Source organism: Canis lupus, chromosome 23, assembly GCF_011100685.1.
Source record: "Canis lupus familiaris isolate Mischka breed German Shepherd chromosome 23, alternate assembly UU_Cfam_GSD_1.0, whole genome shotgun sequence".
Lineage (NCBI taxonomy): Eukaryota > Metazoa > Chordata > Mammalia > Carnivora > Canidae > Canis > Canis lupus.
Window position 1 is genome coordinate 17,750,745 of NC_049244.1, and position 72,089 is coordinate 17,822,833.

Sequence of the window (72,089 nt, forward strand, 5' to 3'; positions counted from 1 at the left end):
CTGTCTATGTCTCTGCCTCTCTTTCTCTGTGTCTCTCATGAATAAATAAATAAAATCTTAAAAAATAAATAAAAAATAAAAACTTAAGTCTACTAATACAATTAAATTTTTCAAAATAAGAATATGTACTACTTTGATAAGCAAACATGTAAAACCAGAAACAACCACAACGCTCTTCCCTTTACTCCACCTTTCTCTAGGTATCACCTCCTTTCTTTCCTTTCATACCACAATTTCTTGAAGGACTTCTCCAAACTTGCTGCTCCTTATAGTTCTTCATTCTTCAATTAGTAAAATCTGGCTTCAGACCCCTCAGTCTAAGGAAACTGTTCCTGTCAATACTGTCAACATCCTCCATGTCGCCAAATCAAACGAATGCCTTCTCCATCTTCCTATCTGATTCTCAGTAGTACCCAACACAGTTCATTCTTCTTTCTGACTTGCAATATTCTACATTTAGCTTCCTAATTTTCCTCTCCCTCAGAAGCTGTTGTTTCCTACTGTTCTATGCCAGCTATTCTGTGCCGTTTCAATCCTTTTAATCAACTTGTCTCAGGGCTTAGCCTAGCACCCTTTACTTTCCCATGAGATCTTATCCAACCCCATGTATCCAGCTTTCAAATTTCAAATTTATTATGACTAAAACTAGAGTTCTTGATAACTTGCTAGAGCCCCCATCCCATCCCCTTGCTAGAGCCTTCTTCTACCCTAGTTGGCTTCATTTATTGAATTATACTCTCTGATAGCTCAAAACCCCAAATCTAGGAGTTATTTTTGATCCCTTCCCCTTTTTCACTATCGCCTTGAATCAATCACTAAATCCAAATCATTTTACCTTCAAAATATATCTCACATCTGTTTACCTCTCTCCCAAGACCACAGCCAACATCTTAGTTCAAGTAACCATCACGTCTTACCTGGTCCACTGCAATGGTTCCTAAGTGCTCTGTCAGCCACTATGCCTGCCCCCACCATTACTCATTCATCACACAGTAGCCAGAAAGATCTTTTTAAAAATAAACCAGATAGTCTTCAACACACACTCCAATGACTTCAGACTGCTCACACAATAAACTGCAAACCCTTTATCCTCATCTACAAGTCCCCATGAAATCCACCTCCTGCTTCCTGCTCCCACTTCACTTCAACCTTCTTCCCACTCATTGTGCTCGTCTCTCTGGCCTGCTTCCGGGTTCTGTGAACACTTCAAAGCTTGTTCTGCCTCCAAGATTTGTACTTGCCCTTCCTGGAATGCTTTTCCCCAGCACTACACAGGGTTGCTCCTCATTCTGGCCCTAAGCAGATTGTTTTCTGACTGGAACTAATGGGGCAGCAAGGGGACTGCGTAGCAAAATAATCCAAAGCTTTGAGGCTTACGGCAGCAGTTTACTGTTTTTCAAAATTTTGTAGGATTTCAGGCAGATCCCAACTGAGTGTTTTTTCTGCTCCATGAGATATTAATTAGAGCCATCTATTCAGCCTCATTCAGCCAGCGATACTGAGAGATGCCTGAGGACTTCATTCCCACATCATTCCCAGGTCATCCCTGAGGTATAGTCTGGGGCAAACTTGCCAAAGATTCCCATCAAATGTTTGCTAAGAAGAGTGTTAGGCCAGGGAAATTACTAGAACCACGTGACTAGCACCTAACACAGATAAGGAACTAGAAAAAAGTCAAAAATTTTTTAAGATTTTATTTATTTATTTATGAGAGACATACAGAGAGAGAGGCTGAGACACAGGCAAAGGGAGAAGCAGGCTCCATGCAGGAAGCCCAATGTGGGACTCGATCCTGGATTCTGGGATCACGCCCTGAGCCAAAGACAGACACTCAACTGCTAAGACATCCAGGCGTCCCGAAAAAAGTCAATTTTTTAAAAAGATTTTACTTGTTTATGAGAGACACAGAGAGAGGCAGAGACATAGACAGAGGGAGAAGCAGACTCCCTGGGGAGAGCCCAATGCGGGACTCGTTCCCAGGACCCCGGGATCATGAAGTGAGCCAAGGGTAAATGCTCAACCACTGAGGCACCTAGGTGACCCAAAAGTCAATTTAAGTAGATTAAAATAATATCTTTTTTTTCAAATAAACATGTATGTTCATACATACACACACTAATACAGACATTTCTGAATAAATAAATATGTCAGATTAGAGACAGACAAATTGCCTGTCCTGGCACCATTGTTAACCAGCCCCAGTTGCTCTGTCTCTATAGCACTTCTGGCTCTCCTTGGAAACAGTTGATTAAAAATGGTTGCATAAGGTAGAGATGCCAGGCACCTTTGAGACTCTATCAGTGGGCACTTTTCCAACTTCTTCTGCCAAATATTCCCATCAAATGTTCAGATTATCTCTGTATATTAACTCATGGCCTTTCTACCTGGAAATTGGCCCAAGTCCACTTTGTGATGTCCAACACTTGCTTCTAGACATGTGTTTTGATTTTATGTTCCCCTAGACTTTTCCCACTTTGTATTGGGCATTGCCATCATAACTAGTACTTTAGAAGTTATTCCATACTTTCTTCATTAAGGAGCAGATTCATTTTTTCATTTTGATCAACTATACATAGACCGGACACTAAGTGAAATGTCTTGAATGTTGACTTCCCTTGGGGACATTCAAATACTGCATGTTGGAGACCCTATCACTGCTGGAACCATCACCTGCCAGGTACTCCTATCTCCTTTGTCACTACATTTTGCCACTCAGTGGGGCTGCCTCTCATATTCTCAGGCTGGTTCTTTCCCCGCGTACCTGCCCCATACCAGTGGATGAATCTAGACCCAAGCCTTTTATTAGTGTGTCCCATTGTGATGCAATGAACCTAATTAAGACTGGCCAGATTCTGACAAATAGTAGATTTGCAGCATAGTCTCCAGTATTTTTTCCAATATGGTGGTATTGACTACCTGGATACTCTGAATTTGTTTGATTGCCTGTGACCTCAGGTATGATTTTTTTTTTTTTACTTGGCCACCTATTATCTAAAATTCACATTGATCTGGCAGAGGTGGAGGTAAGCAGGGGGATAGGTATCTTAGATGCCAATATAAGGTTTTAGAAAGAAGCAGAGTATGCTGCTTATGACTATGGGAATAACCCATGAATTAACAAAGCCAAAAATGGTCAACCGAACTACCCAAATAAGAACAAATAAGATAGTTGAATCCAGAAAGGCAAAGATGAGTTTAAAAGTCTTGCAGAAATACATGGCATAAAGACATCATCAAAGACCTTGGCCTATTTATAGTACAATGATGATGATCTATTCAGTCTGGAGATATATTAGCAATATCATTACTAATACTAATGAATTTCCTCTGACTTCATACAAAGAGATAATATGGTATTAGAAGAGGAATGTGAGGGGCATCTGGGTGGCACAGTTGGCTAAGTGACCAACTCTTGGTTTCCACTCCAGTTGTGATGCCAGAGTTGTGAGACTGAGCCCCTATAGGTCTCCATACTCAGTGCTGAGTCTGCTTTAGACTTCTTCTGCCCCTCCCCCCTGTGCATGCCTGCGTGCTCAGGTACAATCTCTTTCTCTTAAATAATCTTTTTTTTTTTTAAAGAAAGAAAAGGAATGTGAGCTCTATAATCACAGACTTCTATACATTACTTATTATTTCTTAGAGGTTAAGATCATCTCTAACGTTAGGTGGTGATTGGCACTTGTAGAGACTTCATAAATTGCAATGACCACTATGCAATAAATCTGCTTCTTGAAGCAGAGACAAGTCTCACTTGGCTTGTGTCCCCAGTGTGTGTCAAATACTTAGCACACAGTACGTGTTCAACACATGTTGAATAAAAGATACTTGAGAGAACATAGCCAAGGGAAGGTGAATTCTGCTTTTATTTCAATCCACATCTGTTTCATATAATTTTTCATGGTTGACATCCAGTCCTCTTTACAATTTCCCTCTCTCTTGACATTTAATTTGGGCTTTCTCTGATCTGGTCTTTGAAAGTACCCACATTTAATTTGTTCTGGGTTTTTAGAACTTCATTGTGATGTTCATAATCCAAGATTATGTTTATTTTGGGATAACATATTTTTCTTGCAAAACCTATCATTTATTCCATTCACTATATTTTCAGTTGCCTTAATTATGCTTAATTAAGGACAATGACTCATCAGGATCTGACCCACCTACAATCTATCCTGCTTCCCTTTCTTATAGTTGGTCTCCAAAATCAGTTAGTGTTCTAGTCCAGTACTTCTCAAACCAACATTACTCAAGAGATCAGGGGAAAAACCCAGATTGCAGGGTCCCACTTCCAGAGATTCTCATTCAGACAGTCTGGATTAGGGTCTGAAAATTAACATTTCTACTAAGTTCTCTGATGTTGATGCTGATGTTATTGATCCATGGACCACATTTTGACTAGAACTGTTCTTGCCTGTGGTATTATGCCACATTCCCCCAACACATATTTACAGTGCCATATCTTTGATTTATTCTCTTCTATCTGCCTAGAATATCCTTCCCTGGTCTTTTCATTCAGGAAATTTCTACTCATCTTTTGAGATCAAATTTAGTCTTATCTACTTTGCAATACATTCTTTGTCCCATCTTTTATCCCTAAAGGATCAGTCCTTCCTCATTAGCTTTCTTCTTAGTCCCTTTCACCTGTATGTCTTTTCTCATTCTGTTTCAGTTTGCTTTGTACATCTGTTCTTCCCACTAGATTGTGAGTTCATTGAGGTCAGAGACTATATTTTTCTAGAACCACATGTCCTTCTCACTGGCAGAGTTTTGTATACAAAGGCATTTGTTACATATTTGTTCTTGATTAGATTATTGCTCCTATTTCTTCCTTCCTTAGGTTAAACTGTAATTGCATTGCAGCTTCATACCAGAGGTTTTATTCATTTTTTTCTTTTTAAAAATATACACCAGATGGCACCGGAAGGCTTTAGTTTAATTCTCTAGGGACCTTGGGGGTATTAGGTAACTGCTGTATACAGTGAAGATCACAAGGAGGACTGGCACAGTCTAACAATTACAAACACCTTTAAAAGCCATTGTCATCCTCAGAGACAGGCAGGCCAGTCATTAGTGACAAAACATCACCAACACACTTTCTAAATAGGAAGGATGTAGTCTGCATGTAATGGAAGGAAATTGGACCACTGAGACTGTTCACCTGACCTACCTGAGCTGAGCTTCATTTAAAGTTGGAACCAATCAAAGCTTGTAAATTAGCTTGAGATTCATGGTGAATTAAAAAAAAAAAAAAAAAAGGAATGTCTCAAGGGTGCTAAAAGCCTCTGATTTACTACTTCTGATTTCTTGACTATTACATTAAGGAGATCTCAGCATACTGCCATAAAGAAAAAGGATGGCTTCTCTCAAATACTTTCATTTGTTTGGTTTGAATTTCTCATTTAAGCATTAGCATTTCTAGACAGAAGTAAGCAAGGGTTATGGGGAGCTGGGGGACAATCATGCATATTAGTCTTACATAATCATGTACCCTCTCTTACAAAGGATGAGCCATAATAGCCTGAAAGCCAGTGTTTCTAAGAGAACACCTGCCCAAGACTAATGGCAACATTTACCAGCAAGGATCCACAGAACTAGATACTGTCACATAATTAAGTCCCACATCCGGGAAGTTTAGTTCTGTTGGCTTAGCCAACTTCTAGAGTGATTGTCTAACAGATTAGCAGAGTCTATGTTCAAAAGGCACCAGTCTCTAGGGGACCAGATCTACCTACTAGAGATTGTAAAGCTAAGAGTTCAATATGAGGTCAACTTGTCTATCAAAGTCAGCCCTACAATGACCTTACTTGATTTTGCAAGTTTAATGAAATCTGAATGTTTATTTTGTCCTGCACATTATAATCAAATACATTTTTTATTTTTTGCTCAAATTGTTCCACTGTTTAGCAATTGGGACCTCTTTTGGTTGGCTGCTATGATCCTTTGATATACCTCTATAATTGGAGATTTGTTGTTGCTGTTGTTGATTTAGCACTTCCTTGTTTGCTGGCACTCCAGGACTCTCTAAGCCATGTTGTTTATTTTCTATCTCAGTCCTAGAATCAGCCATTTTCCAAGAAGCCCTGGTTCCCTCCGTTGGTGAGTGGTATTATTATTATTATTATTTTAAAGATTTTATTTATTTATTCATGAGAGACACAGAGAGAGACAGAGGCAGAGACACAGGCAGAGGGAGAAGCAGGTTCCATGTAAAGAGCCCGATGTGGGACTTGATCCCGGGACTCCAGGATTATGCCCCGGCCCAAAGGCAGGTGCTAACCCACTGAGCCACTCAGGGATCCCTGGTGAGTGGTATTAGAAGTTAAGATGTGGGTGCTTGGTGTGCCTGTTGCTACTGAGGTCTTATTGTTTCAGGTCTTCTCAGCTGACAGAGCAAGGAAATATATAACTGTATACTGATCTGCACATATAGTCATCTTTGTAAATATTTCTATATGGAAACATCATCACCTATATTAAGCTAAGCATGAGATCTTAGTGATACCTCCAACTCTAATTCATTACTACCTGGATCACTTTGCTTCTCTGCAAATTGCCACTCCAATAGTGAGAAATCTGGCTCCTATTATCTGCCATTCATTTATTTAGTCAAGTTCCAGAATATATGTATAGCAGTTTCAGAGTTTTTAGCCTGTGCAGCCATGGGAAACAACTTTATCAACTACAGGATAGTGTTTATAAACAGTCCACTTTGCCTTTAATCGCAACAGTTGCTACTCATTTCCAAGGTGACTTATTTTTTCCCTTTACCCTGTTTATACAGATTCTTTCGTAAAGATTCTGTTCCATACTTTGGTCCCCCATCTCCTAAATGATCACCTTTAATTTCGTACATCAATGTTCACTCTCTGCCATGAAGTTCTATGAATATTGGCAAATACATAGTGTCATGTATCTACAATTACAATATGATAAAAAAATTGTTTTACTTGCCTAAAAAAAATTCCATGTTTCACATATTCAATTATTTTCCCACTGAGAATCCTGGCAATTGTTGATCTGTTCACCTCATTTATAGTTTTGCCTTTCTAGATGTTAAAATTATAACAATATAGTAATTCGCTTTTTTTTCAGACTAGTTTCTTTAACTTAGTAACACACATTTAACTTACCCATGTCATTGTGTAGCTTTGATCATTTCCTTTTATTGCTGAATAGTTTTCCATTGTAAGGATATACTACAGTTTATGGATCACATATTGAAAGAATATGTAGATTGCTTCCAGTTTCCGGTAATTATAAAGTTGCTATAAATATTGCACGCTCATTGTATATGTGTATGAGTTTTCAAGTTATCAAATGCTTAAGTGTGGTTGCTGGGTCATACAAGACAAGATTATGTTTAGCATTATAAGAAACTGCCAAACTATCTTCCAGTGTGGATGTTCCATATTGCATTCCCACCAGCAATAAATGAAAGCTCCTATTCCTCCATATCCTTCACAGCAATTGGAGTTGCCAGTTTTTAATTAAAAAAAATTGCCATTCTAATAAGTGAGTAGTAGTAAAATTTTATATTTTTAAAAGTAGATAAATGCTTTATGTTTAGATTTTTTAAAAATAATGTTCAAAGATTCATTGGAATTTCTTCATTTTTTTAAAGATTTTATTTATTTATTAGAGACAGAGAGAGAGGCAGAGACACAGGCAGAGGGAGAAGCAGGCTCCATTCAGGGAGCCTGACATGGGACTCAATCCCGGGTCTCCAGGATCATGCCCTGGGCTGAAGGTGGCGCTAAACCGTTGAGCCACCCGGCTGCCCTAGAATTTCTTTATTTTTATTTTATTTTATTTTATTTTATTTTATTTTATTTTATTTTATTTTATTTATTTTTTTATTTTTTTTTTATTATAAATTTATTTTTTATTGGTGTTCAACTTGCCAACATATAGAATAACACCCAGTGCTCATCCCATCAAGTGCCCACCTCAGTGCCCGTCACCCAGTCACCCCCACCCCCAGCCCACCTCCTCTTCCACCACCCCTAGTTCGTTTCCCAGAGTTAGGAGTCTTTCATGTTCTGTCTCCCTTTCTGATATTTGAAGAAGTCAAACTCTGCCTCTTTGCCGATGACATAATACTCTACATAGAAAACCCAAAAGCCTCCACCCCAAGATTGCTAGAACTCATACAGCAGGGATCCCTGGGTGGCGCAGCGGTTTGGCGCCTGCCTTTGGCCCAGGGCGCGATCCTGGAGACCCGGAATCGAATCCCATGTCGGGCTCCCGGTGCTTGGAGCCTGCTTCTCCCTCTGCCTGTGTCTCTGCCTCATTCTCTCTCTCTCTCTGTGACTATCACAAATAAATAAAAATTAAAAAAAAAAAAAAAAAAAGAACTCATACAGCAATTTGGCAGCGTGGCAGGATACAAAATCAATGCCCCGGAGTCAGTGGCATTTCTATACACTAACAATGAGACTGAAGAAAGAGAAATTAAGGAGTCAATCCCATTTACAGTTGCACCCAAAAGCATAAGATACCTAGGAATAGACCTAACCAAAGAGGTAAAGGATCTATACCCTAAAAACTATAGAACACTTCTGAAAGAAACTGAGGAAGACACAAAGAGATGGAAAAATATTCCATGCTCATGGATTGGCAGAATTAATATTGTGAAAATGTCAATGTTACCCACGGCAATTTATGCATTTAATGCAATCCCTATCAAAATACCACGGACTTTCTTCAGAGAGTTGGAACAAATTATTTTAAGATTTGTGTGGAATCAGAAAAGACCCTGAATAGCCAGGGGAATTTTAAAAAAGAAAACCATATCTGGGGGCATCACAATGCCAGATTTCAGGTTGTACACCAAAGCTGTGGTCATCAAGACAGTGTGGTACTGGCACAAAAACAGACACATAGATCAGTGGAACAGAATAGAGAATCCAGAAGTGGACCCTCAACTTTATGGTCAACTAATATTCGACAAAGGAGGAAAGACTATCCACTGGAAGAAAGACAGTCTCTTCAATAAATGGTGCTGGGAAAATTGGACATCCACATGCAGAAGAATGAAACTAGACCACTCTCTTTCACCATACACAAAGATAAACTCTAAATGGATGAACGATCTGAATGTGAGACAAGATTCCATCAAAATCCTAGAGGAGAACACAGGCAACACCCTTTTTGAACTTGGCCACAGTAACTTCTTGCAAGATACATCCACGAAGGCAAGAGAAACAAAAGCAAAAATGAACTATTGGGACTTCATCAAGATAAGAAGCTTTTGCACAGCAAAGGATACAGTCAACAAAACCTACAGAATGGGAGAAGATATTTGCAAATGACATATCAGATAAAGGGCTAGTTTCCAAGATCTATAAAGAACTTCTTAAACTCAACACCAAAGAAACAAACAATCCAATCATGAAATGGGCAAAAGACATGAAATCTCACAGAGGAAGACATAGACATGGCCAACAAGCACATAGAGAAAATGCTCTGCATCACTTGCCATCAGGGAAATACAAATCAAAACCACAATGAGATACCACCTCACACCAGTGAGAATGGGGAAAATTAACAAGGCAGGAAACCACAAATGTTGGAGAGGATGCGGAGAAAAGGGAACCCTCCTACACTGTTGGTGGGAATGTGAACTGGTGCAGCCACTCTGGAAAACTGTGTGGAGGTTCCTCAAAGAGTTAAAAATAGACCTGCCCTACGACCCAGCAATTGCACTGCTGGGGATTTACCCCAAAGATACAGATGCAATGAAACGCCGGGATACCTGCACCCCGATGTTTCTAGCAGCAATGGCCACTATAGCCAAACTGTGGAAGGAGCCTCGGTGTCCATCGAAAGATGAATGGATAAAGAAGATGTGGTTTATGTATACAATGGAATATTACTCAGCCATTAGAAACGACAAATACCCACCTTTTGCTTCGACATGGATGGAACTGGAGAGTATTATGCTGAGTGAAATAAGTCAATTGAAGAAGGACAAACATTATATGGTCTCATTCATTTGGGGAATATAAAAAAATAGTGAAATGGAATTTCTTTAAATAAGAACTCTCCTAAGTGTCTATTTCCCTGCTTATATGAAGAAATCATTAGTTTCTTGATGGGGAAAGCCTACTGAAGTTACTTAGTAGAGCTTTGATGCACCAACATCATTGTCATCACCTGGAGACTTGTTAGAACTACAGAATCTTGGGTCTTAACCCAGACCTACTAGATTAGAATCTACAATAACATGACCTCCAAGTAAATTATGTATAAAAAACTTTAAGAAGCATTGCTCAGGAATCACAGATTTATAAAGGTGGAAGGGATCTGCCATTTGGCAGGTAAGGGAACTCTCCTAAACCTTTGTGTGCTGTGTGTGCTTTGTTTGTGGTTGTTTGTATGCAATGCTGTGTTGCTAATCCTCTTGAGTACATACTTTCTCAAGGCAGGTGAGAGTTTGCTCAAGGTTACACAATCAATTATTCAAAAAGGGAAAAAAATAAGCTTACCCTCATTACTCAGTTATATAAAACAATATAAACTCAATCTGAAATCATGCTGAAAGTCATTACACAAATTCAATGTAAAGATAATTTACAAAGCCCATCAGTTGTGTGAGGCCAGCCAGCAGTCATTTCTCACTGAGCATTCACTGAGCTGAACTGTGCTGTCACTCACATTAGGGTAAAGCACCTGGTCTCCATTTGGCCTCCAGGAAAAGCTAAAAAAAGCTAAAAATAATAATAAGGAATCTTTTATTTACCAATTCCAGCCATGAAGCTGTGAACTCTTAATCTTACAATAGCACTTAATCACCAGCTCACTAGAACATAAATAACACCCAGGGCCAAGGATTGATGTAAATATTCTAATGTGAGCTCATTGAAGCACAGTGGCTGCCACTGGAGAGTGGGGAGAATTCAACTTCCCCCTTCCTCAGTTGGGAACAGGTACCCTCAGACAGTGCTGTCTTCTCAGCCCATGTCTTGAAGAGGTTTGAGGTGCAATATCCAGGTATCCACCCAACAACCTAAGGTGGGTGATACCCTCAGGGACACAGATGCCCTCAAAATTCATTCTGGGAAGCAAAATCCAAGATCCTTGCTAGACACAACATGATTCCCAAACTAGCCACTGGGGAGCTTATTAGAAATGTAGGCTATCAGGCTGTACCCCAGACCTGCTGAATCAGAACCTGCATTTTTTATTTTAATTTTTTATTTATTTATGATAGTCACACAGAGAGAGAGAGAGAGAGAGGCAGAGACACAGGCAGAGAGAGAAGCAGGCTCCATGCACCGGGAGCCCGACGTGGGATTCGATCCGGGTCTCCAGGATCGCGCCCTGGGCCAAAGGCAGGCGCTAAACCGTTGTGCCACCCAGGGTTCCCAGAACCTGCATTTTAACTAAATAACCAGATGATTCATATGCACATGAAGTTTGCAGAGCACTGGTATGGAAGGAAATGTAGTAAAGGACAAGTATTCAGGTGAAGGGAACAAAAAATTCTCCCTCTACCTTTCAAGATCTTCTAGCTTGACTAAGAATTAAATTTACCTGAGACAAATAGGAGGGGAAAAAAAGTTTCATTACATATGCAGAGAGGCTCAAAAATTAAATTGAGACCTAAAGAATGACCAGGGCAGGCAATTTTTATGCTTTTTTTTTTTTTTTTTGACAAAGAGACAATAAATTTGTGCACATTTGACAGGCCAAAGAAAACTTGTGTTTAGGAGTTTTAATTAGTCAGGAAATCTAAACAGAATTTGGGCTGTGGTAATACATTAGCAAAAAGTTACAAAGGTTGTTTATACAGCCTTCTTGGTTCTAAATGTCCTATCTCTGGTTGCAAGGATGTTTCTTTACCTCCCTGTACAGAGAGGACACCACTCACATGGGGGATTTATATATTGCTTTTTAGGGGACAGAGGAGGGTCTTAGTGTCCTTCTTACGCAGGCTGTCTCTTAAGTAACTTTTTTTTTTTTAAGTAACTTTTTAAAATAGTATGCCAAAGTAGCACATTTTGGGGTAGCCTGTCCTTGGTCCCCACACAAGATATGCTTTGAAGGTGAGTAACTTCTATTTTTACCCCATAAGCCTTGTATCTCAGAGCCATTAATATAGATATAGATAGCGATATGTAAAGAACAGTGTCAAGACTAAAGGAGATACACATTATTATTAGGACTGTAACTTAATCGCTAATACAAAGATGGTTATTGCAATTGTTAGTGAGAGATAAAGCCATCAGAGAGACCACAACACAAAATTAAAATAAACTGTTCCCAACTTGTTTTTCAACTTTGCGAGTCCTTCAGAACTACCCCGTTCCCAGGAAGTCCACCAGAGTTACTCAAGGGAGCAGATGTCTGGGAACAAAGAAAATCATAAGGTTCCTGGGAAATCACACAGTTAAACAAATGCTTTTAAAGTCATGCTTAAAGGATTACAAAGTTTTGCTAAGTTCCTGTGATTGCTTCCAATTGCAAGAGTAACTGACCAAAAGGTCACTGGCTGGCAGTGTAAAGCTGCCCTACAGTTTGTGTTAGAGGAAACAGTGTTTGGAGGACTCTCTTCCTGTCTCCTTACTTGCCAGAAGTAATAAAAACCATTTGCTTAAATCAAAGACTCAGGCTGGTCTATTGGCTGACGCACCCCAAGCAGCAAGCCCTTGGCGTTTGGTCAGATTTGGCTCCATCACCAAGCTTCAGCTTCTTAGGCCACCAGCGACTTCACTGGGTTGCACAAAGGAATGCATGACCTGATATAAAAAGCACTCCGCACAGTGTCATCCACATGGAAGTATCAAATAAATATTATTTATCAAAATTATTGTGTGAAGTATCTCTTCTCCAAGAGTAGAACAGTGATTTCTAGTTTCATAATTTTTGTATATCTTATAAAATTTTATTTACAGAAATAAAAAAAAATGTATCATGACGTAAGAACCTCCCACTTTTCCTTTTTCTTTTGGTTGTTGTTAAAGTGGATTTGGGGGATTTGAGAATATATTGAATTCTTTTCACAGTTAACCAAGCCTGGGGGTTTTAAGTGAACATTGAGTGTGGCAAGGCTCAAAGGAAGATGGAGAACATCTAGGACTCATGAGAAGAAGCTGTCTACACATCTCCTATGCCCTCTCCTGGGCTGGGCTTTTTTTGGCAGGAAGTATTGCTTTGTCCTAGTGGGTTCCACTGAGGTTTGTTAACTCCCAAACTGTCCTTAAGCCTTCTTTCCCAGTCTTGGCTGCAAAAACACTTTAAAAATGGCTACGAGAAATGTACTGGGGGATAATTAGGGGCTCTCTCTCCCATCCTCCACTTCAAGCTTTCACTCTTATTTGTTACCAAATTCTCCATTTGTTTTATGTTTTGTTATATTATTTTTACGAAGTAGTTTAATGCTTTGGAATTAGATACGACTGACTGGATTTAAATCATGATTCCTCCATTTGCTAGCTCTTCTATGGAGGATCAGTTACTAAGGTTCAGTAAGCCTCAGTTTCTTTGTCTGTTAAATGGGAATGGCACCATCCTCTGAAGTTGTAAGGATGAACTAGAATTATGTATTCAAAGTACATAGCTGAATGGTTCATAGAAAATGTTCAAAAAAGAAAATGTTCAATAAAGGAACTTTGTTACGATTTGTTTCTTCCCCAAGGAAGCTGACTTCTGAGTCACTCTCTAAAACCTCATTACATGACAACCCTGAGCCACTGAAGCCCTATCCAACTCTGAGATTGGCCACCAGGATGCAGCACCTGGCCCTGACCTCAGGGCCCCTGGGACACACTTCTAGGTACAGCTGGTTTGAAGTGTTTGTATAGGTTCCTTCAAGAATATTTACAAAATTATTGACCTTGGGGACAAAAATAGGAAGTGAGATCTATACAGCTGAAAATATTCATGATTTTATTATTTTTTTAAAGATTTTATTTATTTATTCATGAGAGAGAGTGAGAGAGAGAGAGAGAGAGGCAAAGACACAGGCAGAGGGAGAAGCAGGCTCCATGCAGGGACCCCAATGTGGGACTCGATCCCGGGACTCCAGGATCATGCCCTGGGCCAAAGGCAGGCGCCAAACTGTTGAGCCACCCAGGGATCCCAAAAATATTCAAGATTTTAGAATAGCACTTTTAGCATTAAGCGTTCAAAGACACTGTCCATATTTGTGGACAAATGTTAAACTGAGGAAAGCTTTAGTTATCAGTCTATTTCAAAAAGAAAAGTAAGGCAGTTGAGAAAGAAGGTCTACTTACATAGCAATCTGAGGAGTAATTAATCTAAACAGAAGTAAGCTCCAGTTTTTGATGGAGCAGCATTAGAGTTGACGGACTAGTGAAAGGATTACTAGAAATATATATTTGTTCTCTGCACCCCAGCTTTCCGAGCTTCTAAAACCCTTGGGATTTCCAAAGTGGTAAGTGTCTTTTTCTATATAAATGAGATGACTAGTGGCTGCTGGCACTCCTGGTCAGCCTCAGGGTGGAACTTTCAACCCCTTCCCATCCAAACACCATCCTTATATGCACAACTCCATTCACCACACCTTAGGCTCAGGGAGAGTGGCTGGAAATTGGGCTCAATCACCAACAGCCAATGATTTAATCAACCATGCCTATGGAATGAATTCTCCATAAAAATCCTACTCAAAGGGGTTTGGCACTTCCTGGTTGGTGAAGATGAGGAGGTGTTGGGAGGGTGGTGAAACAAGATAATGAAGCCCCACATCCTTACCTACAGACCTTTCTGTATGCATCTCTTCCATCTGGCTGTTCCTGAGTTGTATCTTTTTATAACAAGCCAGTAACCTAGTCAGTAAACTGTTTTCCTGAGTTCTGGGAGCCACTCTGGCAAATTAATGAAACTGAGAAAGAGATTGTGGAAACTCCTGATTGGTCGCCAAGTCAGATGGAAGTTGTGAGTAACCTGAGGACCCACTACTTGAGACTGGCGTCTAAGTAGAACTGAGCCTTCCACCTTAACCTGTGGGATCTGACACTAACTCCAGGTGGATGATGTCAGAATTGAATGGTAGGACCCAGCTGGTGTCTGTAGAGAATTAGAGAATTACTTAGTATGGGAAAAATTCTCATAAGGTAGGAGTACAGAAGGATTCTGTGGATAGAGTTGAGAGAGTGGAGGGAAGAAACAGGGAGCTTTCTTCTAGTTGTTGTCAATGTGCGGAGGAAGTAGAGAATAGAGTTTTTCTACTCAAAAGGTCAAGATCTATTTTTGATGATAGAAGCCAAGGAAAAAGTACTATAAGACTGGCCCCCATTGGGGTACCTGTATGGCTCAGTTAGGTAAGTGTCTGACTTTTGACATTGGCTCAGGTCATGATCTCAGGGTCCTGGGATGCAGTCCCACATCAGGCTCTATTCAGCATGGAGCTGGCTTGAGGATTTTCTCTCTCCCTCTGTCCCTCCCCTTGCTCCAGCTCACTTTCTTCTTCTCTCTCTAATAAATAAATCTTAAAAAAAAAAAGGACTGGCCCTTATCACACACTGAGTTGTAATGTCAGCTGAGCCTTCTTATTTAGGATGATGTCCCAAAATCCACTTTCACATCATGACCTTCCCTTATATGAGATACTTTGGTAGAGATGCAGCAGCAGCCAAGGCTTATAGAGAGGATCCCTGTCCCTCTACCCATCTTTAGTCACATCCACTCATCTAGGATACATCTGAGTATACTAGCTTGGTGCCAGGGGATTGTGAGCCAAAGGAAGCAATAACACCTCTTTTGCACATACAAGTCTGATTTAATCAGATGTCTGTTTTATAAGCATAACTGCTTAACTATGAGTGATTTGGGAGGAGAGGAAGTATAATTCTCTAAAGTGGAAACAGCCAGTCTTTTCTTTTATGTCCACATGATGTCCTGAAACTAATTCCAAAGGAAGTGCCCACAGTGGCATCCAGGGATGCCCCATTGGCTAATACTAACGTATGTGACAGGATAACTAGCAATATCAGCACACAGAATGACTTTTCAATTATTTTGTGGTGCTCACCCAAAACCTCTTTTGATACCATATCCTTTTGGCCTGTATCATCTGGCTGCTGTTTAAATTTCCTGACCATCAAGCTAAGGACCCCACTCTTATTCGTTTGGTCATTTGCTTTTTTAATGCAGATAATCCATCTGTTTGAAACAAAACAATATAAAGAATCAAGTAATGGCTGCTAGATGACCAAATTAATATTCTGAGAACTAATATTATTCTGTGTCTCAGCACATTTTTAATCTTATTTCCTTTCCAGCACGTAGAATAGTTATAATACAGTATAATACAGTTTAAAGCCTCGAGAAACACTTCCTGTTCTGAATACAGATGAATAAAACACAAATGCCATTTCTGAGAGCCAAAACATACATTATTTAAATGGAATTCTTTCCTGGCATGACACTGGCAGTGATGGAGTTTTCCTATATGCTGCTGTGCTGATCAGAATCCAGGAGTCAGGGGTCAGGACGTACTATTCTAAATTCTCCAGGTTGTTCCTTGTAAATACTTTAACACTGCCCAGTTGATGGGCAACTCCATCGCTTTCTGCTAGAACACCATTGACCAGTAAAATACAGCAGATTTCTCCAGACCTAAACCCCTCCTCACCTGGGCTATTATTCAGGATTGACTGTTCTCTTCCTTTTGACGACAAACTATTTGTACCATCATCCCTTTATCACTTGAACTTGGGCTTTCACAGCTGAGTTTTCATTCTAGTTCTGCTTTACAATGACTGTGTGACATTAAACAAATAGCCTAATACTTTTGGCCTGGGATTCCCCTTGTATAAAATAAGGTATAGCAGAGTGTCTGTAGAGATAACTGCCAGTAATTCCACCAAGCCCTGTACACACATCAACACCATTCTTTGCTCCAAGAAATGAAGTCTATTTCCCCTTGCCTTGAACCTAGCCTTTGAGTTGCCTTTTCCAAGAGGCTTGAACAGAATTGATACTATGAAAGAGCTACAGGAAAAACATGGTCAACATTCAACATTGAGAAGAGCTTTGGCTTCAGATACGGATAATTCTGACTCATCTGTTTATTGGTTGCATGAAGCTCCCTGACGCACTCATGGTACAGTCAGTTTTCTCATCGTAAAATGGGGTCACTGTACTGGACCTTCCTAGAGCATTGTGAATTGGCCAGAACAGTGTCTGGCACTGAGCACATGTCAAAAAATAATAGCTACCAATATAATTATTAAAACATGTACCTCATCTCCTTGTTTCCTTCTCCTTTCCTGCCCTCAGTAATGTGAAGGGCGCCAAGATTTTATATAAAGTATTAGTCATAGTACTACTAATTCTCTTCATTTTAAACCACATCTCAGTTTAGAAAGGCTTCTGTATTTAATATTTGATTTTTAGGATAGTAATTAGGGAGAACAGCATTGTCTTCATGTGTCAGCCTATGCTCCATAACAAATCATTTCAAACTTAGTAGCCCAAGACAACACCATTTTCTTGTTTCTGATTCTGTGGTTTGGGAATGTGGGAGGAGAAGGTTGCCTGAGATGTTTGAAACACAGGTAAAGGATTGTCTATGTGGCATCCCCAAGGTTGGTAACTCCAAGATGTCCTAACTCACATGCCTGGGCTTAGCTGTCAACTGAGTGTCTTGGTTCTCTTCTACTTGGTCACTCTCCATCCAACAGAACAGCCTGGGATCCAGAAGAACACAAGCAGAAGCTATCAGGCTCCTTCAGGCTCAGGCTAGAGCTCACTGCCTTCCTGTGCTGTTGGTTTCTGAAGGTAGGAAGAAGGATACAGGAACCAATGCCCCAAGTATGGCTCCCCAAGTATGGTCCTTTCTTTCTTTGTTTTTTGTTTGTTTGTTTGTTTTTTGTTTTTTGTTTTTTGTTTTTTGTTTTTTTGGCTCCCTCTATTTCTTGTCTAGTTTCTGCTTTTGCTGGGCAGGCCCTCACTTGCCCCTTTCAGGTGGGACAAGGGGCCAAGGAGTTCCAGAGGTTCTGGGGAGCACAGACAGTGCAGCTTTTGGCTGCAGCTTTATTCTCCACAGAGTGATACATGTCAAACCTTCTGCAGGAGTCAGAAACAGATATTTGAGAATATCTGTGAGTAAACAGAAAAAGAATAAGCTTCAAGTTTTCTGGCTTTCCTATCCTCACACACACACACACAAATCATCCCACTTCTCATATATCCATGTTTTAATTAGCTAGGGTTTAACTGTGGACGATGATGGGAACCACTTGGAATATTGGAAACAAAATAAGGAACCAACAACTGTGGTGCATGAAGATGTGTGCACACTGTCTCCACAAGCTGATGCAGTAGTTCCCATTCTGCTGGCCAAGGAACCCATGGAAATCAGTAGATGGTCTGGATATTGTGTTCATCTGAACATAGCTTGTTTGGATAGCCTGCAAACATAATTTGTAACAGAAAGACAAATGAAAAAAAAACTCAGCTATTATCTGGCGCATTTGATCAATAACTACTAAGAAGTTTTTGGAGATCCCAAATCTCTTTTTCCTTAAGTAGTATGGTTTCTCTGAGAAGTATGTGGATACATATCTTCTTTTTAGGTTGTCTTATTTTGTCTTTGTGACAAGCCTACTGTTTGTCATATTTTATAAATATTATTACTTCCAATATCTTCAGAAACATTATAACCTGAAAATAATTTATGAAAAGATCTTCATCAATATTTATAATCAAGGTATTCATGCAATAGTAAATGTGAAAGAGGATATCATTTTTGTGACTTAGTCTCATTGGATTTGAATTTCATCACCTTGTAAAATTCACACCTTTAGCCTTGCACTATATGTTTAATTCTTCTTTAGTAAAAGCCGGGATCCATTTTTAAAATCTCCCACAGAGAAGTGTTCAGATTTCTTTTTCAACTCCTTTATGTTCAATTTTAGTTATTGGGAGACATTCAGACACAAAACAAAAACAAGACATTTTCATTCATCGTGTATTTTAGAAAATCCATTTTGAACTCCTGCTCTGTATTGCCAGCATTTCCTGAGGTAAATTTATTCTGTAATGCTCCTTGATCTGAAATATCTTATCCCCTCCAAACATCTGCCAATATTCAAATTCATGCTGGGAGAGAATGTTTTGGAAGCGGGTGTATTGGAGGAAAACTTTTCCATTCTTCTCTTCTAGGTCCTTTGAGTGGCCTATTAATTAAATTGACATAAGATAGATTGACAGGAAGAAAATAAATTTAATTTTGTGTTACAGAAGACTATAGAAATGTGAGACTCAAAGAAATGGCCAAAGCAGGCAGCTTTTATATCTTTTAGATAAAGAAACAACAAATCTGTGAAGAACTGACAAAGAAGTTTGGCTTAAGGTAGTAAATTAGTGAGGAAGTCAAGTTTTGTTTATACAGCCTTCTCATCACTTAAATCTCCTCTCTCTGGTGTTGAGGATATCTCTCTCCTGGTCCAGGGAAGTATCTTTCACATGGACAGGTTATTTCCTGCTTTCAGGGGGACAAAGGAAAGCCAATGTGTCTTTGCACTGCTGTTTCTTAAGGAACTTTAATTCAAAATAACCAATATGCCAAAGTGGCATATTTGAGGGTGGCCTGACCTGAACCCTGTAACAGTTAACTAATATTCATCTTCTCTGCAAGAGTCTTACTTTAAATTCCTTTCATTTTTTTCTTTGGAATCACTAAAACCCATAACACATAGACTCAGGATCCAGTTTCAGAAGGAATCCGGGAAGGCGCTCACTGAAGAGAGGATAAAGTTTGTATAACTGAGGTTAGATAGCACACTTCATAGATACGACAAGTGACGGCCACCCTCAGTAAACCACCTGCTAATTAGTGTTCAACAAAGCCGCATCAAAATAAGCACTTTCAGATCATTGCTTTCAGGAGTTGTTCTAAGTGCATCCCTTAACAGCTGACTTCAATCTGCATGATACTGGGTGTTGTTGGGGGAGAGACCATAAAAGTAGGAACAAAACACAAAACACAGCAAATAAACAAGAAATACTTTGTAAAATTTCGAGTTCCATTTGAATTTATCACTATCTCCTTCGAAACCAATGTGCCAGGTCTCACTGTGTGGTTTCCTGTATGAGTTTTCACAGCTGTTAAAATGAGAAGGACGATTTCCCCCTTTCAATTACTTTGTAATGTGGTTTGAGATGGCCAGTCAGTGCTCTTCAGTTGAGAAAGCAAAGTACCGAAGGATTACATAGCAGACAGCCTTGGAGGGCACAAGCCTCAGGGAAGAGAAAGAGGAGAGGAAAGGAAATGAGATTAAGTTAATCCTACTTTATCTCCAATTCCACTAATGATTACAGCTGAGTTCCAAACAGATGTATTTTCCCTGACCTACATAGTGCTTGGAAAAAAATTGAGGTACATTTAAAAATTGGAAGATGTCTCATCAAAATTTTCTCTAAAAAACAATCCAGGAGATTGGGAATAGTGGGCCAAGCTCCCTCTTGGCATCAGTGAACCAGAGCTGTATGAAGTTGGCTCCTTAAGATGGAGCATATGTTCCCTAGTTTGTCAGAGGCCACATCTGACTTCACCCCTGCATTTGTGTTACCTGTCCATGCCTTGCACATACTGGAGTGCAGACTCTCAGATGTTTTTGTTGTTGTTGTTGTTTGTTTGTTTGTTTTTAATAAAATACTAATGTTAAGGTAACTGGGATAGGATTGTGATAATTCTGGGAATCCTAGGATATACTAGAGCCATTGTGCTATCCCAGAATACTCCCTCAATTCTTACTTTTTCACCTAGGTATCCTGTGCTACTCTATGGCAATTCTTTTTTTTTTTTTTTAAGATTTTATTTATTTATTCATGAAAGACACTGAGAGAGAGGCAAAGACAGGCAGAGGGATAAGCAGGCTCCCTGCATAGAGCCTGATGTGGGGACTCCATCACAGGACCCCAGGATCATAACCTTAGCCAAAGGCAGAGCTCAACCACTAAGCCACTCAGGTGCCCCTCTAGGGAAGTTTCTATTGCAATGCTGCTGCTGCTAAGACTGGGACTCAGATGAGCTACTTTTATGAAGAGCTTTTGCCATGAATGCTGACCTCGCTGCTATCATCACTCTCCCCATCACTAATTAAGCAGCATGACAGGGAGAAATAAGAGGCACCACTGGGGCACTACTTATCCTGGAGGACTCTGGAAGGCCAGGGAGCCCATCCCTTCCACCACAGGCCTATCTCTCTCTGGCTCTCCCTGAATGATGGGAAGTCTCTCTGTTCCTTTGTGTGATGCAAATTTCTGCTCTGGAAATGCTGGCCAATGGTAGAAATGCTCCCCACCCCACGGTTTGGCCACAGAGCCTGCTTTCTCAGGCCAACCTCCCCCAGTTGTTACTACAGGTCCTCATTGGCTAGGCTGAGAGACTTCTGTTGCAACCACCCATCTGTGCCTTTCTTCTCCAGACTCCTGAGGAGAGGATGCCTCCCCACGTCTCCAAGCTCATTCTCATTTCTGGTCACAGAGCAAACTAATCTGTCCCTCATGAGTAAAGCTCCATGTGCTGGTTATTACTGTTTTGTCTCTCAGCTTCAAAACTACTCTTCTAAACTCTGCTCTCTGATGCTAGAGGTGGCCCTCTGCAAACCACATGTATCACTCAGGATTTAACCAGAGAAAAAGAACCAGTAGTAGATAAAGAATGAATGAATGAATGGATGGATGGATGGATGGATAGATGGATGAATAAATAAATAAATAATCAAATTGGCTTTATTAAATGATTCATCAATCAGGCAGCATGCCATCTAGCAAGTAGAGGGGAGACCCCACATATATGTATATTTTAAATATTTTTTTATTATGAGGAATTGGCTTATGCCATTGTAGAGATTGACTAAGCAAGTCTCAAAGGCCAAACTGTACTCTGTGAGGCAGGCATTCAGGAAGAGAAGTTCACAGCCAGACTGAAACCCATAGGCATGAGCCAAATATCCACAAGGGAGATTTCTTTTCTCTGTCTCTTTGTGTCTCTGTCTCTGTGTCTCATTCTCTCTCTCCTAAGGAAGCTTCAGCCTAACTTTTCAGGCCTACCAAGATTATCCAGGATCAGGATCATTTCCCTTACTTAAAGCTGACTGATTAAGGACTCTAATTACATTTGCAAAATCTTTTCATAGTGACACCTAAATAAGTTTTCAGGTGAATGATTGGAACCTATCACCTAGCCAAATTCACACATGGAAAAAACTAATCACTCCAGGGAATGGTGTCATATCAGCTCTTCAATGTTGAGTTTTGTTTCTGGCAGACTGAGAAGTCATATTAGCAATAGCAATATTCACATTTCCAGTGAAGTCCGTGTTGCTGAGCCTAGATATAGCTTTCCTTTCTGCCACCATGGCCATTTTGCTCATGAGCCCCTTGGACAGTGACAGAGGTTGCTGGGGGAAAGGGCTGACTGGTAACCATAAATTGAGTCATCTTTTCTACTACATTATTAATATCCTCCTCTGCTTAGGTGACCCTTTCAGGAGCATTCAAATGGTACCCAATAAATATCTTCATGTCCTATGCCTACCTGGAGAGGTCTATTCATATATGTCTTCCTCAAACTTCCTTGTCACAGATTTTCTAATCGTGTTCCTTCTAAGTTCCTCATCAACTAGCCAAACCATTGGCCTCAGCCCTTGAATTGATATATACTCACACCTCTGGCTATTTCTCCTTTCAAGCAAAATAAGCACTGCTCAAAATTCTGTATGTAGGAGGATTTTCTTTCAACACTATACTTCTGAGATGTCCCATCCATTTCTTTTCTCAGAACATCATGATCAGCTGGCCAACACCATAAGGCTCTGTGAGTCAGAATATTCTGATTACCACTTTCGCTCCACTGTCCATTATGATAACTACACCTATCTTGTCCTTCGTGATTAGTGCCCTTTACCCCTGACACCCCAGGGTCCCATTATTCCTATTGCATTTAGGAATCCCAGTTAAACAGTAGTGGTTCCTACAGAGAGGAGCCACCATATAACTTTTCAAGGGATCTTCACAAACTTATTTTTCACAGTCATGAGAAATGTATGTCCTCTAGGCCCTCCAAAAATGGGTGATTAGGTTGTACATGACACATCACCTCTAACATTCCAGTTAGCCTCTCTTTGGATATTTTCCTGTATAGTATACCAAAGCAGTTCTGGCATTTTAACTTTATTTAGTGCAGACCACCATTGACTCCATATTTTAGAAAACCACTCTCTAAAAATGTTAGAACCATTCTTAGCCTTTTGAGTCTTCTGAACCAAAATAATAAATCCAGAATCTTTGCTTAATGGGCCCATATCAGTAAATTTAGCCTGATCCAATTTTATATCTCTTCCACCACAATCCCATGCCCTAAGTATCCATTCCTACAAATATTCTACAGGTTTATGTCTATATAAATGTTAAAAATCCAGGATCCCTGGGTGGCACAGCGGTTTGGCGCCTGCCTTTGGCCCAGGGTGCAATCCTGGAGACCCGGGATCGAATCCCACGTCGGGCTCCCGGTGCATGGAGCCTGCTTCTCCCTCTGCCTATGTCTCTGCCTCTCTCTCTCTCTCTCTGACTATCATAAATAAATAAAAATTTTTAAAAAATGTTAAAAATCCTGTCATTCTTAGATGTGTATTTGCCTCCTCACAGGCAACTCTTTGTACCTCACCCTTTGGTTCTTGCTGGGATATGAGTCTAATTCTAAGTCTGAAAGCAGAAAGGGACATGAAAGTAGGTCTTGACGAGGAGCAGCAGTGCCTTACAAGGGGAGGCCACTATAGATTCTAAAAAGGAGGGTTGAGCTCCTTGAATAAAATGGAAGCACTACTTCAGCTGTCAAAAAAGACTCAGCAGAATTTAGGGGTTGAATCTCAAACTTCATAAGGATCATCCTTTATGTTCCCATTCTAATTTTCAGAACCCCATTTTTTCCCAAACAGTATCCTAACCTCTTCTTTTTCAACTTTATTGAGGTATAATTGACATATCATGCTGTGTGAGTTTAAAGTGTACAATGTGATTATTTGATATATGTATATGTTGTGGAGTAACTATCTAAATAAGCTTAGCTAACACATCCTTCACCTCATATAATTGCCATTTTATTTTTGTTATAGTGGGAACAGTTAAGATTATTTTCTTACCAACTTTCAAGTGTACAATACAGTACTGTTAACTATTTTCACCATGCTGTATCTTAGATACCCAGAACTTATTCCTCTTATAACTGGAAGTTTGTACCCTTAGACCAACAACTCCTCATTCCTCTCCTTCTACTCTCCCTGAGCCCCTGGCAACCACTAATCTGTTCTCTGTTTCTATAAGTTTGGCTTTTTCAGATTTTACATATGAGCGAAATCATTCAGGGCTTGTCTTTCTCTCTTTGACTTTTCTTACTTAACATAATGCCCTCATGATTTGTCCTTGTTGCTGCAAATGGCAGGATTTCCTTTTTCACAGCCAAATAATACTCCATTGTATATATGCACTATATCTTATTTATCCACTCATCCATTGATGCATATTTAGATTTTTTCCATGTCTTGTGGGAGTTATCTCTATTCATTGCTGAATTTGTATCTAGTTACAAAAGCTTGGACTTTATGCAACTGAACTTGTGTCAACTGGGTTCCATTTTTGTTAGGGATTTGATCTAGTGCTATATTATCTCCTGAAGTTAATGCATTGCCTTATTTAGGAATAAGAAATATATTTTACAGGTCAATGCTATGATGTTACAGGTCAGTTCTAATCAATTGGCAGTGGCTGCTCGGGGAGCTGAATTAAGAACTCGGAGGCTATGTCTGTACTCAGTGAGAGAAGACAATAAATTGGTTAGCCATGTCCATGATGAATTCAGAGTTGTGGAAACAGATAACCAATGATCTGTCATTTCTGGCTTAAAATTTAGTGCTTGGCAATGTTGCTAATTCATTTGTTATTGTCTGTTAGTGTGTGTTGAGCAAAGAGGAAAGAGCAGGTTTTGGGTGGTCATCATCAACAAATACTGATTTAAGTGCTTATGTGTACATATAGTCATATATATAATTGCATTTATACAGTTTCAATAGTAGAAGAATTTCTCTCTTCCCCCTCCTCCAATAGAGACAAAGGTCACAGATTTAAAATATCATCTGAAATTAGAGGGTGCTTTGAGTGCCCAGCATATTGATAGGAAAAAAATAACCAAGCATATGGAAGAGAAATAGCCATTAGAATGGCTATTAGAACTTAATGAAAGATTTAAGTCAAGGGGAATTTTCTGGCCTTCAATTTAGGGAAACTGGCAATCTCTCCATGTAGAAATAGTTTGCAATGTTGTCCAGGGGACAAGAAATTTGTCTTTTGTACTAGGGAGGGGGGAATAACACTTGATTCATAGTGTCAAGTTCCTTCAGCCACACTCTGGATACATGTGACTGATCACATCCTATCTGTTCATCAATGTGGGTAGGCGCTCCCCCCTTAGGACTCAGAACAATTTGCCTGGACAAATGACAAATGTGCAGAGCAACTGTTAGGCAAGCACTTCTGTGTGTTTAGTCAGAACATATTATTTGGAGGAGCAGGACACGATGGAGGAAATAAAAAGCCAAAACATTTAGGATAGCCACATGGTTCTGAGGTGGCCTCCTTGCTCTCTGACAATTGTTTCATTAAAAAATATCTGTTCACACCTATTATAGTCAGGAATGATGAGAAAACTCAGGAAAAAAGATGCCCTTTTCTCTTGGCTGTTTATGGCCACATACAAGAAAGGAGAGAGAGGCTGGTGAGAAGGTAAGAAGACAAGAGAAAAGAAAGCTACGGAGAGAGAGGGAAGGAGCAAGGAGCTGGAGGGAGAAAGAGCTCTCCCGAGCCCCTTCCCAGTTTACAGATTTCGAAGGCAATATTTTGCATCAAAGAGAAAAGCGTCTTGCCTTTGCACCAGCAGTAACTTTTCTTTGTGATACAGTTGCCATGGGGATGATGTGCTGGGTTGTGCCACTTTATCATCTCTCTCTCACACATTCTATTATAAAGTGAGTACTTGGGATTCTAGACCATAAATATGCAACCACAAAATGTTAATCTGTAAACTAACCTGCCAACCAACTTCAGAGCAGTAATTGCTTCTCTGGCTGGAAGAACTGCTTTCCTTCCCTTTGAAAGCAACACAGGCAGGGAAATGATGGGACAGGCACAGGCCTCCACCATTAGAGAGCCGATTTCCTTTCTGGGCCTTGTGGCCTTTTGGGCCAAAGGCAGAAAATGAGAAGGAATGTAAATCATTCTCACAAGGAATGGAGTTTACTAATGATATCTCCATGTTTCCAGGTTACCTGAAGCATTTCTATGTAATCCTTTGAAAATATTTTTTAAGGCCAGTCAGACTCTTTTCCAAATCTATGGGAGAGAAAAATTGTATGTAGATAAACCCCCAAATGGTGGCCTCCTATGTGTATTTACAAACAGAGCACAGTATGCCTCAGCAAAGTTCAGGTCATTGCCTGTGATGTGCTTTGGCAGTCCCCACGCCTGCTGAAGCCACGGACTGACGTACAGAACATTTCTCTGGGGCTTTTGTGGGCTTCATTCACAGCTAGGTTGGAATTCACAGAAACCAGAACTGTGCAAAGGCAACTTAAAAACAAAACCAACTTGTTTACACTAACTGGCCCACTCCCTCCAAAACAATTCAGTCTCAGGAAACAGCTGTCAACACCTGCCATGTTATTGAATTGAACATAACATACAGGTTCTATTTCCTATTCACTTCAGAAAAAAGATTACCTTTAGGAAGAATTCAGGAACTCGGTGCTCTGTACCAGAGACTTATTTCCATAAACTTGTTCTGCTGGGATTATGTGCCAACTTCTTTTTTTGAGGATGGAACCACAACTTAGTAATTCTTTTTAAAGGACACTATCACATGAAGACCACAAGCTAATAATCCTTGTAAAAGATAATATTTCAGGGATCCCTGGGTGGCTCAGCGGTTTAGCTCCTGCCTTCAGCCCAGGGCGTGATCCTGGAGTCCTGGGATCAAGTCCCATGTCGGGCTCCTGCATGGAGCCCACTTCTCCTTCTGCCTGTGTCTCTTTCTCTCTCTCTCTCTCTCTCTCTCTCCCTTTCTCTCTCTGTGTCTCTCATGAATAAATAAAAATCTTTTTAAAAAAAGATAATATTTCTGCAATCTTGTGATCATTCAGAAAGAAATGCTAAAACCAATAATAATGCACTATTATCAGTTCAGATATCTTTTTCGTGATGGATTATGTTATTACTCAGAATATCCATCGCTTCTCCCTGTGGAAGGATCACACAGTCTTGCTTTATTGATATCAAGCATGGTTACTGAATTGCCTTGGCCAACAAAATATGAGAAGTTCTTCCATTTCGGGTTGAAGTGTTAAAAGCCATAGAGTGTTGGCCATATTCTCTTTTTCCCCTTCCACAAAACTCACCATATATAAAGAGTGTCTGTTTCTTTAGTCTGGATTCCAGAATGGTGGCAACATAGAACAGAGCTTTAACTCATCCAAGACAGACAGGATGTAAGATTTAGGGTTATTTGTTACAACAACATAATCTAGTTTACACTGCTTATACCTTACCAACAAAACTTATTCATTCTCTCAACATCCATTTATTAAATTCTTACGGTGGGCCAGACATAGTACTAGGTAATGGGAATTTGAAGATGAGGAAGACTCGATTACTATCCTTGAAGTGTTCATTGTGTAGACTGCATGAAATATAATGATAAAGCAATTTCTGTAAAATAAGTTCTACTTTTTTATTTCAAAATACTGAGATCTTCCAGAAGATAGAATTTAACCTTTGGAGTACTAGATTAAAGATGGCAGCACATTCTTTTTCACTTCCCTCCTCAGAATGTGGAGTTGATTTCTCTAACCCCTTGAACTGGAATAGAATATAGGGGGATTGCTGCTGTATCAATTTGGGACCTATTCTGAAAGTGGCAGTTTTGCCTCTTCCTACTTGGCCCTCACCCCTACTGGAAACAGGGGTACTTGGAGGGTCCAGTTGCCAAGTTGTCCTGGCTGGGGTCCAGTTATATTAATGAGGGAACAATATTGCATATTCCAACCTCAGCATACATCATGTAGAACAAGATAAACCATTCCTCCTATGCTCTGTCCCAATTTTCTGCCCACAGAATCATGACCACACAAAATTATTGTTGCTTAAGGCACTTAAATTTGGGGGATTGTGTTATGCAGTGATAGATAACCAAGTGATGTAACCCAGAAAACCCAGAACTGCTTTCTGGGTTTGCTTTAAAACCCTTTCTACTGATTCACTTCTAATCTCAGAGGTTTTCTTTGTTTTTATGATACCCTGAGTCCTGGTAGTTTCTGTAGTTTTCAGTAACACTTTTTTGTTGTTGTTGTTGTTACAATACTATCCTCTGTTTGGAATTTATAAAATATCCTCCAGCCTAAAATAGCACACTTTTCCAGGGCATCATTGTCAAATTCCAGCATAATATATTCTCTTCTAAAATTGCCTTAAATTAGAATTTAAGGATTAAGACAGGGCAGGGGAAAAAAGAAAGGTGATAAAATGAAATTTTTAAAATGGCAAATATAATGAGAAATTGTCACTAAGAAACACAAGACGTTGTTTGGGATAGTTCTATAAATTTAGGCATTTTGATGATTGGCATTACTCCAACCCAGGGGTTTTCAACTTTAGCTTATAAAGTGAAATCTCCTGGAGGGCTTATAGAGATTGCTGAACCTCACCCCCATAGTTTCTGATTCAGTATGCCTGGGTAGGACTGGAGAATTTGTATTTCCAGCAAGTTCTCAGGTGCCGTTGTGGCCCCAGAGACCATGCTTCGAGAATCTCTGGGTTAATCTGTCCCCGCACATGTATTTCCACTTTGTCATCTGTATCCGTGACAGACATTACTAATTAATCATTGGACTTTTCTCTTGCTGAGCCTTGGAGCCAGTATAGCATTCAGGCAATATCAACTAATTTTAATTGAAAATCGAGAGAAAATCTTTTTGCTATGTAAGATAACTCTAGAATTCAGGTAACTTCTATAATAGACCATTAATGTTTATCTTGTTCTTGTTTCATATTTATCTCCCCCTTTGTGTTTTAATTAATATGACAAAATGTTCAATTTCCATAAATATTTCTGGTCAATTTTGGTTCAATAGATAAAAGCATAAAATCTACGCCTGCCCTTCCCTACAGCATTGCGTAAGAAATAATTAGATGGTATATACTAAGAAATTAGCATTTTATGCTTGATGTAGTAATTGGCCAAGTCAAAGCAATACCAAGAGACAGATATAAGTTGTTTATTTCCCCCCAAGGCTATATTGACTATGAATTCATAAATACTAGAGATGATCACGCACAAAAAAAAAATAGTTTTACATCATCCATGTAAAATGCAGTTTGGGGTTTATATTTGTGTTTTCTATAAAATATTTCCTTCATGTAATAGCTTCTTCCATTCCAGCAGTAATTTCAAAGTTTATTTAATTTTGCTATGAACATTTTTCTGGAAGCATAAACTTAAATGTAATGATAAAGTATCTAATGCTCAGTATATACCGATATACTTTCTTCAGAATTTGTTCTCTCGTCTGAAGAGTAATTTTTTGGTCTTTGAGATATTTGAAGGTTTGTGGGGCATAATTTTATTGTTCTATCCTCAAAAGTCTCGAAATGTTCATAATTTCTCTCAAATGATAAATAATGAATTATGGCTTCTAGGTTTTTTTTTTGTTAGGACTTTATTTATTTATTTGAGAGAGAGAGAGTGTGTGTGTGCTAAGCCCAAGGTGTGGCTCAATCATTTCAGGACCCTGAGGTCATGACCTGAGCCAAAATCAAGAGTAGGATGCTCAACCAACTGAGCCACCCAGAGGCCCCTATGGCTTCTAGTTTTGAGAAATATCTCTTTTTTTGTTTGTTTGTTTATAGCAGATTTATTTGTAATTGTCAAAATTTAGAAGCAACCAAGATGTCTTTCAATAGGTGAATGGATAAACAAATTGTGATCTAATCATACAATGGAATATTATTCAGACATAGCAAGACATGGGGTACCAGCCATGAAAAGACACTGGGGAAATTTATTTTTTGTTTGTTTGTTTTGTTTTGTTTTGTTTTAATTTATTTTTTATTGGTGTTCAATTTACTAACATACAGAATAACCCCCAGTGCCCGTCACCCATTCACTCCCATCCCCCGCCCTCCTCCCCTTCTACCACCCCTAGTTCGTTTCCCAGAGTTAGCAGTCTTTACGTTCTGTCTCCCTTTCTGATATTTCCCACACATTTCTTCTCCCTTCCCTTATATTCCCTTTCACTATTATTTATATTCCCCAAATGAATGAGAACATATAATGTTTGTCCTTCTCCGACTGACTTACTTCACTCAGCATAATACCCTCCAGTTCCATCCACGTTGAAGCAAATGGTGGGTATTTGTCATTTCTAATAGCTGAGTAATATTCCATTGTATACATAAACCACATCTTCTTTATCCATTCATCTTTCGTTGGACACCGAGGCTCCTTCCACAGTTTGGCTATTGTGGCCATTGCTGCTATAAACATCGGGGTGCAGGTGTCCCGGCGTTTCATTGCATCTGTATCTTTGGGGTAAATCCCCAACAGTGCAATTGCTGGGTCGTAGGGCAGGTCTATTTTTAACTGTTTGAGGAACCTCCACACAGTTTTCCAGAGTGGCTGCACCAGTTCACATTCCCACCAACAGTGTAAGAGGGTTCCCTTTTCACCGCATCCTCTCCAACATTTGTTGTTTCCTGCCTTGTTAATTTGCCCCATTCTCGCTGGTGTGAGGTGGTATCTCATTGTGGTTTTGATTTGTATTTCCCTGATGGCAAGTGATGCAGAGCATTTTCTCATATGCATGTTGGCCATGTCTATGTCTTCCTCTGTGAGATTTCTGTTCATGTGAAATTGAGGAAGACACAAAGAGATGGAAAAATATTCCATGCTCATGGATTGGCAGAATTAATATTGTGAAAATGTCAATGTTACCCAGGGCAATATACACGTTTAATGCAATCCCTATCAAAACACCATGGACTTTCTTCAGAGAGTTAGAACAAATTATTTTAAGATTTGTGTGGAATCAGAAAAGACCCCGAATAGCCAGGGGAATTTTAAAAAAGAAAACCATTTCTGGGGGCATCACAATGCCAGATTTCAGGTTGTACTACAAAGCTGTGGTCATCAAGACAGTGTGGTACTGGCACAAAAACAGACACATAGATCAGTGGAACAGAATAGAGAATCCAGAAGTGGACCCTCAACTTTATGGTCAACTAATATTCGACAAAGGAGGAAAGACTATCCACTGGAAGAAAGACAGTCTCTTCAATAAATGGTGCTGGGAAAATTGGACATCCACATGCAGAAGAATGAAACTAGACCACTCTCTTTCACCATACACAAAGATAAACTCAAAATGGATGAAAGATCTAAATGTGAGACAAGATTCCATCAAAATCCTAGAGGAGAACACAGGCAACACCCTTTTTGAACTTGGTCACAGTAACTTCTTGCAAGATACATCCACGAAGGCAAAAGAAACAAAAGCAAAAATGAACTATTGGGACTTCATCAAGATAAGAAGCTTTTGCACAGCAAAGGATACAGTCAACAAAACTCAAAGACAACCTACAGAATGGGAGAAGATATTTGCAAATGACATATCAGATAAAGGGCTAGTTTCCAAGATCTATAAAGAACTTCTTAAACTCAACACCAAAGAAACAAACAATCCAATCATGAAATGGGCAAAAGACATGAACAGAGAAATATCTCTTGAGTCAAAATGAGACATTTGTTTCTTGTTTCATTTTGAAATTCTTTAGAATGAAATCCTATGACACTGAGTATGTGTTCAAAAAAAGTTATAAAGAGGTAAAGTTTAATTTATTAAAAACCAACATGAATATTTACAATAACATTTGTCAAATTTTACAATTTGGTAAGTTTTGGTAAGTTTCAGATCTCTTTAATTTCAAGTGATAATAATCAGTGAAATGGACCAATGGTTTTCTTGACAAACTGCATAGCTTTATGCTTCCATCTTTGCCAAATTTTTCCAAATGTAATACAATTTACAAAGAATTGACATATTGCAGATATTTTCAGAGTTAATTCATGTAGGAATAGCTAATAACAGGCTCAATTTATTGAGGACTAGCTCCAGGCCAGGCATTGTACTGGGAACCTATACCCTTATTTAATTCTTAAGACAAACCTCTAGATATATGCTAATAACTTCATTTTACAGATGAGGAAACTGGTTCAGAAAAGTTAAGTGACTATTCGCAGTAACAAAGCTAGTAAGGGTTACAGTCAAGATTTGAGTCCAGAACTCTCTAATTACAAAACACTGTATTTTTTTAAATTTTTTATTTATTTATGATAGTCACAGAGAGAGAGAGAGAGAGAGAGAGAGGCAGAGACACAGGCAGAGGGAGAAGCAGGCTCCATGCACCGGGAGCCCGACGTGGGATTCGATCCCGGGTCTCCAGAATCGCGCCCTGGGCCAAAGGCAGGCGCCAAACCGCTGTGCCACCCAGGGATCCCCCAAAACACTATTTTAACTGATGAATTGACATTCTGGAAAGCTGAGTGATGTTATCACCCGTCTTAAAAGGAAAATATAATTTATTTAAAAGATCATTACTCTAAGCTCTGTGCCCTCCCACACAATAACTTTACCCACAAAACTTTAAGTCAAAAGACAAGCATGCTCCTAGAAATGTAACTCTTCGCACCTGCTCCTTACTACCTGTGATAACTCCATGACATCCCCTGCCCTTCTTAGAAGCACAATCATATTTACACTGATTTCCTCAGGCAAGTTTTGTTGTTGTACTTGTTAATTCTGTTTTGTTTACTATGATCACAAAGGTAAATCACGATAGCTGCTAAGAGTAAAGCCCATGTAGAAATACAGACTGTTGACAGTGAAATCTGTTGTAAGGCATTGGCGTTTGCATCCTTCCACATTTCGATATGGAGTTTGACATATATTTATCCTTAGGTAAAATAGTATTGTATCACAAACACTTTTCTAAAACTTGTTTTTTTCACTTGACCCATCTCTTCTGTCTCTCCAGAATCCTTCATTTGCTATATAGTTCTCTGCAAGAATGTCCTCTGTTTCTTCAATCCCTTTCCCAAAAAGCCTCTCCAATGCTTTACTTTCAAGGAAGTCAGGGTAATCCCTGAAGATGTAGCTTCCTTTTCATCCTGTTCCCTGGAATCCTCTCTCCAACATCACGTCATGCTGGAATCAGGGATGCTGGAGTTGGGGCTGTTTCCCTCCTCTTTCATGGGGATGCTTCCAGACCCCTACTCTCCATGTCCTTGGACAAGCCTGAGCCCCTTCCATTCCAGCTTCCTTCTGCCGTGACTCCAGCTACCTCTGCTCAGAGATGCCCTTTACTGCCACTCCCCACCCCATCAGGACTGCAGGGCTTCACCCCAACTCATGTCATAATTTCTGGCAACTCCATGTCTCTTCAGTCCACCATAGCTGTGCTTTCTCCCAATCCAATTTATAGTCTAGACTTGATTATTTTAATTCTGCTCTTGTCAGTTCTCCAATCTCCTTGTTTCATATTCACCAACCCTTGGTGGATACAGCTATTTTCCTTCTCATTGTCTAAAGCAAGTTCTGATAGAGTGAAAACCACACGGTCCATTAGCTTGCTCTGCATGAGCTTGCACATGGTCTTTGGGGTCACTATTACCACGTTGGAATTTACTGTGTGTGAGCTTTTGAGCAAACAAGTGATGTGACTTTATTCATGGTTTAATAGAATCACTGGCTGCTCTGTGGAGAACAGGATTTAGCACAACATGAAGTGGGGACTCTGGTTAGGAGGCATTTGCAAATTCAGACCAAGGAGGGAGGTCACTTGGCCCAGTGTGGTAGCAGTGGACAAAATGAGAAGAAGCTAGACTTCCTCCAGAGTGGGAGGGTTCTATTTTGTCACAGTGTTAGAAATTACCTAAGGACAAAGCTCTGCTTCTGAATCCTCAATTTACCCTGACTCTTTCCAAAGGTAGATCTCCCCTGATACATGGAGAATCTGTATTATGGCTTTGAGCCAAAGGAAAAATACTCTGAGGGTTCTGATTTGGTGATAATCTTTTTTTTTTTTTAAGTGCTACTAGTGACAGATTTTGTATATTTCTCTTATTATTTCATTGAGACTGGGGAGGATGAGTGATAGAAGACATGTATCTTGTCATTTTGATCTGTAAGCTTCTTCATGTTTTCTAGTTCTCTGTTTCTAGTTCTCTGCTGCAGTGCAGCAGTCATCTAGCTAACGAGAATATAATGCCAGTGTCCCTGCTTTGGACATTCCCAATGCCAAAGATTTATTTTCTTCAAATTCCAGGCTTTATGGTGACCCAATTTACTGGTCAATTCTTCCTGTACATAAGATTTGGAAGGCCTTCAAGCACAAAGCCAAACTCAAGAGCAAACTAAATGAAGGGTCAGGAACATGAAACTGATGAGAGAAATTGTCAGAGAAGTAGGTGGAGACCTATAGTCTCAGCAGCTATGGAGTAGAGGCTGTAGAAAGGAGATGAACAATGCTGAGGTCACCCTGTCATGGTATCAGGGTGCTATGGCAAGGCACTCAATGTGATACAACAAAAGAAATCTGAGCTCCCTACTCCAAAACAAGAGTATTTTGCAGCAAAAAATAGAACATGGGTTGTCTACCTGGCCTTTTGTACATGCCAGGGACAGTCAGGGTGGTTAACAAACCCACTAAATTCCATGGAAGGCTACTTTTCATTCTTTATCTATTTTTTCCTGTTCAAATTATCCAAGGACTCCTACATCTGCTTTACCTACTATGACATCAACAAAAGTCCATCAAATCTAATAGATCATGGAAAACAAGGGATAAGAAGAAACAAGAAGAAAATATTGGATTTGACTAGAAGGTGATCCTGGTGTCCTTCACCAGGATCAGTGTTAGTGAGTAGTTTCTGCAGTGGTGGTAGTGGGTAGGTGAGCCAGGCAGGAAAGCAGCAAGCAAACAGTATATATAGATATATATTCAGAGCTTTCATTTCAAGAAAAGGAATGTATATGTTTCTTATGTAGGGGAGAACTGGACACTGTTGAGCACAAATAGACAGGAACCACACAGAGAGAAGGTGCTGGAGAAGAATGGGTTGAGTCAAAGCCTGATCCTTGAGAAGGTAAAACAGGGCACAATTCAGATCACCAGAGGGATTAACTTTACGAAAGAGCTAATCATTCTCTTCCCAGCATCTGGGTGGGCTCAGACAAGAGATGCAGAGATAGTTCAATCTAAGATGGGGTAATTAAAAGGAAAGATGGAGCAAGATGCTGGCTGGGTTTCTGTCTTCTATGTGAAATAAGGTCACTAATTGTAAGTTTTCTCAGAAACTCAGAATCTCAAAAATAACATTAAAAGCCTTCTATTAGAACATCCACCTAATATTTAAAGGCTAAGGAAAGAATCTAGTGGCTTGGACATCAGAATGGTGTAGAGCAGCTTTGGTGGGAGAGAGCCAACAAGAGAGTGGGATGCAAAGAGGCTGCAGAGCAATGGTCAGGGCCATTTGGATGATATGACCTGTCTGCTCAGTAATGGAATTGCAAGTAGCTGTTATTTGGACTTGTTCCATGGCCCTTCTGTGGGTTGGGAAGAGGGACAAGAAAATCTGATAGAAAAGGTGAGCCATGATCTGGAAGTCTAAGTAGCTGACAAGAAGACTCACCTTTGAGATCAGAAAGTCAAAGAAAACACTGGAAGCAAATGATAACATAAAATAACTGTTAATTACTTAAGTAATGAGTAAATAAGCCCTTGAATTTTATAGTTGAAGCAAAAGTGAAGGGACAAAATAAAAATGAATTCCCCTCTTAACCCTGGTTCCCACTACACTGACCACTAACTCAATGGGTCAAATCAAAAGCAGACTAAGAAAGAGAGTTCCTTCCTCATATTGAATGGTCTCCCCTGTTGTGTAGATTCAATGCTCAATGTAAGGCTGTTTTTCCCAGGGGTATTTTTAGGTGGACATTTATTATGATTGACTCAAGACTAGACAAGTATTTGTCAATTCTCAAAAGATCTTTGGAATTGAGAGCTAAGCCTTACATTTAGTCACATTTTAATTATGATGAAGACTGATACTGGGATGCCTCATTAAGTGCTCTTAGGCTGGAGATGCACCTGAGTAGCACTCTGAGAGCAGTGGCTTACTTTGTGAGTCATTCGAGCTGGTGGCCACTGTGAATGCCCTGTTTCCTTGGGTCCACTCTTCAACATGTTTTTAGGGAACACAATCCAATCCACAACAGTATGTATGAACATAATTTTCATTTCAAATTTTATGATAAAAATGACTAATATGCAATCTCTTATCAAGATTTTCTATTGATAATCTCCTTAAATGATCAAGTTTACATTGAAAACTTGTTTGTGTATATAAGTGGTAGGAAAATTAAAACACTTTCACTCATTCAAAGTTGGCAACGGTTGACAGTGTATTGAAATAACCAGGCAGCTCACATTCTTTCATTAAAAAAATATAATGTCATTTTGTTGTGATGATGCAAATGGTTTTAGATTCTGATTAAAACTTTTTTTTTTTTACCAAGTATATCAAAATGATGAAGTTCTAAATGCATACATCATTAAGGCAGTCACTTGGCAATAGCTTGGCCTGCACTAAACGCATTCATCAAAACAAATGACAGAAGAATCAACAGAGATACAGGGCTGCTGCCTGGAGGAGAGCCCAACAGAAGCACTCATCCAGCCTTTTCTGTTCATCACCACCACTCACTCTCTACTCCCTGGCTTTGTCATGCATACTTCTATCCTCCATCATCTAAAAGAAGAACTCATTCAACCACACCACAGATTTCTTGTCCATGGAGAGCAGCATGCCTTGCTGTTGGCAGATCATCTCCTTGAGGAATTCTGCACATAATGGGCAAAGCAGCAGGAGCCAGAAGTCACTCATGCTCAGTCACTCATGCTACAGAACTGTGGGGTCAACCATTAGACATTGCTCAGTGCCAGAGTTTGTTACTTGGGATCTGAAAGCCATACCTGGCTGTCCCAATGCTGATGGAAAAAAGCCTTTCTCACATACCTAAAACCCAATCTCAGCCAGCCTGCGAACTTCTGCTATAGAACATGGAGCTGAATAATAAACCACCTCAGGTTTTTCTAAGTTCCATCTTTACCTTAATGTGCTAATCAGTGTGAAGGTTGTCTGTCTGAAATTTAGATAATATGATATGACAACTTAGCTGTGGAATTCAAAGATTAAATGAACTGCAGAAGCATCAATTATTAATGTTATTATTACTCTCAGCCCACCATTTCTAAATGTAATTTTCACCTCACGGAATACCTTTGGGAAATGAGCTACTGTAATAATTCCTGTTTTGAGCATGGAAGTAAAAGCCTCTGTAGACCTTGATACATGTAGCAGGGTACTTCAGGAGAGTAGTTCTCCAAAGTTCAGTTGACATAGAAAAAGATGGATATGCTTCAGTTTGAATTACATCACTCCAGAAGACTTTGAACTATGCTTTCAAAACACACAAATAAAGAATTTGTGTCAGTGCTGTGCTGAAGTTGATGTTTGGTCTTCGTATAAAAACCAGTACTTGCTAAGGATCTGGCTCATTGTATACTTATCAAGTACATAAAGTGGCTTCTACTTAACAAATAATAATAATTTTTCTTTTTCTTTTCTTTTCCACCATCCTTGAAGAAAATTGATAAATTTAATAGTTCTTGACTGACCATTTCAACCCTGTCCTGAGTTTATTTAGGTTACTAAGAAAAGAGTCATAGTTTTATAAGTTATTGGTGGAGGTACAAGAATCTTCTAGCGTGGAAGATGTAAGTTCTTGAAAAATCAAAGTAAAATCTTGCAAATCAAACTTTTCTTTCATTTCAAGGAATGGCATTACCATTAGCTTGATGTTTCAGCCAGAAACATGAAAGTAATTTTTATTGCCCTCCTTTTCACACTCCTCCCTCTGTCGCTCTATGTTTACTTATACATTGACTTTGAAGACATCTGTCAAATTAACCTGTCCCTTGGCATCTCTGTTGCTACTCTCCTAACTCAAGTCACCCTCATTTATACCTGTACTTTATAGAAGCCACCTACCTGTTCTCCCAATTTCCATTCTTGCTCCCAACCACCATTCCATTTTCTACCTTGTAGCCAGAGTGATCATCTAAAACTCAGGTCTTCCATAGGTCAATTGATAAATGAAAAAGGTGATAGTGAAGTGCAGTAAGTGGCATTGGATCAGTTAGATATCATAGGGGAAAAGGAAATTGAACTCCTACTTCATATCACTTACAAAATCAACACATATTGAAAAATCTTAATGTGAAAAGTGAGACAATAAACTTTGAAAATGAAACATAGAAGAATATTTTTACAAACTTGAGGTAAACAAAAATATCTTAAGTAAGATAAAAAGTATTAACTATGAAGGAAAATTGATAAATTTTGCTCTATTAAAATTATGAACTTTTATTTACCAAAAGATAGCATTAAGAATGTAAAAGAACAAGACACAGTACAAGGTAAGACACCTGCAATACATATGTCCAAAAGAAGACTTGTTTCCAGAATACATAAAGAGCTCCTACAAATCAGGTAGGCAGAATTAGACACTTAATAAAATAATCAAAAGATTTCAACAACTATATTACAAAAGATTTAAAAGCATCCAGTAAACATATGTAATGGTGAACAATTTCATTAATCATTAAGAAAGTGCAAAGTGAAATTACAAGGCAATGTTATAACATACCCAACAGATTGGGTGAAATTCAAAAGACAGGTAAATAGCAGATACTGGTGAATATGGAGAACTGAAACTCTCATACATTGTTGGTGGAGGTGTATATACTGGTACAACTTCTTTGACAAGTGTTTGGAAGTAGCTACTCAAGTCAAATTTTCACATGTCTTAAAATTCAGTAGTTAGAGTTCTATGCATATGCCTCCTCAATATTGGAATATATATATATATATATATATATATATATATATATATATGTTGTGGCATGGTCATATAACACCTTATAGCAATGAAAATGAACAAAATCTGGCCACAAGCAGAAACATGAAAGCAAGACACTTCTGATTCTGGGAAGGGCATATAAGAGAGCTCTAAAAGGACCTTTGAACTAAATGGTTTGTTTTTTTATTTCTACTACCAAATTCCCTTGTCATTTTAGGAAATTCTGTTTTATCCCCAATGATTCAAATGAGGTAAATTGCTTTTCTTTTAAGTGAGAAGTCAACCACTTCATTTATCTTTTTTAAATGTTTGATTCTTGTCTCTTTTTCCCAGGTACATTATGTCAATGTGCTTCCCATTCTTTCTGAGCTTCACTATCCCTTTATTAAAAAAACAAGAAAGGGATCCCTGGGTGGCGCAGCGGTTTGGCGCCTGCCTTTGGCCCAGGGCGTGATCCCGGAGACCCGGGATCGAATCCCACATCGGGCTTCCGGTGCATGGAGCCTGCTTCTCCCTCTGCCTGTGTCTCTGCCTCCCTCTCTCTCTCTCTGTAACTATCATAAATAAATAAAAAAATTAAAAAAAAATATTTATTAAAAAAAAAAAACAAGAAAGGAGAACAGTGATGTCATTCAATCCAAGGACCTTGTCCTTGAATCCAAGGACCCTTTACTATAGGAAGGGATAAAGGAACACTAAAGGTCTCAAAACCAGTTGGAGAGTGAGAAAAAAAAAAGGCAAAAAAATGCACAAAGGAGAGTGACCAGGTATAATCCAATGCATCTCAAAACCTTTCTGCTCATTGGCTCAGCAATTTTGAGAAATTTATTAAAAAGGGAGAAATCTGAAACTCAGAAAATAGGTTTATACACATAGATGCTTATTGCCATACTACTTATAATGTTAAGAAAAATAGGAGGAAGACAAGGAGTATAAATAGTCTAGTATTTAAAAAAATAGAAGTATTTAAATAAAGGCATATACTATGATATGCACCAGTTGAAATAATGTTTTCAAGGTATTTTTAAAAATGGAGAAATAAATGTGTTAAAGGGCAGAGTGACAATGTGTTATGACACAACTGTATATTAATATAAACTCAAATATGTAAAAAATGAAAAAAAATCAAAATAAAAAATGTAGGAAACATTTTAACATAATGATAGGTTACAACTGGTGATGAGATTATTTTTATTTTCCTCCTTATAGGCTCTATGTTTGCTGCATAATCTATAATGAACATACACTGCTTTTCCATCAGAGAAAGGAAATAATCTATAAAAATTGCATGTACAGGTAAAACCCAAATACTATTAATAAAAATGTGAAGAAACAGGAAGAAATGCAATGGTCTATGTGAGAATGGACAATTTTGTCAAAATCACCCACGTGCATCTATCTATTCTTTAGAGAAACAAAAAAAAAAAAAAAAGGGAACCCTCTTACACTGTTGGTGGGAATATGAACTGGTGCAGTCACTCTGGAAAACTTTGTGGAGGTTCCTCAAAGAATTAAAAATATACCTGCCCTACGACCCAGCAATTGCACTGCTGGGGATTTACCCCAAAGATACAGATGCAATGAAACGCCGGGACACCTGCACCCCGATGTTTATAGCAGCAATGGCCACGATAGCCAAACTGTGGAAGGAGCCTCGGTGTCCAACGAAAGATGAATGGATAAAGAAGATGAGGTTTATGTATACAATGGAATATTACTCAGCCATTAGAAATGACAAATACCCACCATTTGCTTCAACGTGGATGGAACTGGAGGGTATTATGCTGAGTGAAGTGTCAGTCGGAGAAGGACAAACAGTGTATGTTCTCATTCATGTGGGGAATATAAATGGTAGTGAAAGGGAATATAAAGGAAGGGAGAAGAAATGTGTGGGAAATATCAGAAAGGGAGACAGAACGTAAAGGCTGCTAACTCTGGGAAACGAACTTGGGGTGGTAGGAGGGGAGGAGGGCGGGGCCGTGGGAGTGAATGGGTGACGGGCACTGGGGGTTATTCTGTATGTTGGTAAATTTAACACCAATAAAAAATAAATTAAAAAAAACAATTAAGATATAATAAATGGTGCTATCTCTTTTATTTTGTTTCCATAGGGAGGGGCCAGGAAGTGATTTATATTTGGAATCCACAGTTTTCCCCAAAATCACTATGCAAAGACTTATTGTTTACTTATGGTATTTTTTAATGCTGGTTGTGCTAAGTAAACATTCATGATTCAAATTCAACTGAATTTATTCCTTGATGGCATTAACAATTTTAAACTTCTTTCCGAAATTTGACTTGAGGTTTGATGGAACACCATAACCACCTTGTAAACTCTCTAAAAACTAAGAGGCCATTTTGTAAAGGGTTTACAAGTCCTTTAATGGTAGCGATTCTGGCTTTCTTTACCACTGGAGTTTGATATATTGATAATACATGGTGACTGGCAGGACCAGCACTTGAGTTAATGATAAAGTCTAAATTTTCAGTAGTTTCATGTCTTTTATGAGCATGAAAACCGAAGTATCTGGATGACTCACAAGCTCAGGAGAGCAATGATTTAACATTCTATTATTCACACAAAATTTATATTCTAGCCAAAGCCTTGTATGCCAAGGGGAAATAATCTTATTTTGATTTGGAGCTCATTTCCAGAAACGACAAATAATTGCCAGGAAAAAATGTAAGTGAAGAGAAATCAAACCAATGGCATAATAAAGAAAGAGTGCCAAAATGGGTCTTTGGACTGTGGAACTGAAGTTAAAAACAATTTCTTTCTATTTTGGTGTCTTCTCCTAAAATTAACACGTTATCTTTTTAATAATGAAAAGTTATCAACAAATGGTCAATATATGCTACTAGGGCTCTCTGTTTTACTCCTGGCATGAAACCACCCATTTAAGTATCAATTATCATGCTTCAAAAAAGGAAGAATAATTTTACTCATGGTTAAATCTTGGTCCCTTTCAGTAGCTTTTGATATTGAGAGACCTTAATTACCTCATTGCACTGCTTAAAAACTTCTGTTCACAAAATTTCTACAAGTGACACTGGAAAATATTGGAAAGGAATAATATTTATTGAGGACTCACTAAGTCTGGTACTACATGTATATTTTATCAGTTTTTATCTTAACAACTCCACCTACTGGGTAGATCCATGGCAATTTTACACAAAAGAGAATGAAATTTCACAAAAGCCAAAGTGGTTTAGTTAAGATGATACAACCCCTAAGTGACAGAGGTAGTATTGGACATAGGTATGTTTTGTCTCAGGGTCTGTGCACTTTCCTTTTTGCCACATAAGATCCCTTCTACATTGTGTGGGAAATATGTCAGAGGTGTAAAAACCTCCCTAATGTTCTCCATCATGGTCAATGGCTTTCCTGTTGCCCATCAATTCAACAGTGTTCTGAGAATTTACACAGGAAAAAAAAAAAGACCTTATTTTGTGTCTGGAACACCAACAAAGAATTATTCTTTAGTTTTACATAGAGTTCCCATGAATTCCTGAATTGGTGTGTGTGTGTGTGTGTGTGTGTGTGTGTGTGTGTGTGTGTCTTTCCTGTTAACCTCACCACATTTTGTCCTTTTTATTGTTTTAATTGGGAAAGAGAATAACAGAAAAGAAAACATGACACAGTCACACCAATTTTGCAAGCAAAATCACACAAGCATAAATTTACTGACTTGCACCGAAGACTGACAATTAGCTGTTATTTATGGGTTTCCATCATGTTTTACCTAATACATTTTTTTTTCAAGAGTAACTAGGTATTTTTCTCTTTCTAAGGTACTAAGGAACATTAAATGGGTAACTTTGACAAGTGAAAGACCAAAAATGTAAGAAAAGGATATGATAGCACCAGGTGGAAACCCATGTATCTTGTCAAGATTTTTTAGAGTTGGTGATCTTCAGAGCTCCATTTTTGAAAGATAACAGTCAAGCAAGATCAAAGAATAAACTGTCTATCATATATACTATCATTATTTCACGAAAGGTGTCGGTCGGTGTGAAGTTTAAAATCCATCCTAGTTTTGAAAAGTGTGCAAGATTAATTACTGATAAAATTTCTAAATCCAAAGTGCATAGTGAAGTTTGATATTATGTAGCAGATGAATACACAATTGGGGTCTTCTTTGTATTGTTTTGTTTGCAACTAGAATACAAACTTATACTTCTTTTCCATATGAAATGTACACTCAAGCTTATTTTGGCATGCATGTGTCATGACATCCTAGCCACTTCCCAAGCTAACTTGGACTATAAGTATATGAAATGCAAAAGTAAAAGCTTTAAAATTGCTTTCTGTCAAATATCATGGCGTTTGTATACACCATTGTGTGGCATCTATGCCATTTATCAAATAGCTTCAATTTAGCAAGTAACGAAATGGAAAACTCACTTTCATGCCAAAGTGCTGTCATAATGTGGATTACTTGGAAAAGGGAGAAGTGTCAGGGCTTCAGAAGGAGGTTTCTGCAGATAATATTCCACATGAACAATTCTGCTTGCCTTAGTATTCAGTAAAATTACTGAAGTCTATCAGTGAGCATTGTCATTTAAAGAAAGTGAGTGGAAGAACTCAGACTTAAAGTGCCTTTCATGCTTCTCCACATAATGAAAATCAGGAACTCAGAGTCCACCAGCTCTTTCTGATTTATGCTTCTTTAGTTTCCTGCCATACATAAATATTTCTAACCGTCAATTTTGAACTAAGCCGAGAGCCCAAAACCTCATGGAATGATGATACATATCTTCTGCACCATCAACCTCTTTTTCTTAAATATTCTTATCATTCAAGTTATAGTTTACCTTCTTTTCCCAACATTTACTCCAAGTAAGAACACCAGTCATGAGAGTTCAAAAAAACAAATTAGTGCATCACCAAATATCTGACTAGAAGAAAACTACATACCTCTATATACTACATACTTCTCCCTCTTTTTACAGGATGGGATATTGAGAACTGAAGTGGGCTCTTGCCATAATGCTTTTGGGAATCTATCATAGTAGATGTAAGGTTAGCATTGGTAACACAAATGAGTTCCTTACCTCAAGTCATTACCCCCTTCACCCCAAAACATTGTGATCACTTCTGCCTGGAGCTCAGTCAATGTATATTCTTCTTTATTTCTGTGCTGGAAGGGACTTTAGAAGAGGTCTGCAGAATGTGTTTATTGTATTTAATCAAATAAGACATATAGATGGTAATATGCATTTATTTTGCTTTAAAAAGAAAATTGAGTTAGTTTTAGAGAGAAAAATATCCAAATGAAAACAATATTAGGTTGCTCACCAATCACCTTGCCATCCTAAAAGATAAGGTGGACTTGGGTCTAAAGTGAGGTCCTTTTTCTATTAGTGTCTCTATTAATAGAATTCATTAAAATAACAATGATTTTAAAAATTAAATATGATCATTCAGTAAGTTAAATTAGATGATCGTGTTTTTCTTGATCTTGCTTATATAACAAATTGATAAGATCTTTCAAAAATCTATAAGCTTAGGAAATATTACTTTATATAACCAATATTCTTTACAGGATTATAATAAGACTTAGTTTTTTCAATATGATTACATCTCCATGGAGTTTTTAGTGAGTAATTGCTTACATGAGAGTTGGATTTGGCACAGCTTACCCCAAAACTAGTGTTGACAATAAACAGCTATTCACTGTGGGTGATCATGGGAGAAAAGATTTACCATTCATAGTTAAAATAAATAAAAATTCTAAAATAAAGTCACTAAGCATTGCTCTTGGAAATACAAGCATCATGTGGAAGAAAATGTCCTGGGAGGGAAAACAAAAACACAAAAATAGCCATGGGTTAGTGTGTTAGTAAGAGAGAATAATACACAGATATGTTTTACTTTCGTAACTTGTCAAGTTCACTCTCAAATTAATACTTAATAGGGAGCTATGAATCTATTAAAGTATGGGACCTTTTTTTCCTTTATATCTCTCAAAATCATATGAATTACTTACTTGGACACACTCTGTAAGCTGGGCTTTAGGAAAAGCAGCTAACAAAAAATTAGAAAATTCATTGAATCAAGCATGAGTGTGAAACAACTTGCTATTTATTTATGGTCATATGGTTAAACTCTTTCATTTTTCCCTTGTAAAGTCATGGCTAAAAGAATTGGCTTTATAATGTTCAGAATAAAATAATTCAATATTTTCCCCAACAATGTAGTTAGTTAATGATTAAATTAAGAAGGAGTGATGATGTTGCTGGATGATTCATAAAAAGGAAAATCTATATGTTTGGTCCAGTCTATATGTTTCTGGTCTATATGTTTCTATGATGTCTTTAGCTCTTTGACAGTACTCTCCTTCTCATCACAGTAATTGTTCTTCTCATACAGCATTGTAGCTCTTAGAGCTGGAATGTTCCTCAAGAAACCATCTCATCAAGCTCTCTGCCCTTCAGCAGATAATTCAATTCAACAAATTGTTATTGAAAGCCTGTTTCATAAGAGTCACTGTCCCAGGTCCTGGGGAAGATTAAGGAAATATAGCTCCTGGTCTTAAGAAATTCATATTCTTCTCAAGTAATAGATTAGAGAGTTTATTTGCAGGCAAGAACTAAATTCTTTGCCCAAGGTCACACAGTGCAGGGACCTTCAAAAAGCCTATCATCTTCAATGTATTTCCTCTCAGAGTTGGCAAATTATTGATAATGTAACAAAACTGTAGAGATAGGAGGGTAATTTGTTCCTTGCTTTATATTACACACACACACACACACACACACACACACAGACACACACACACAGTAACATCACTTGAAATCAAAGGAAAGAAAAAGAGAGAAAACTGAAACATACAAATTAGGAGCTGAGATATAACCACAGATAGAGAACAGTAATTCAAAAGACAGTATCAAGCTCTCCTTGAGAGGAATAATTTTCCAAGAAAATATGAATGACAAAAGTAAAAAACTGGAATATAGCCATTAAAATGGAAAAAATAAGAAAATTTGACAAAAAGTACATGCACTCTACTCCCCCAAATTGGGGCCAGGCTAATTCTTTCAAACTTTCAGGGAACAGATTCCACTATAAGTTCTTTTCAAAAAGCCACCACATCTTTATTACTCATGTGTGTATCTCTAATACCCAACACAGTACCTGGGATATAATAATGTGTAAAATAGGCATTACTGGATAGAAATGGCCTTTGCCATTGAAAGTATTTCACAGAATAAAGAAAGGAATGGATGCTACCATATTTATTTTACCAAGCAAGCATACCTCTCATAGAAAAACCTAAAAAGGTTACCAAGCAAGAAAACTGTGAACCTATAATCTTATCTACAAATAAAAGTCTAAACTTTTCAAGCAAAAAAGGCTCCATGACAAAGTAGAGTTTATACATTATTTTTTTAATAATAAATTTATTTTTTATTGGTGTTCAATTTGCCAACATACAGAGTAACACCCAGGGCTCATCCCATCAAGTGCCCCCCTCAGTGTCTGTCACCCATTCACCCCACCCCTGCCCTCCTCCCCTTCCACCACCCCTAGTTCATTTCCCAGAGTTAGGAGTCTTTATGTTCTGTCTCCTTTTCTGATATTTCCTACCCATTTCTTCTCCCTTCCCTTCTATTCCCTTTCACTATTATTTATATTCCCCAAATGAATGAGAACATATAATGTTTGTCCTTCTCTGATTGACTTATTTCACTCAGCATGATACCCTCCAGTTCCATTCACATTGAAGCAAATGGTGGGTATTTGTCATTTCTAATGGCTGAGTAATATTCCATCGTATACATAAACCACATCTTCTTTATCCATTCATCTTTCGATAAACACCGAGGCTCCTTCCACAGTTTGGCTATTGTGGACATTGCTACTATAAACATCGGGGTGCAGGTGTCTCGGCATTTCATTGCATCTGTATCTTTGGGGTAAATCCCCAGCAGTGCAATTGCTGGGTCGTAGGGCAGGTCTATTTTTAACTCTTTGAGGAACCTCCACACAGTTTTCCAGAGAGGCTGCACCAGTTCACATTCCCACCAACAGTGTAAGAGGGTTCACTTTTCTCCGCATGCTCTCCAACATTTGTGGTTTCCTGCCTTGTTAATTTTCCCCATTCTCACTGGTGTGAGGTGGTATCTCATCGTGGTTTTGATTTGTATTTCTCTGATGGCAAGTGATGCGGAGCATTTTCTCATGTGCATGTTGGCCATGTCTATGTCTTCCTCAGTGAGATTTCATGTCTTTTGCCCGTTTCATGATGGGATTGTTTGTTTCTTTGGTGTTGAGTTTAAGAAGTTCTTTATAGATCTTGGAAACTAGCCCTTTATCTGATACATCTTTTTCAAATATCTTCTCCCATTCTGTAGGTTGTCTTTTAGTTTTGTTGACTGTATCCTTTGCTGTGCAAAAGCTTCTTATCTTGATGAAGTCCCAATAGTTCATTTTTACTTTTGTTTCTTTTGCCTTTGTGGATGTATCTTGCAAGAAGTTACTGTGGCCAAGTTCAAAAAGGGTGTTGCCTGTGTTCTCCTCTAGGATTTTGATGGAATCTTGTCTCACATTTAGATCTTTCATCCATTTTGAGTTTATCTTTGTGTATGGTGAGAGAGAGTAGTCTAGTTTCATTCTTCTGCATGTGGATGTCCAATTTTCCCAGCACCATTTATTGAAGAGACTGTCTTTCTTGCAGTGGATAGTCTTTCCTCCTTTGTCGAATATTAGTTGACCATAAAGTTGAGGGTCCACTTCTGGATTCTCTATTCTGTTCCACTGATCTATGTGTCTGTTTTTGTGCCAGTACCACACTGTCTTGATGACCACAGCTTTGTAGTACAACCTGAAATCTGGCATTGTGATGCCCCCAGATATGGTTTTCTTTTTTAAAATTCCTTAAAAAGAAATTTTAAAATTTCTTTTCTGATTCTACACAAATCTTAAAATAATTTGTTCCAACTCTCTGAAGAAAGTCCATGGTATTTTGATAGGGGTTGCATTAAACGTGTAAATTGTCCTGGGTAACATTGACATTTTTACAATATTAATTCTGCTTTTGGGTGCAATTGTAAATGGGATTGACTCCTTAATTTCTCTTTCTTCAGTCTCATTGTTAGTGTATAGAAATGCCACTGACTTCTGGGGGTTGATTTTGTATCCTGCCACGCTGCCAAATTGTTGTATGAGTTCTAGCAATCTTGGGGTGGAGACTTTTGGGTTTTCTATGTAGAGTATCATGTCATCGGCGAAGAGGGAGAGTTTGACTTCTTCTTTGCCAATTTGAATGACTTTAATGTCTTTTTGTTGTCTGATTGCTGAGGCTAGGACTTCCAGTACTATGTTGAATAGCAGTGGTGAGAGTGGACATCCCTGTCTTGTTCCTGATCTTAGGGGAAAGGCTCCCAGTGCTTCCACATTGGGAATGATATTTGCTGTGGGCTTTTCGTAGATGGCTTTTAAGATGTTGAGGAATGTTCCCTCTATCCCTACACTCTGAAGAGTTTTGATCAGGAATGGATGCTGTATTTTGGCAAATGCTTTCTATGCATCCAATGAGAGGATCATATGGTTCTTGGTTTTTCTCTTGCTGATATGATGAATCACACTGATTGTTTTACGAGTGTTGAACCAGCCTTGTGTCCCGGGGATAAATCCTACTTGGTCATGGTGAATAATTTTCTTAATGTACTGTTGGATCCTATTGGCTAGTATCTTGTTGAGAATTTTTGCATCCATGTTCATCAGGGATATTGGTCTGTAATTCTCCTTTTTGGTGGGTCTTTGTCTGGTTTTGGAATTAAGGTGATGCTGGCCTCATAGAACGAATTTGGAAGTACTCCATCTCTTTCTATCTTTCAAAACAGCTTTAGTAGAATAGGTATGGTTTCTTCTTTAAACGTTTGATAGAATTCCCCTGGGAAGCCATCTGGCCCTGGACTTTTGTGTCTTGAGAGGCTGTTGATGACTGCTTCAGATTCCATCAAAATCCTAGAGGAGAACACAGGCAACACCCTTTTTGAACTCAGCCACAGTAACTTCTTGCAAGATACATCCACGAAGGCAAAAGAAACAAAAGCAAAAATGAACTATTGGGACTTCATCAAGATAAGAAACTTTTGCACAGCAAAGGATACAGTCAACAAAACTAAAAGACAACCTACAGAATGGGAGAAGTTATTTGCAAATGACGTATCAGATAACGGGCTAGTTTCCAAGATCTATAAAGAACTTATTAAACTCAACACCAAAGAAACAAACAATCCAATCATGAAATGGGCAAAAGACATGAACAGAAATCTCACTGAGGAAGACATAGACATGGCCAACATGCACATGAGAAAATGCTCCGCATCACTTGCCATCAGGGAAATACAAATCAAAACCACAATGAGATACCACCTCACACCAGTGAGAATGGGGAAAATTAACAAGACAGGAAACCACAAATGTTGCGATGATGGGATGAGCACTGAGTGTTATTCTGTATGTTAGTAAATTGAACACCAATAAAAAATAAATTTACTAAAAAAAAACCAAATTAGCAGTAATCATGCAAAATATATCAGAACTGAATTTAATAAGAATTGTGAAGAATATGTGAAAAAAATCACTACATTCAACTAGAGAATATAAACAAAGACTTAGATAATGAAAATACCAATTTGCTAAAAATAAAAGAGGAAAATATTTAAAGCAAATGTGGCAGACATGTTAATAGATTTTTCTACATCCAAAAATTTTTACATAGCAATATGGACTAATGAGGCAAATAAGTAATTTACAAAGCAATAACTGCAAATAGTGAACAGAATTGTGAAACTATTTTAAATTTTATTTGTAGTTAAGTAAATATTAATAAAAGTGGGCATTATTTAAGACCAGTAAAATGATGATTAAAAAGAATGCTACAGCTAACTTCTTGGGAGTTTGGGAATTGCACTCATAGACAGCTAGAGATGTATCTTGGCACAGCGTTTGGGGAGGCATTTTGTTAATCTCTATTAAAATTGAATGTATGCATCACTTTTGACTCGGAAATAAAACTTCAGGAATTTATCCTAATGAAAATAATTTAACATATGCACAGTATGTATACATAAAGATGCTTACTACATCATTATTTTTAAAAGAGAAACAGGGACAGCTGGGTGGCTCAGTAGTTGAGCATCTGCCTTTGGCTCAGGGTGTGATCCCAGAGTCCAGGGATCAAGTCCCACACTGGGCTCCCTGCAGGGAGCCTGCTGCTCCCTCTGCCTGTGTCTCTGTGTCTCTCATGAATAAATAAATAAAATGTTTACAAAAATTTAAAAGAAAACAAAGCATCAATATAAACATCCATAAGTAGGGGAATAGTTAAATCAATTGTGTTATTTATATACAATAAAGTTTCTTGATATCATTAAGCATGATTCATATTTATAACTATTGATGTGTGAAGATTCTATGAAATAGTTAAGTAAAAGAAGCACATTATAAACAAAAACACAAGTTACAAAACCTGTGTAATGAAATGATTTTCATATGGCTAGAATTCTTCCTAGTAAGTTGTAGAAGCATACAGTCAGAAAAGTCACAGATTATGAGTCTTTATTCTCTTGTATACATGTTCCTGTGTTTTCTGATTTTTCTACAGTGAGTATGTTTTTTAAGAGTTTATTTCTTTTAGGTTCACAGCTAAATTGAGGGAAGGAAGGTACTCCCATATAGCCCTCACCCCAACACATGCACAGCCTCCTCCGCTTTCCATATATACTTTCAAACATGAAAAAAAGAATAAAAGCTTAAAAAGAAATGTATTATTTGGGGTTAAAAAAACTGGCTCTGTTGTATTAAATTGCTTCCTGTATGAGCAATCTTTCTCTGATGGATAAATACATAGTTGAATGTGAAAATGGGCTATACAAGTGAAAAATTTTCCTCTCTAGAGTACTTATGCCCTGCATAGGCAACTACAGACAAGCCATCCCAACAAAGCCAGTGTTGAGAAAGGCTTGCCTTGAAAACATACAATACATGTTCTCCCATTTAAAAAGCCAGCCTTTTGGATAAGAGTATAAATTGGTAAAATCATTTTGAAAATCCAGCAGTGGCTATTAAAGTTAAATAAACATATATCCTTGACACAGCAATTCCACTCCTGGGTTTATACCCAAAAGAAATGGATATTTATGTTCATCAAAAACCTGAATGATCATCGCAGTTTCATTAGTAAGAGTTAAGAACTGGAAATGACCCAATGTCTATGAAAAGAAAATTGTGATTTAGTCCTACAATGGAATACTACACAGCAATGAAAAGAGATGGTCTTGTGCCAAATGCAATAATATAGATGAATCATAAAGACATAATTTTGAGTAAAAGAACCCAATCATTAAACCATCATTACCATTTGATTCCATTTCCATCAGTTCAGATAAAGGAAAAAAATAATCAATGGTAGTAGAAATCAGAACAATAGTTGGGTTAGGATGGAGTGATTTCCATAGAAGAGGACAAAGGACCTTCTGAAGCATTAGAAATATCTTGATCTGGGGATTGCTGGGTGGCTCAGCGGTTGAGCCTCTGCCTTTGGCCCAGGGCCTGATCCTGGAGTCCTAGGATCAAGTCCCACATCAGGCCCCTGCATGGAACCTGCTTCTCCCTCTGCCTGTGTCTCTGCCCCTCTCTCTCTCTCTCTGGGTCTCTCATGAATAAATAAATAAAATATTAAAAAAAAAGAAATATCTTGATCTGAGTGGAGTTCAGATGGGTGCATATATATATGTATATATATATACATATATATGTAAAAATTTACTGAGCTATACATATAGATTTGTGAATTTAACTTATATAAAAGTTATATTTTAACTAAAAATTGTTTTTTTAATTTAACTAAAAATAAAAGCCAATCTTCCCAGAAAGAAAAAGCAGGTCAGCACACTGAGCAGAGGCTATTTCAGGGTGAGTATTACATAGTCAGCACATTTTCAAATGATGGGGAGATTATTATATCATCTGAATACACCTAATTATTACAACTGGCCAGCAGTCATTTATAGAAATTGTTCATAAATATTTAAACATACTGCCTGGAAACATTTCTAAAGAGCTTTTAATATTTCTCAGCTGAGGTACATTGGTGTGAATTTCCAAGATCATGCTCCTGACATTGAAGTAATTGAAAAATCCAGGGCAAACTGACTAATCCCAGTAACAAAGAAATCTATTGTTTTCTTGCCTATTGTTTATTTTATATCCATTTATTTTAGGCTCATCATATTCATTCTGTTTCATTCAGTCTCCAAATATGGAATTCCTGCCTGACTCTTCCCGATTTGCTCACCATTCTGATGTTGCCAAACTCCCTCCACCTGAGGGCTCTGAGTCAGTTGGCAAAACTCGTTCGATGGTTTATCTAGAAGAGAGGGAGGACAGAGGAGAATATGCCAAGGGAAAACTGTAAAAATGTCATGAGCAGTTCCCATGATTTTAAAATCCATTTTAAAATTATTTCATTCTATCATTTCTATACTGAAATATTTCGACTTCCAGAGGGCATTCTGGTCAGCAAAACTGCAACTAGTATACTGCAAAGTTGCAAAAGTGCATAGCATGGTCACAAATTTATGCATCTTGCTTTCAGACACACAGTTTATTTATCCTCTAGCACTGGCCTAAGCTTCCTTATGGATCCTATTCTCCTAAGGAATGGGAACAACTCAGATCTGCCAATTAACAAAGTTCCAGATTTTTCTGATTCAACAGTTTCCCTCCAGTATAAACATTTGGTCCTTCAAAGTTGAGATCCTTCAAAGTTCTGTGTCTTCTACTTCCTCGGGTATCTTTCTGAGACGTCCCCTCTCTGGTAGCTTGTGTGATATATAGTGGTATAATTATATATGGTAATATTATATATGAATGATTTAATTCCATTTGTACCTAAAGTAGTCAGGTTGATCTCTCTTGGCTGGGTCTAGGTTCAGTTGTGGTCCCTGATAGTCTCAGTCTCTCTTCCGTTCTAAGTGGTGTCACAAAGGCCTCTGAATAACTTCATATTCACCATCCAGCCCTTGGCCTAGGTGTTCTATACTACGAGCCCCTTGCCTCTCACTTGGGTAGGCTCTAAGGCATAGACGCTTGACGTCAGCTTGACCATCTGCCTTTGGGGATCTGTAGAAATTCCTGACTCTCAAATCAGGCCCTAGTACGGTGGTCTTCAAGAAACACCTGGAGGACTTGTTAAAACATAGGCTACTGGGCCCCCCCCTCAGAGTTCCTGATTCAGTAGGTCTGGAGTGGGGTCTAAGAATTTGCATTTCTAATACCTTCCCAGTGATGCTAATGCTGTTGTCACCGTTTGAGAACCTCTAGTCATAGAAGAACCAAGCCATCAGGAAAGCTGAGACTTCAGTGCTTTTAATTTTACTTTGATGTGGCTTGATATGGTGAATGGTCACCTATGAGACCATTATATTCTGGAATCCTTAATGTGAATTTTAAAAAAACACCCCTTACTTAACACCCCGGTGGCTCTTTGGGCTGCTTATATCCCCCACTCCACCATTGCACTTCCTTACAGCCTTGTATCCCTTCACAGCCCTTTCAAACCAGAATAACTGGATTTGGCTTTCCCATTTCCAGGTTGCAATATTCTCTTACCCTAGGCAACAAGCCAAATAGGGCAGCTGCCATAGACGGCTGGGTACTTTCTTCACGCTTTATGGATGATCTGGCTCCAGAAATGGTCAAGATATTTCAAAAATTCTGGCTTTCCATCCCCTTCCTCTGTAGCAGGAGGCAGCTGGATGTCTCAGGTTAGCTTCCTGAGACATCCTTCCTGAGGGAAGGTTATGATCATGGAATTCCAAAGTACGGAAGTCATTAATATTTTGCTAAACTATCCTTGTTACAGATAACATTCATTGAGGACCTCATTCTAGCTCTTTCTTTGAGGGACTAGTAGCCAAAGGGCTCAAATTCCAGAGTATATCCCATATTATAAAGTAGAAAGCAAATCGATCCCTAGTGCTAAAACAGTTTTTAAATTACTCAATTAGACATTATGGAACCAAAAATCCCTATATACTATAATCATTTTCAAATATTCACTTTCCTGCCAATAGCCACATTTTGCCAGGTTGTGGAGACAAAGCAAGTTGGCAAGATGTTGAGAAACCTGTAATTGGCAGGACAGAATATCTTTTTGCTGCCAATTTCATGGGCAGGTGCCTGGGACTTGATAAGATGTGAGAGGAAAATTTGTTGCTTTGATTCTGAACTTTATAGAAAGCCACTTCCTGCTATTTTGATGTTCATGACCTCAAATCTATGCTGCTGATTTTTTTAGGTATTTAAACTCTCTCAGTGGGCCTACCACCATACTATACTTTCTAAATTTGGGGAAGAATTATGATATTTAAATAGGTGTAAGGTCTAGAAAACAAATCAGACTCCATAGTAGCATACATCCTCTTTTGAGTAATCCCTGTTCATGGAGCTCACTAGAAACTGATTTGATATCTTGACATTGAATTTTGTTGAATTTCTTGAACTATAGACAATCAATGTTTAAACCACAGATGTCATAAGAGAATGGGCATCTGCTTTTCATAAAATAGATCCTGGTACTCCCATTTTATGCAGTCCATTTTTATTGCAAATTTTTTTAGTTCTTTCCTTATAAGGGAGGGTCTTTAATGTAAAGAGAGTTATCCCAAAGTGAAGAAAACCATTTTCAGGGGAATCGACTTTGAGTAATGTTTATTAATCAGACTAATATAATGGGAATGTACAAGATCAAAGAAGAGAAAAAATGAGTTCATCTTCCTTTTCAGGCACTAATATTGTACATCTGAGGGCAAGTGACCTTTCCTCTCTGGATCGCTTTTGTAAAATAGAAAGCTGGACCAGAAGATGCCTATTTTCGTGTCTCCTACTGTTTAAACAATATGAAGATTTGTATTAGGATGCTATAGGAGTCCTTGGCTTGTTTACACTCCATCTAAGCTGCCCTCTATCACCCCAATTTGCTTCAATCCAGCAAAAGAACCTAACAAGATGCCCACAGCTTGCTTTCTTTCTCCCCATTTCTCTCTCTCTCTCTCTCTCTCTCTGTGTGTGTGTGTGTGTGTGTGTGTGTGTGTGTGTGTGTGTGTTTAAGGAGAGGATTTACTGAAACTAATTCTTAAACCTATGCAGGGTCTGACTCCTAAAGCACTCATTAAAAACCCAGCATATTTGCCTCAAAAATTCACCTCCAACTTTTGGGATGCTCCATGAAAGAGACTAGCTAAGAGAATGGAGGTATTTGGCTCTGAGGTTCTTATAGTACAATCTCTAACTCCTCTTATAGCCAGGATTTTTATTGTCAAACAATGTGTTATCTAGAGACAGGCGGACTTAAATTACTATTTTATAAGCTCTTCTACCTCTGTTTCCTACATTTTTTTGTGTTTGTAGGGAATGGTTTCAGCACCTTCAGGAAGCTTTTTTCCTCTACCACTAAGTTATCATATATTGCAGTTTTTAGAATTTATATAGGATCATGAACCAATGCATCTCCAAGATGTACATCAAACCTGCAGGAAGAGTGAAAGCCAATCAAGACAATGGCCTGAAGATGTTTTCCAAGACAGTGAGTGTATCTGGGGTCCTTAACACTCCAGGTCAGGAAGAGAAACCATGGTTTCTACACACAGAGATCTCATTCTATAAATTTGCAGAAGTCCATTAGTGAACACCTGGTCATGATAGACTAACTTGTCATCTATCACTGAGTAAAGTCCCTAAAATAAGATTCTTATGAATCTTTACTTATGTTTATAATTACCCTATTCTCATTGAGTCTAATTGGAATACCTCCACATAAAATGCCAGGAAAGGAATTATACGTACAAAGCAGCTTTTAATTAAGAGGAAAAGCACCTATGTGTACTTGGCAGCTTGGTGTTCTTTTAGTTTCCTTAATGTAGAACATGGCATATCAGCATTTAAATGGCTTCTGATTAATAAGTACTTGTTTCAAGGCTACCGAGACTGAAATAAGATAAACACATATTAACAGAGTGGGAACAATAATAAAAGGAAATAAGTGTCACTGGTTTAAAATGCATATTGTAAGTGATTCCAAAAGCATGGAAATGTAGTTATTAAACCAGCATGGAAGACCATGGGCCTATTTTATTGAAGTAATTAAATACTCTCTTCAAGTTTATGGCTCCTTGGATCATTTTCGGCAAATGAAAATTGGAGGGGAAATGTTAACCAGGGCCTAATGGATGGCAGCCAGCTTGACTTCTTGATATCAGTAGCTGAGTTTTGAAGGCCATTTGCTATAGAAACTAATGGCCTATTGAATTTGGGGGCTGAAGTCGGAAAAGAGTTCATATCAGTGGCATTGTAGCCAGTGTTTTCTTCCAATTGCCATACAATTACAGTATTGACGATAACAACAACACTAAGAAGAGTGGAATCTTCTGAGTACTTAGTATATGATGGGCACTGTTTTAGGCAGTTAATAGGTGTTAACTCATTTGAACTTGATCACAATGACATGGTGTAAGAAGCAGTCTGCTATCATACTGATCATTATATCACCCCCTTCTGACCCTCCAAATCAGAGTTTCTCTCTTATCCCTTGACACTCTATGAGCATGGTCTGGATTTTCTCTCTTTTACATGGCTCATGAGAGGCATTTTCATTTCTGTTTACTCCTTGCTGGCTCTTTCACTACTAGAATACAAGCTGACTGAGATCACAGACTGTATCTCACTATCCACTCTATCTTCACAGTGCCTAGATCACTGATTTATCTCTTTTTTAATATGTATTTTTTATTGGAGTTCAATTTGCCAACATAGGGTATAACACCCAGTGTTCATCCCATCAAGTGTCCCCCTCAATGCTCGTCACCCAGTCACCCCATCCCCCTTCCACACTACCCCTTGTTCGTTTCCCAGAGTAAGGAGAGAAAATGAGTGGGAAAAATCAGAGAGGGTGACTGATTTCTCTTTCACATATTTTTAGAATAGGAGATCTGCATAAATTAAGAAATTCTGCTCTGCAGCCAGGTCTTCAGCCACATGCAGCTTTGCCACACACTGGTCATGGCCCACTACCTGATTAACAGGGGCACATCTATGTCCCAAATAGCAGGCTCGTGGAACATTAGCTGTCCATGGGGACAGTTAAGTGTGGGGATGGCATCACCTACAATGACTTTCACATTCTCACTGGGTATGCTGACTCACTGCAGACCAGATGGACCTGACCTCTGCTCTGATAAGAAAGATCACTCTGGCTGCTCAGTCAGTAGAGCATGCAACTCTTGATCTTGGGGTTGTGAGTTTAAGCCCTATGTTGGGTGTAGAGTTTACTTAAAAATAAAATTAAATTTTAAAAATACTTTAAAATTAAAACAAAAAGATCACTCTGAAGACCCCCCTGGCTTCCTCAACCATGGACACAGTCACAGAGGCTGGTCTGGCCTTAGCAAAGGCCCTTACAGGAGGTATTGGCTTCATCTATTACAACTGTATACCTGAATTCCAAAGCCAACAAAGTTCAGAAAGGAAAGAAATATGAGCAAGGATTCATCAAAGACCCTGTATCCTCAGCCCTGAGGATTGAGTGTGGGATGTGTTTGAAGCCAAAGCCCAGCATGGCGTCTTTGGTATCCCAACCACAAGCACAGGCTGTATGGGCAGTTGATTTTCTCAAGGAGGAGGAGAACGACTGATTTTTGGAAGAGATCATGATGAAAGAGGAAGATTTGGTGGTAGCCCCTGCAGGCATCACATTGAAGGAAGCAAACAAAACTCTGCAGCGCAGCAAGAAGGGAAAGTTACCTGTTGTAAATGAAGACGATGATCCTGCCAGGACATTGATGCTAAGAGTCTGATCCAAGACCATGCCATGATGAATTCTGGGGAACTGAAGTTTGAGAAAATAACATCTTCAGTTTAGGTGAAGTGGTGTCCACAGCCTCCATTTGTATAAGGTGCTCTTCAGAAAAGGGATACAGCATACGTCCTGGTTTTTCAATGAAAGTTTGGGGAAAAAAAAATACTATGTAGCTTTCTTTTTCTCTCAAAAAATATTTCAGAAATGTTTTTGTGTTTTTGTTTTGTTTTGTTTTGTTTTGTTTTGTTTTAGAGGTGGGGGGGGGTACAGAGAAAGAGAGAGAGAAACTTAAGAATGTTCTACATCCAGCATGGAGTCTGACTTGGGGCTCGATCTCACAATCCTGAGATCATGACCTGAGTCAAAACCAAGAGTCAGACACTTAAATGACTGAGCCACCCTGGTACCAAGGAATGTTTAAAATATTCATAGCTTTGAATTAAAACTTAGAAAATCTAGTTACAAAGCAGTATGCAAATTTTATTCCAATTTTCAAAACTGTTATGTATATAAAGACAGATTAAAATATATAAAAATATTAAAAGTGATCATCTCTGGACAGGAAGATAATGGATAATATTTATTGCCTTTCTATTTTCTAAAACAAAGTTGTTATAAAACTATAGCAAATGTTTGCTTAAAATATTAACTGATTTTAATGTAATTATGATTTTGTCAAATTACTTTTGCTGAATTTTTAATAGCATGCAGAATAAACAGAACAAGGAAAAAAACAACTCACATCCAATAAGTGCTTCAGAGAAATTTCTAAGGCAGGATTTTATCTGTCCATTGGAAAAACCACAGTTTTATTGATTAAAAGCTTAGCCATTGTTAGGCCTTTTCCCATTTCTGTTTTCCATTCTGGCTTAATTTATTACCTGTTACCAAGACTAAGATGTGGAAACATTAGAACTCTCTTGCGAGCCACATATGGAATCTTGCTTAAGGATATCAAGTGAGGGGCAAGACAAGAAAAGAAACTCTTCTTGGACACATACTCTCCTAAGGCACTCTGTGAAATTTTGGCAGCATGAATTGGGATTACCCTAAATAACCTTTCTTTGAACAACTTGGAGTCGTCAGAATTCTTTAAAACCATACTTGTCAAGGTTCTTATTGATCAAAGACTTTCCTCCCCTTCAAAGCTACGTGGCTGCTATGAAGAAAATATTTCCAACAGACTTCAGCTAAGTGTACACAGAAGTATGTAAGGGTCAGGTAATGCCAGCCTAGCAAATTCTGCAGCAGGTTTTGAATCTACGGAAATCAGAAAAGGTTTCTTCTTGTTGGTACAGTTAAGTAAAACTTTTGTTTTCTCTGCTTTTTGGTTGCAGTAGTAATGATATGCTTAGTTACTTCATAGAAGGTTTCAACTGGTCACATAACAATGAGTAAGATGACTAGTAAGGGAGAAATCTAATCTGAAAGGTGCAAAAATTTTTACCATAAAACACTTTTATATTTGATGAAACTAGCCAGATATACATCACCTGGATTAAGTCACCTTCCACAGACACTTGGAAAATCTGACTTTCCCAGACTGGCCCCTTCATTATTCCCAATATCCTGAAGTTTTATTTCCTGTTTATGTTACTCGACAAAAATCCTGCAATTTTACTTATTTATTCTACTTGATCATAAATTGCCAAACTCTCTTTTTCAATGGAGTTGAGGATCAGAAAGCACCTACATATTTTTTTCTCTCCAACACAAATACACTTCTACGTCAGTACCCAGAGCATCTTCAAATAGTTTGCCAATGCTAAAAGAATAAAGGAAAACGCACATGGGATTTCTAAAATTCATTTTTACTTCTGTTATATAAACAATGGATGCTCATTGTAGAAAGACTTGAACACACAGAAGCAAAACTGAATAGAGATACAATTCATATTTCCACTGTTTTGAAATAACCACTGTCAACATTTGATGTATGCCCTTTTAGATTTTCCCTCTATGTTGTAGATAGAAAGCTAGACGTATTTATGCAAATATATAGTATCATAATCTGTTTTCTATTTCTTTAAAGTGTGCAAAAATATGCCTATGCTATAATGTAATTCCACACTTAAATCTTAAAAGTCTGCTTAATATTCTATCATTTGATAGTATCACAACTAAACAATCCTTATTTTGGAGATAAAAGAGATTTTTAACTATTTTGTATTATAAGTATTATTATAAATAATATATTTTTCACTAAAAATTTCCTTGAATGAAAATATTTAGAATATAATTTCTTTCTCAAAAGGCATGCACACTTTAAAGATTTTGTGATTTATTGACAGATTGCCATCCAAACAAATGGTGCTATTTATGAGTGTACCATTTCTCCAAATCTTTCGCAATACTTAGTATTATCACTTCTAACTTTTAAATATCAGGGTATAAAAATAACTGAGTATTTTGAATCTCTTTAATTATGAGTGAAATTAAAATTTCTTCACATATTTGTCACATTCAACTGTATTTATTCTTTTGTGAACTGTCTTATGGGTATTTTTTTAATTGTGAGAAAATTTTTCATATTTAATTTTAAAAGGTAATTATATATTTAAGGTATTAATATCTTACTTTGCCATTCCTGAAGATAGTACTTTCCCCAGTACTCATTTGTGTTGAATTTTATTCATGTTTTTAAATACAACTTTTTAAAATTCTCAAATAACTAAACTAACTTGAAAAAGTTATAAAAATAAAATTATTCATAGAAGTATGATGCTGGATCATACCAAAGTCTAATTTGACCCTTTTCTCCCAAGCTGGACAAAATCCAACTCCACTCTGAAAGAGTTATATCTGGTCCTTTCCTAGGCAACTTAAAAAAAAAAAAGAAACTTTAATAAACATTTTTGACCCTAAGTCTCAACATCTGTTATCAATAAGGTAAGACAACTCAGAATATTTTTGTCTCATATTTCTTCAAAGAATTTTTCACAGTTGATGAATCTAGCTAACAGGTGGGTACATGTCATATTAAAAATTGCAAATCTAGCTCCCAGTGTAAAACTGAGATGGTTTGCAGCAAGACATTGATTTGCAGGCATCTGACTAATGACAATGGCTTAGAATCATGTCTACTTTCTGTCAGAGACAGAAGTCCTTGAATATAGACATGAACAAAGTTAACTTTACATAAGACAACTCCTAACATTCTTAGATTCTTGGTGAATTAAGTGATTAATGTCATCTGGCCAGGATAGTGGCACACTCACTGCATTGTCCAGTCATTCATGCATGCTGCAATGTTCTGTAACATGAAACAGTTTTCTCTCCTAGAATAGTACATGGTGCACACAACACCTGGGATCTCTGGTGCTTTTAAAAATGGTGTTCACAAAAGTATGTCTTGGCACCTCCTCTGTGATGACCACCAGCAAAAAGAAAAATAAGGCTAATGGTACACACGCTTAGAGAATTCCAATGGAACTTGCCTCTGTATTATTTTTTGTGGGGGCACAAAAGGTATAAAACCTTTGGAGAATCCATTGAAAGCTATGAAGTCTCACTACTAAAATGTATACATACACATAGGGAAAATATTTTGTACATAATACGGGGAGGTACAGATTTCCAACTGAAGCCCACCTGTATGTCTGTAAAGGGGTCAGAACATTCTACTCCACAATGGTATGATTGCTAATACCTATTCGAGAGTCTGAGAGATAGCATGAAAGATCAAGTCACCAGGAGACCCCCCAGTCTGATTCTGAATGTTAGACTGTGCTATGAATTGCATCACTCGTGACTTTGCCAACAGAATGCCTTCCTGTGTCAAAAAACTTTCGAAGACCAGAATGGACAGCTGGTCCAATTATGTTGTTCCAGGAGAGTTGACCAAGCGCTTTGTGAATGCACCAGTGTATAACAAACAGCCTACCCTCTCTAAGATTATTTATCATTTCCATCACCCAGAGAGAAGCCAGTCTTCCTCCTAATGAAAGTGAGAAGTGTTTGTTCACACAGAGTACATTCTTCGTAAAGTATCAGTCTGGTCAGTGAGAAAACTGATTTGTCCTCGTTATGGATCACATATAGCCCCTGTCCCTTGTCCACTTACTCACTTTCACTCTTGCTCCAGTTCTTAGCACCAATTATAATATATAGTATACACCTTGATGATAGCCAAAACTATAAAGGATGGCTTCAAATGCACATTTTATTTGTTATTTCACTGAGATCCAGGAAAGACGATCAAATGTTAAGAAACAGTTATCCATGAGAATTGTAAAAAACATTATAGTGATCAGGTTGTAGGATGAGACTGTGTCCCAGACAATCTGCATCTTTCCAATAGAAACTAAAACTCATCAGAAAAAATTATGTAAATAACACACACACACACACACACACACACACACACACACACACATTTGCTGGCAATCTTTAACGTTCCCTGGCTTGGAGAAGCATCCTTACCTTTATCTTCACATAGCTCTCTCCCTGTATGCTCGTCTCTATGTCCAAGTTCCCCTTTTTATAAGGACCTCAGTTATATTGGATTAAGGTTGACCCTAATGACTTCATCATAATTTGACCAATTATATCTGCAAAGATCCTTTTTTCAAATAAAGTCATACTCTGAGGTACTTGATGTTGGGGCTGCAACATATGAATTTTGGAGAGATATAATTCAACCCTATACTCTTAGGAATATAATATATTATTAATACACATACACACAGACACACACATACAATGTCTTCATTAAGTTACAGTTTATGATAAAGGAGAACCCAAATGTCACAGACTTGCTCGCCCATTATCAGGCTCATACCATCAATCTTCAAGTTCTTTGAGAATCTCCTGAAGCTATGGGATGGCTCTGAGAAAAAGCAATTTCCTTAGACAGGAGAGGGTTTAAGACAAAAACAGAATGTGTCCTGAGATGCTCTTTCTCCTCCGGTCCCATGATTCCAGCATGCCTGGAGAGTTTCACCTGGACTTGTCTCCTTTATGCATTCCTCTGAAGCCAAAGGTCTATCTCAATGAATCATCAGTTAAGATCTTTTGCTCATGAGCAGCCTTAGCTCTAAATGGACCCCCAAACACTACTAGACAGAGGAATCCCTGGTTGCTCTCCTCTACACATGCCTGAATGCGTGAGGGCAGCCTCAGGAGATCAAAGAGGCCAGAAAGGTCTTACATTAAGAAAAGGAGATGTAAGAGAGTCTGAGTCAGACAGCTATATGTTCAAACCCTGACCTTGGTACTTACTAATCGTGTGATTTTGGGCAAGCTACCTAATCGCTCTGAAACACAATTTATGTGCTCCTAAAAGAGCTTAGTAATACCCTTCATAAGGCCATTTCACTATTAAAAGAGATAATCGATGTGAAAGTACATAGTGATTGATCATTAGCACATGCTTAGTAGGTTTCTCTTCCTGTTCAGTAGACTTGTGACAACAACAGATCCTGAGTCAGAGAAGTTTTCAACAACCTAGTGATCTTTGGCACCTTAGGCCTTAAGGGTGTTGTACCAAAACATGCTTTAATGAGATGTAGCTTGAATTTATAACATTAAGCATTCAATATATAGAAGCTCAGATGATTTGTACTAGAAAGTCCAAAAAAATTCTAAAGATTTCATTTTCTCACCTTTGCTTCTCTCTCTTCAGAACTATATCTTCAGTTTGTTTTTCTGAATTAATAGAATAATCTCATTACTTTTCCTCACATGGGACTGAGTAAAGAAAGTACTCTACCTGAAATATTGATTGGGAGATTTTAATTCTATCTCATTTTTTAAAAATAGGTAGTCACTTAGAGGTGAGATCTGAAGGACACAAAACTCTTCCCTACCCCAAAACAGATTTCTTAATCAATAGATGGGCTGATTAAAATTCCCAATATTTAAAAGTGTCCATTAAATGTAAGGAGTTTTAAAATATGGAACAAGAAAGAAAAAAGGTCAGTAGTCCATAAGATAAAATAAAAATAAAATAAAATAATAAAATAAGGAACAGATACCATATTAACTAGCTGTTTCTTGACATCCAAGCACCTGTTGATACAATAGACCACTCCTTTCCTGACATCTCTTCTAGGATATAACTATTCTGTTTTCTGTAGTTCACATCTCATACACCCTTAGTTTCCCCCTCTCCTCCTGATTTCTATCTAATCCCTTTAGTCCTCCAGTCACTCCTCCTAAGCAATTTCATCCCATATCTCTAGCTTGGCCTTGTCTCAGAACTGCAGACTCAAGGTCCACCTACCTAGCTTGACATTTTCACTTTAATGTCTCATAGACATCATTTTTGCTATGTGAGATAAATAAATGTCTTCATTAGCTAAACATTTGGTAGTAAGTTTTTTAGTTACATAAAGCAAAATACACACTAACTTCTAGGCCACTATCTGCTTTGTCATATAAGGAGAAAACCCTGAGACCATGAGGCTCAGGGAAGGAAAATCTCTTGGCTAGTGTGAAGGTAAGCTCATGGCACTGGAAGAAGAGATGCTAATGAGAAACAAGCTGAATTTTAGAATTCATAATTTATAGGGGCATATATACAGGGCATAAAATGCTCTCATGTCCATTAACTAATTCAGTAGAGTCTTTATCCATCATCCATTACTTAACATAGCATCCAGCATACCTAGACAAGTATCTCCAATATCATTTCCACATCAAAGGATTGTTAGGAAAGACAATATGATATAGTGAGTAACAGAAAGTCTAGTAGGTATAGGATGAGAAGGTATCACATCTGGGTCTCAGTTTCCATATCTATAAAATAAGGCTATTAAGCTAATGCTTTGTTTTTTAAGACTAGAGTCAGCATATGATTCTGTATAGTTACACATGAAATGTTTCATTTAATCAATGTAATGAAATATAGGGTGCTGATTTACCCTTATCGATATAGTAAAATATTAGTCAGTGTAATTTAGAGGCACTACAGGTTTTAAAATACCTTCAGAACTGAAAACAAAGACCTATATTGATTTCACTGTGTTGACCGTATTATATTGCACTGATGCAAATCTGTCATCCATATATGAAATAACTGATGGAATATTCAGTGATTTTTAGTTGTTACAAAATGTGTTCCATTTCAGAATAGCACATAATGCAGTTTATATAAACAGTATGGAATTATTTTATGTTGCCACCCTTTGACCTTGTTTAGAGTCCTCTGAAAATCCAATTTCTAGATGCATCTACCACCTATCCAGGTGATATTTTCACTCTTTTGACTTTTACCTGTTTTGCGGTGTAAAGGGCTATTTAGAAACAGATGTACTTTCATTTCACAGTAAATATGTCGAAGTGCAAATAATGTATCTATCTCATTTTCCCCAAAATCAATTTCTTCGTCTTTCATAATTTGACATATTCCTTCTTGAAAAGTTGAATTACTTGTTTCCTAAAAATACAGAGCCCAAGAAAGAATACTGCCAGTCGAAACCTTTATAATCTCACACCAGTAAATATTCAGGCAGCAGCAAATGAGGAGTGCAGGCACTCAGTTTTGGATGCTCATACTTTCTGCTCTCTCTGACACCCCCAAACACATGTGTTTCGTGCCCTTTTTGCCAATTTTAACTCTGCTGGCTCTCTGTTCTCTCCTGGGAAAACTCTCATCTTCATGGACAGAAGTACAGAGGAATGGCATGATCTGACAGGTTATGGTTTTCAGAGCATGTGTGTGAATAAACTGCCTTTTGGAGATAAAAGTACTGATATATTTTTTAACAAATGTGTCTTCCAAATTTACCCTAAATAATGAGATCAAAAGAAGTTCTTTGTGTCACTCTGCTGAGACTGGATTGTAAAAAACGATGATAAAATAAAAATAACAAATATGTTAATAACTGCTTGAAGTAAGAATATATCCATTCAAGTTTTTCAAGACATAATTTGCATTGGAATGGAAATAATTTAACACCATTACAACCAAGTTGTGGAAGAGAAGTGTTTTTATGACAGTTCTTTATTATATTTCTAACCACCTTTTTATTAGAAAATAATTTCCCAAACAATGATCTACTAGATAAAAATATTTTAGTTGTTCTTGTCATAACTTTCCATTGATATTTTATTCTCTTTTAAAAAAGAAAAATCTTAATTAATTACCCCTCCTACCCTTTTATAGAAACATTTTAGAATGTCTTTCCAGTCTTTATTCAAAAATAATTCTCTGTAACATTTCCAACGAATTTGGGAACCTGATCACAAAGTTCAGTAAACCTTGGGATTTCAATTATATTTATTTTCCACATTTTAAGCTGTGAGCATAAACTAAGTTTTGTTTAAATTTCAATAAACTGGAGCAATGATTTATCCCTGAATAAACTTGACATCATAAGTAGTGATTACACTAAGAATTTTTGTAAATTTTAAAATAATTTTTATTATTTTTAAGTTTTAAAAATAATATAGCCACATTAGGCTAGTTAAGAAATGAGTTGAAAACTTTCAGTTAAAAAAAAAGAAAACTTTCAGTTAAAGCTGATGGAGTTATGATCAAGGATATTTTTATTCTATGTCTCTAAAAACAATAAAAGAACAGAAAAAAGTAGAAAAGAAATTTCTATATTAAATGATAAAAAGTAACTATCATATCAGTATATACACTGATACACTTATATAACTATCAACAAGCTTTCTTGTACTTCAGGAAAAACAAAAATATCTTTGCAAATGTAAGTGTCATACTCCTGAAGTCCATCTAACAAAACTTTGATTTCAAGAATAGAAAGGAATAGGTACAGGACAGTGTAAAGAAGTAGCAGTATCACTGTACAGACCCAGATTTCAACCACAAAAGGAAGGGAGAGGAGGACGTGAAGAGATATGATTCCATCCTCATTTTCAAATGACCTGGCCCTCTAGTTAAATCAAACAGCCATAGGTTAAGTGAGGAGGACGGTGGCTAACCTAAGATCACTATATGAACTCTGTGACTTACGTTATTTACTGAAAGATTTGAAATGTCTAACACTAAGAGAGGGCATGACCTCTAGAAAAATAATATATTTTGTAGAGGGGGAATAAAGCCCAAATAAAGCAGAAAATTGCCCTTATCCCTGTCTTCAGGATGTGTCAGCAAAAAGCTTGCATGACTAGACTTTCTCCCATCAAAAATTGGTGATAACCAGAAAATAATGTGTAGCTTAGACTTATAGACTGATAATGTTATCACCCATTCTCACACCAAAGAAACTGAAGTATGATTGAAAGAAAGAAGAGAGAGGGAGAGAGAAACAGAGAGTAATAAGAAAGGGCAAAGAAGCTGGCTAATACAGTAGGAGTGGAAATCCTCCACTCCCCAAGAAACAGATGAACAATTAAGATAAATTAGTCCGCAGGGTCTGAAAAAATTTAAGGTAACTTATTACCTAAGAAATAATAGATCACAAAGAAATGCTAAATAAAGTGAAGAAGCTGAATGAAAAAAGAGAAAACACAACTCATTATATATATGAAATGCTCTAGAAATTGCAACATGAAGGAAAGGAAAAAAAAGACAATGAAGATCTAGCTTACATTTCAAGATTGAGCAAAATCACACAAAGGAAAGTATCCAGGAGATTTCAAATAGCTAAAAGAAAGACAAAAGATAAAAGATTTTTAAAAAGATATTCCTGAAAAACAAAGAGCAAGACAAACAGAAATGAAAATATACAAAACAGAAAGAAGTAATTCTTGAAATTAAGTAAAATATAATCATCTGATGAAAGCATTCATCAGATGTAACTGTGCCATAAGATAAAATTAAGAAAATAATCATCAGCAACACATACTTGATGACATTGTTAAAACTGATGGTTAAAAGAAGCATGTAGGAATTCAAGCAGTAAAAGCAAATCATCTAAAGAAAAATCAAACCATCTCAAAAAAATAAAAAATAAAAACATCAAACAGAAATAGAGAGTAGAATGATGGTGCCAGATGGAGGGTGAGGGAAAAGATGTGAAAAGATACAAATTGCTAGTTATAAGATAAATAAGTTCTGAGCATCTAATGTACAGCATGATGAGTATAGATAATAGTGCTCTATTGTATATTTTATTTTTTAAGAGAGTAAATCTTAAGTAGTTTCACCACACACATATACAAAATGTAACAATGTGAGGTGATGTATATGTTCATTAATTTAAGGTGGTAATCATTTCACAATGCATACCTATATCAAATCAACACATTATATACTTCAAATGCATGTAATTTTATTTGTCAAGTATACCTTAATAAAGTTAAAGAGAGAGAGAGAGAGAGAGAGAGATTGCTACCTGAAGATTTAGGTAGGGTACAACTGAGGCACAAATACATGAAATATGTTGTAAAGGTAGCTCCTATCAAGAAGCCCAAAGTATCTGAATATTCAGGAGGAGGAGGAGGAGGAGGAGGAGAAGAAGAAGAAAGAAGAAGAAGAAGAAGAAGAAGAAGAAGAAGAAGAAGAAGAAGAAGAAGAAGAAGAAGAGGAGGAGGAGGAGGAGGAGGAGGAGGAGGAGGAAGAGGAAGAGGAAGAGGAAGAGGAAGAGGAAGAGGAAGACGGGAAGGGAAGGGAAGGGAAGGGAAGGGAAGGGAAGGGAAGGGAAACCTAAGGCTCATAGTGAAGAGGAGGAGGAGAATGAGGAGGAGGAAGAAAGAGAAGGGGGAGGAGGAGGTAGAGGAGGAGGGTGAGGAAAGGGAAGGGGTGGTGAAGAGAGGGATGATGAAGGGGAAGAAGAAGGAGGAGGGGGAGCAGGAGGGGGAAGAGAGGAAGAAGATCCACTAATTATATTTGTTAAAAGATATCCCTCAAAAATATCATAATTAGAGGAAAACACCTAGGTACAAGAATGTTTATTCGGATATAACAGAAACAAAGCATAAAGATTTGAGTTAATAGAAATGGTAAATTTTATCTACAATGTAGTGGCTGTGACCATCCATATATTTTAGTAATTCTTTAGTAAGCAAAAATGAACTTAAAACTTGTGTTCTATTCTTAAATGTTGTCATGTATTCACATGTAATTTAACATTTTCTGTTTCACCAGTTTACAGTACAAAATGTGGTTAGGTTTCATATGATACTCAAATTAAAAGACTGGAGTCTCACTAGTATAGAAATGGTTATCTTTCATCTTTTGTTGCAACTGAAGTACTATAATTGAGTCTAATTGACTCTGATTGGCTTTGCTAGGTCTTGTATCCATCTGCCTAGCAGAATGACCAAAACATAGTAATAGACACCCAATATATGTTTGTTTAACCAAACTGAATTTCTTAAGATGGGTGACTTGTACATTTGAGATTGATTTTCAATCAACATTATATTTTTCTGCCTCTATATAATTACCCTTTTCTGTCTCATTTGACATATGTCCACATATAAGAGCTTTTTCATATTATACTAATCACCTCTAATTAGATCCTAACCTTCCAGATGTTCTTGGTTAGCAGTTCACTGATTGATAAAATAACCTTTTATTTTATATGCATCTTTACTTCTAAATCTACCATATCCCAAAAATAGTTTCAATGCTTATATCTACAAAGGCATTCCATATTTCTTTTTAATCTATGGTTTCAGGATACCTTTTATCTACTTTGGTTTTATGTCCTTCTATAGATCCTAGCTTTTGATCAAGCAATACCTCTTACTACTTTCCCCAATCCTCCTCTGTCCCATGGGAAAAAAAAGAAACATTTGATTCATATACCTGTTGTCTAACTTATGTGTTAAACTACTTAAAAGAAACTCCTCTTTTCATAAATTTCACTCTATAATTTCTACCAAAGATATCTTTAATGTCATTGAGTGTTTTTGTCTGACTTCAAAATAATTTTATTGAAGGAATACCATTTGCTAGTATCAAATGTTAAAAATAACTGTAGGAAACAGAATAAAATTCCAATTTATGATGAGCTAAAGTTTCAGAAATAAGCAATACCCTATTTTGTAACTGGCAATACTGCCATAGTTGAAATAATGTCATTTATCATTTATCTTGATAAGAGAGTTTTATGTATACTTGCGGGGGAAAATATTCTATTATTTCTGCATTACTTTCTGAGCAAATAAGGGATTTTTTAATACAATTCAATTAATTTTCAAAAAAAGGATATTTTTTGAGATATCAGTTATTTATTTCAAATCAAAAGAAAAAGGTTTGTGTCTTATAACAAATTAAACCCACATTGCAGGGTCAATAATAAATTCTGATACCACAGCACAGCAGGTATGAAAATGGAAAACCCTGTTTTTTTTATTTGCAGCACATTTAAAGGAACTCTTTGTCAACCCAAAGAAAAAGGGACTGTTTGCTAAGTGGACACTTGTGTGTCATGTGGATCCCCAGGTAGGACCGAGGTACTGATTCCCCAGCCACTGTGAGTTTTGGCTACTGAGGGTACACTTGAGATCCTCTCCACAAAATTGCCCTTGGCCAAAGAGAGTTGCCTCACCCAAGTTTTCCCCTGCCTCACTCAGAGTTACATTCCTTCTACAGAGGCAGCTCACATCAAATGGCTAGTTTATTCAGGGGATACCAAGACCCAGCCTCAGTCCTTTGAATCAAGACAGTTCTCAAAGGACATCCTTGCTGCAGTGGCCCCATGGGATTAGGAGAGGCCTTTGTTGCTACCGTATAACAGCCTGCCTATGCCTTCACTCTCTCATAGGTACTGGTTCAAGGGCACATACCAATCATCTTTATGCATGCTAATCTCTCCATCTTATGTCTATTTTCCAGGGAAACTGACCTAAGATTCATTGTTACTTATCTGCTCAATCACTTAAGACATATTTGTGCCAAGTACTCCACTGAGTGTGGAAACAAATCAGTGAGCAAAACCAATGCTGGTCCTGCTTTCATAGAACCTACTAACTGGTGGGGCAGATTTTAATCAAGTAAATACAAAATGAGATAATAGTGTTCACAGTTCTAACAGATAAACTTGACTCTCAGGAAGAAGGGTTTAGAATAAGACACTGGCACTATTATCTAAAGTCTTAGTGGGAGTCAAATTGAGTGGGGAGTGAGGGAGGATTGCTGTGGAGGACAGAGCAATGGCCTCAAAAGACGCTTTTGTCTTAATCCTTGGAATGTTGCCATACAGGACTATGGGACTTTGCAGATGTGATTATATGAAGGATCTTGAGATGAGAGAGTATCCTGGATTATCCAGGAGGACCCAATGTCATCACAAACCTGCTTATAAAAGGGAGGCAGAATAGACAAAGTTTCTCAAAGAGATGTGATGAAGAAAGCAAGAATGGGCAAGAAAAAGGCAAAAGCTACGGAAGGCAAATGGCCTCTAGAAGTCAGAAAGAAATAAATTCTCCCCCAGAGCCTCCAGAAGGAATGCAGCCCTGCCAACACTTTGATTAGAACTAATCAAGTCCAGAAGAATAAGACAATAAATTTGTGTTGTTTTAGGCTAAGTTTGTGGTATTTTTTATGGCAACAATAGAAAACCAATTCAATTTCAAGTAAGGGAAAATAGCATGCAACTAAAAGTTGGGAGATTTTTGTGGTGGCTGATGAAAGATTCACAGGGAAGAGGGTTGGGGACCTGTAGAGAGATGGGCAGATGTGAACAATACAAAGGAAGTAACATCAATAGGGTAGAGTGGATATGGTAAGGTTCTGGGAAGAAAGTGGAGGCAAGTCCAACTTTTAGCTTACTGGCTAGCAATCCCACCTGAATGGTAATACCCTCACTCATATAAGGAGCATAGAAGTAGAACAAGTATGGAGAGGAGGAGCTTCATTTAAAGCATATTGTATTTGAGGTACCTTAAAGATATCCAAGTGGTTTAACTAGTAGATCACTCTATACTCAGGTCCAGGATTCAGAGAGATCTTGGCTGGAGCTCTAGATTTTGTTGTTTGAAATCATGAACTTGGATGAGTTAATCTAGGAACAGTGCTATAAAGTGAAATGAAAAAGGGAGTCTAGACAGTTTTATGAAACCCTAACATTTGGCTGACTAGAAAATGAGACTGAAGGAATAGCTGGGAGCCAAATGAAGCTAAGGTTTCCACAGTCAACAACTAGGATACTGCAGAGAGCAGGTAAGACCAGGACTGCAAAGACATCCATTGGATTGAGCAGTATTAAGTCACTAGTAAAAGATGATTCAGTGGACCAATGGGAATCACAGCCAGAATGGAGCACACTGAGAAGGCAGATATAATTTAGAGACATTTGAAGGT

At 37.9% G+C, this 72,089-nt stretch overlaps 1 long non-coding RNA gene across 1 annotated transcript; it reads right to left on the bottom strand.

Annotated features, from left to right (window-relative positions):
* Positions 1 to 18,149: 18,149 nt before the first annotated feature.
* LOC119865366 lies at positions 18,150 to 58,804 on the bottom strand. Its single transcript, XR_005376950.1, has 3 exons — positions 58,668 to 58,804; positions 57,871 to 58,054; positions 18,150 to 18,377 (listed from the first exon to the last, which is right to left on the bottom strand). It is a non-coding gene; the product is annotated as an uncharacterized LOC119865366 (long non-coding RNA).
* Positions 58,805 to 72,089: the final 13,285 nt, after the last annotated feature.